Here is a 72,089-nt window from a genome sequence, read left to right on the forward strand (position 1 = left end):
ACCATCATGGTCAAATTGGGCCAGATGTCATGCAATTAGCTAAAAAGGGAAAGCTTACAAAAGAGATTCTACATGAATCAGGTGATTGCATACATCTAGAAACAGGATGGAATGATCCACTGGACTCATTGTCCGTGCATGCCTACATTACAAAATGCCAATAAAATGAAGCTATTGTAGAAGAGAAGCGATACGTGAGAATGCTGATGAAGGACCATCAAAAAGATATTCTAGAAGTGGGGGAAGAAGCGACTCAATGCCTTCTCAAACACCCTCGACACAAGGAGAATCTCCACCTGAAGTACTCATGGAGGAGTCTAGAACAGGAAAGAAGAAAGAGCCAACAAAAGGTAAGACAAAAGGCCCAACTTATAAACTACAATCTGATATTGAGGTTGCTATAGATTTAAAGAAAGTCTTGGAGGAAAGGATCTTGAATAGCAAGATTGAGTTTACTCTAGATGAAGTTCTTGGCATTGCAAAGCGTGAATTCCATGAGAAGATCATTGACATCATCAAGAGGAAGAGTCAAACTCTTGTTGAAGTTTCTCATCTATAGGTTGAAGGGGAAACCTTGAAGACACAAGGGATGCGGTTGCAAAATAAGGAGGATGATGGAGCTATGGTAGGATGTTACCAATCTAGTGGGAGAGTGAAGCAAGTACATTTCTCAAATGATGGAGAAGAAGTTGAAGCTATTTCTAGGAGCTACTATTCACGAAGTCACTGGGCAAGGGCTACTACAGAAACTTTGGTCAAGGTAGGTGATCTTGAAGAGCCATTTGTTGCCTTGATTGACCATGGTTCAGAAATAAACATAATGTCAAAGAGTCTCTACAACAAGTGCAAATGGCTGATGGACACAGATCATGGTTGGATGGTAAAAGTGGCAAACAATTCATCCGGTGAATTGTATGCAATGATAGCCTACTTTCGAAAATCAAAGAAAATAAACTTATCCCCCCCCCCTTCCGCTCTTTCCGTATTCTTACACTCACCCTTTACCACCCCCCCCCCCCCCCCCCCCCCCCCCCCCCCCCCCCCCACTCTCATTACCCCCCTACCTTGGCCCGCTAATATTCTTTCCCCAACCCCTCCCCCCTCTTCCCCACCCGCTCGCCTCACCCTCCCCTCAGCCTCATTCCCTTCCCCTTGGCCCGCTAATATTCTCCCTCACTCCCACCCATTGACTTGCTCCCCTCCTCTCGTCCTTAAGCTACCATGCAAGACAATATATACTATTCCTTCTCTCTCTCACCCACACATCTCCCCTACCCCACTCCATTGCCAACCCCCCCCCCCCCCCCCCCTTCCTTTACTCTCTTGTCCGCGCGGCCCACAAGGCGCGGACCTCACCCTCTCTCTCTCTCTCTCTCTCTCTCTCACGAGCCTATGGAGGCGCAGGAAATACACACACACACACACACACACACACACTCTCTCTCTCTCTCTCTCTCTCTCTCTATTATCCACACACCCTATCCCTCCCTCTCTCTCACAATCTCTCCCTCTCGGGCGCTCAGGCCGCGCATACCAATCTCTCTCTCTCTCTCTCTACTTCTCACGGACAGCAAGAATAGAAGAATCCCTCTCTCTCTCTCTCTCTCCACACACACACACACCATCACACACAAGCCCTTCCCCCCCTCTGGCGCTGTGCACGAACCCGCAGCAGTAAGCTCTCTCTCTCTCTCTCTCTCTCTCTCTCTCTCTCTCTCTCTCTCTCTCTCTCTCTCTCTCTCTCTCTCTCTCTCTCTCTCTCACGGGCGCTCAGGCCGCAGTAGAATCCCTCTCTCTCTCTCTCAATCCACACACACACACAATATACACACCCGCACCCACACACACACACACCGCACACACCCACGCTCTCTCTCTGACCCCATCTCCCCCCCCCCCCCCCCCCCCCCCCAATCCGCCTCGTGTAGTTTAGTAGGCAGCCGGCCGTCAACCATCAACGAAAAAAAATAAAAATATATATATTGTATATATTAAAGCCCCATGCCCACGCACGTTTACGCGCACACATACATACATACACACGCATTAAAGCCCCCTTCCCACGCACATTTACGCGCACACACATACATACACACACATCCGCCCTCATGCACACACACACACACACACACACACACACACCGCACCACAAAAAAAAAGAGAAAAAGAACCAAAGGTTCACGACTACGACATCGACGAATAAGAAGAAGGATCAAAAGAACGCGCCGCCAATAACAAAAAGAGAAAATGTGCCGAAGGCATGACCTCTGGCCGACTCTGAAAAGAAGTACGCTCGACATCAACGCACCAGAAGCACACCATTCGTCGGCAACACGCAACCACGACGCCATTCCAGTAATTTATAGGTTAATTTCATTCATTATCTTCAGTTTTCACCCGAGCCATTGTAAATTCCCATTTTTTTGTAAATATCCTCTCTCTAGGTGATGGTCACAAAGGCCCACCTAGAGATTCCCATCTTTTAATAACCTCCCAAAACAAAGCAAGGGTCAACCACACCGGGCCCACCATTTGCTTTGTCTCCCTGATTAAGCTTACCCTAACCACACTGGGATTACCATAATCCAAGCAGCCAACACCTATAAATTGGCACTGAGAGGTCACTATCGGGGGGGGGGAGATTCATGAGGAGCCAAGCATTTGGTAGAGTGTACTGGGAAGGATTGACACTATCACCATCATGGGGAGGGGGGCTTGTGTGTTGGGTTTGCCTTGGGAATTGCACCATGCGAAGGGAACCACATCCATCTCTCGACTCCAATGGTCGATGCACACATGTATACACACTCTTGGTAGTAAGTATTCACAATCATTGAGTCATCTTAGAGAACGCACCAAGTAGGTTGCACCACCTCCTCTCCCTACCTCTCTACCACCACGGCATGCCATTTTTTGTAAATATTGCAGAAGTAATTCACCCTCACACCCCCAAGGGTTTTCATCATTTGCAAATGTCTCTCTCTCTCTCTCTCTCTCTCTCTCTCGCTGTGTAAGTTTGTGGTGTTCATATCATCGTGGTTTGTGTCCTAGCCGCTCAAAGCTAGGTGGTGTCCCCTGTTCACTTTACCGTGGCAGGCTCGAGGCGCGCCATTCGACCCCCGGTGTTTTAGAGGATGTTGGGGTTCGGGGTTCGCCTTGCGTCCGTCATTTGGTGCCCCCACGGAGGAGGGATTTTCTAAGAACCTTCAGTTTACAATGCTGAAAGTGACGCCCACTATCAATCATGGACGAATGGCTGAAGGAATTTTGTAGCTGGAGTACGGAAGAAGAGGAAATGAAGGAGGCACTAGCCGCCTTCATTGAGGTGCTACTACCATGCTGCAGTGTCGTCAGCATTCAAGAGGTAAATTCTCCATCTTGTGTTGCTCGTTTTAACTATAAATCGAAAGCCTCAGGTTGGAGGTCGGTGAAGTGCTATCACTGTTGTCAACCAAGGCACACAGTCAATGAGTGCCAGTAACGAAGGTAGCAAAGGGGCTGAAGTCATCTACATCGACAGTCATCGCGAATAAGTCATTCACGTCAAGGAAGGGAAGCGAACAGTGAGACCTCTTTTCCCTAAAGAAACTGCAGTCAAAATTATAACTCCAAAGTGGCCTAAAGGGGTTGCTTGAGCCAAAGGCAAGGAGAAGATAAGCCAATCTAGAAACACATGACCCCGAAGGGAGAAGCATCTGGCCAAGCAAGTGCTTCAAGCTCAGAAAGCCGGGTTGTACCCACTTTCTCAAGGAAGAAGTCATCCGAAGCTAAGCAACGGAAGGTCACCTACCGATTTGCACGACGCATGCGAGTGCTACCAATCCACTTCGACAATCTAGAAGAAGAAGTGGTAAGAAGATTCCCATGTCCTAGAGAAGAGTGGTTCGGCTACTGCTCTCGCTGTTTTGGGAGGCGAATGGAGGATCTTCCTCCTCTCCCTGTACAACTTATAAGAAAATCTCTACCACGGGAGAAACCCAGTGGGCTGGGGACGAGTTGCAACTGAATGGAGTAGAATTCATGCAACACGCCGATTATGGAAATTACCTGCAATTGCTGTTAGCCAAGAGGCTGGGAGTGGTCAAACGCATCGCCATCACCCCGTACGTATTGAGCAATGAAGGAAAGGTAGAGCCCATGAAAGGAAACGACCTCTTGTGGATGTGACGACTCATCAACACTGTCACGGTAAGAGTATAAGTAAGTATTCCACCCTCTGTGCATGATGGAAAATGGGCCGACGGCATTCCCGTTCAGATTCCTGCAGCATATTCTTGTGAATATCTATGTAGATAAGGAAAGTCTTCTACCAACAGAAGATTGTACACCTATTCGGTGCGGTGGTACTAGGAGAAATCCTCAATTCCCCGAACCCTATCATTCTCCCCATATTAGATTACCATCATTCCTTTAATGTCTCTATCTTTATCCTGTTTTAACTTATCCACCCACCCCTGTAAAAAGCCGCTATGAGCCGCTACTGTTAATGTAATGTAAAAAAAAGGGTTTGTAATTCCTGAGTCACCACCATGGCAAGCGTTGCTTTCCCCATGTTCAGTGGAAAGAAGGGAGAGGATCTCACCACCGACTCTTTGGATGATTTCGACATTGCTTGTGTCGTTGGTACAACTAAAGTTGGTCGAAGCTAGCGGGTGTTCTATGCCAGGCCAAGACAGCAATCGAGTGCAGTGCAGAAGGCTAGGGCATGTACCAAAGCCCTAGGTAGCTAAAGGATAGCGGGAAAGCATGCTTAAAGTGTTTTTTTAGGACAAAAGTGCTATGGAATGGTCCAGTTGGGATGGCAGGTCAAGATGTCCGAAGTACCAAGTCAAAGATCTAGAATGTATAGTTCAGCGTGATCTAGAAGCTGGTCCAGACGGCTCGTCAAACGGAGCCCCGGTGCTCAAGATATTGCAGTTTAAAGAAAGGGTGTGTAGCAGATCCCCGACGGACAGGGCAGCTAGGGACAGGTGGCCCGGGCTGATGTGAGTGCATATGTGTGTAGTGCTCGAGTTATGGAGCATGCCTGTCTTCTCGGATTGCAAATCAGAGCTCTGGATAGCAAGATATGGCAATTAGAAGATTTTTAGGGGCTGGGTCTGAGCTCATTTGACCGCACTGGGAAATGTGCCATCTGGTGTCTTTTGAGCCTCGCCAAGGTTCTCGGAAATAGTATGCACTATGTGAAGCTAGCACAAATCAATGGTTTGTCGAACGGACACTCGGTCATCTAGATGCGGCAGGCCGGAGTCGGGAAGTAATGCCAAGAGGAAAGTGGCAGATGCTTTTTTGTTTTTTTTGCGGCCTCGGATGATGGCCTTGAAGATCTCAAGAGGGGGTAAAAGGCGGATGATTTGATGGCGGACATGGTGGGTTTTGGCCGGGCTCCAAAGCCAGTTCATAGGCCCACTAATCAAGACCTAATAGAGTACCCACTGCAAGCAAAGAAGGAGTCTTTTTTAAAAAAGTTTAGAAGATAGTTTTTTTGGGGCCTTGGAGGCCACTCGAGCCGGAGGCCGCCACGTGGCATGGCAGTAGCCCCACATGCTATGGCAGAGTAGAGGGCCGCGGGCTATATGGGCTGGGGCGAGCACATCTCAAGGGTATCACAAGGCGAAAAGCTCCTTGAGCTCGTAGCTATGGCGAGAGCGCTGGCGGCTTTGTTGTGGCCGAATGAGGCACTGTGTGGGCGTGTTTTGGCGAAGCGGGGAGGAGCAGGTGGCGCGCCCGCGTTGAGGTGGTTGACGGTGATGTGGAAAGGGAGCCGGAGCTCCCACGATGGCCGAAATTTTGAGGGAAAGGGAGGGGGCAATAGCGACGTCGCTATTGCCTCCCCCCCTCAGGTAAGGGGAAGTTCCCACAGCAGGCGGGCAAGGTCAGAGAGAGAAGGAGAGAGATAAAGCCTCAGGGTAGCCAGGTGGGCAAAGTGCAAGGCCAAGTAGCCGGACAAACGAGGGCAAGGGCATGGACGTCTGGGCCAAGAAAATGCAAAGGTAAGAGGGACCAGATAAAGGGGAGAATCAAAGCTGAGAAAGAACAAAGTGGAAGCCAAGGTCAAAAGAGGAGTCGGATAGAGGAAAGGGAGAGTCAAATTCAAAAGTGGAGCAGTGTAAGGTTGAGGCCAATAGGGGTAAAAATGAAGAGATAAAAAATAAAAAGCCTAGGGGGCAATAGTGACATCGCTAATGCCCCCCCCCTCTCAAGTGCAAAGAGTGAAGAAGAGAGAAGTAGAGCAAAGCGGTGCCCCTCTTCCCAAAAGATACCAATTCAAGATCCTAGGTGGACCTGTTAAATTGAAAATTCCCAAATTAAAGCCACCCCCTATAAAAGTAAAAAATTAATCAAATAGGGGGATTTTTTCTTGGCCTTTTGAGGTGCCGTTTGAAGCCTGCAAAGTGGAGTTCTCTAGCAAGCTAGCCCCTTTGTAACTTTTTCTTGAAAATGGCCATGGTGATGGCATTGCAAGCCGGTGTATGTATTTTTTGAAGTGCAATCAAGCTGCAGTTGCCTCCCGTGCTGTTGTTTTCCCTTCCCCCCTTCTCTTTCTCCTACTTTCATATCCCTCCTCGGTGCCGGCTGTGTGGAAGTGTGTGCCCCCCCGGACCGATGGTATTTTGAGTGACAGTGAGATTGAGTGGTTGTGTGCGTGTGTAAGGGTGGAGACAGGCAGTGGTAGTAGGTGTATCTTGTGTGGTGGCTTGTAGAGTGAGCGAGCAGTGGAAATCGAGCAGGCGGTGGTCTGCTAGTGCGAGTTGTGTGTTTGAAGGTGTTTTTCGAGAGGATAGGGGTGCTGTGAATACCCTGAGCTATAGAGAGGCGCTTTTGTTTGTGCTGGGCGTGTTCCCCCATTCCCCCTGTCCATCGTCTCCAACAAAGATGACGACGTTTCATGACTTAGAATTTTTCCTCTACTGATGAAAGTAGAGGCCAAGTCCTGGTATAATGCATTGCCCTAGGCTACCAAGAATGCATGGGATGTGTTAAGGGCTGCTTTTGTAAAGAGGTTTGGTGGAGGCACAACCTCGGAGAAGCTATGGCATCTACTACTGACAGAATTAAAGCAGGGAGGCCTGCTAGAGTATGCCACCTACGAGTCCAAATTTGTGGACTTATGGGAGAGATGGGTTGCCTCACTGGAGGAAGGTGAAGGAGCGCCTAATTTCCTAAAGAAGGACTGTTTCATTGCTGATCTATGGTCGCCACTTAGAGAGAAGGTGAAGGGAAGGTTTCCTGCAACATATGAGTTGGCACTCGAAGTAGCCCACCTTAAAGACAAGAAGCTGCGCATGCAAGCAAGAGTAAACGAGTCAGAGGAAACAAGGTCGGCCCGACCAACCCCAGTGGCTGCAACAACCAATCATAGAGTCCAAACGCATGAGGCATCAGAAGAGCAGCAAGACCTGCTGAGTCGCATCACCACCCAACTAGAGAGTTTATCTGTGCATCTGTTGTAGCAAGGGAATGCATCTGGCAGAAACCCAGAACAAAGAAGGTGACAACAAAGGCAGAACTCAGAGTACCACTATTACAACTGCGGGGAAGATGGCCATGGAATGTACTACTATCCACACCCGAGGAGGCAGAATTTCAATAGAGGGGGGAGACAAAATCAGATCTCTCCGCCAAGAGCAAGACCACCACCACCTAGGCAACCAGGACCGATCCCACCGGTCCAAATCCTTTGACCACCTGTACAACATCAACCACCACTCCAACCTCTCATTCCTCCACTACCCCCACCACCTGCTGTAAACCAAGCGGTGAGTGTTATTAGCTTGGAGGCTAAAGGGAAGGTGAAGGTAGAAGAATCAGCCCAAGAGAAGCACAAAGGAAAAGCGAAGGTAGAAGAAGTGGATGCTATGGGAGTGAAGCGTGTAAGGCATGAGGAGGCATCTCAAAGAGAAGAGAAGATGAAAGGAAAGACTGAGTCTAGCAAGCAAGCAACAAAACCGTGGCGGAAGATAGACATCGTGAACTTTTCACTAGGTGAGTATGCAAAACCCTATGACTTAGTTCAGGATGTGTTACTGCAGGGCCCGAAGATAACTTGACCCCAATTACTCCACCTTGCACCCAGAATGAGGAGGCAATGGACGAAAATGGTAAGTACCAGGAAATCAAGACCTAGGATAGCTGGGGCTATCTCTGGGAGGGATCTCGAAGACATCCTACCAACCATGGACGCTCACATCAAGGAGCAACGAATTTCAAACGTCTACATAGATGGTGGCGCGCAAATATGCTTCATGAGTGAAAAGATGATGCACCATCTAGGTCTAGAGGTAAGTAGGCCGGCACCCTGCCGAGCCAAGATGGCAAACAATGTAAGAGTGAAATGCGTAGGCATTGTAAATGCGTTCAAAGTAAAAGCATCCAATACAGAAGTGGAGGTAGACATCTTCGTCATTCCACACAAAGGGGAGGGCTACCCCATCATTCTTGGGAGGCCTTGGCTTATGGATATGGAAGCTAAACAAGACTGGAGCACCGGGATGATCCAGATGAAGGATGCTAAATGGAAGTCCATATTCTACGACATGAGGACTGGGAAGTAGCGCAACATGATCTTGGAGGCTTCAGAAGACGAGTCCACCAGCGACTACTCGTCTACCTCAGGAGAAGAGACGACCACCACCGACGAAAGTGACAGTAGCATCGAAGTGATGGGGATCATTCTTTAAGATCCATATTCTACGACATGAGGACTGGGAAGTAGCGCAACATGATCTTGGAGGCTTTAGAAGACGAGTCCACCAGCGACTACTCGTCTACCTCAGGAGAAGAGACGACCACCACCGACGAAAGTGACAGTAGCATCGAAGTGATGGGGATCATCGACGTGATGGGGATCATTCTTTAAGACCCAAACAAATTAACACAATCTGAAACAACCTCGACAACCCAAGAGGGATCATCAGGTATGCAGTCCTTGGAGGATGCAGGTAAGCTACAAAAAATGATCTCAAATGAGTTAACCGATGAAGAAAGGAAGGAGTACGTCTCCATGCTAGGTAACTTCACTACTTTGTTCATTGATGGCTATGATAAGATCATAGGAATTACAGTAGTACAACACCACATAAAGCTCAAGGAAGGCAGTAAACCCGTAGTAAAAAAGCTCAGAAGACTTGGAGTAATCCAACAAGAGGCATTGCTTAAAGAAGTGAGAAGTTTGCTACAAGAAGGTTTCATCTATCCTGTCGAAGACTCAGAATGGGTCTCCCCAGTAGTAGTCACACAAAAAAAAAGGTAAGTGGAGAGTCTGTGTGGATTATAAACCTCTCAATGCAGCCACAAAGAGGGACAACTTTACCCTCCCATTCCAGGATGAAATACTCAATGAAGTGGCAGGTCATGAGCGATACACAGTATGCGATGGCTACTCAAGATACTTCCAGATTAGCATTGCAGAGGAGGATCAGAAGAAGACAACCTTCATCACACCTTGGGGATGTTTTTCCTACAGAGTGATGCCGTTTGGCCTCACTAACGCCCCGGCCACGTTTCAACGCTATGTGACTTTTGTTTTCCAACCCTACTTTGGAACATCAATACAGGTTTTCATAGATGATTTTTGCATTTATAGCTCATGAGCCCTTCATTTAAGCAAAGTCTATGATGGCTTAACCAGGCTACAAACCTTGGCTGGCCAAATCAACGTGGATAAGTGTCACATTGGTGAGAGCAAAGTCACTCTCCTTGGTCATGTAATTTCAACAAAAGGAATCGAGGCTGACCCTAGCAAGATTCAGGCCCTGGTATCTTTATCGTCACCCACCACCGCCAAGCAGCTGGTTTCTTTCCTTCAGAAGGTAAGATACTTAAGCAGGTTCATTCACCTGCTATCTCAAGTGGTTCTTCCCCTACAACAACTCACCCAGAGGGATGTCTTCTCATGGAGTGAAGAGAACGAGCACCAGTTTACTGAGGTGAAGCAAATCCTAGCTAAGCTTCCCACTATTTCACCTCCTAAGTGGGACGAGCCATTTTATGTGAACCCTAGTGTGGGAAGTGATACACTCGGAGCAGTGCTAATGCAAAAGGACCCCAAGACTTCTTTCATGCACCCTATTTACTTCTCTAGTCATGTCATGACCCCGTCAGAAAAAGGATTTACCGAAGTAGAACACATGGTTCTGGCACTAATGTTTGCTACCACAAAGTTCCGCTCCTATCTCCTGCCTAGACCCTTTGTAATCCTAACAATGGAGGAGGTTTTCCCATATGTAATGCGACACATGGATGTCTCATCTAGGATCTCAAAGTGGTTAATTAGACTACAAGAGTTTGACTACACCATGCAAGTAGAAAACTCCACCAGGGCTAGTTTAGTGGGAATTGTCACTCATCACCATTATGAGAAGAAGCTGAAGGTCAACACGGAAGCAAAGGAAGAAACACCAACGATAGAAATTCCTAAGCTAGAGAGAGCTCACTCTCTTTTCTTTGACGGAGCATACAAGAGAACAATGGATCAGTCTGCAGCAGGCATGGTCATTTTCAATGAACGGCAAGAAAGAGTATTCTCCATGGGGCAGTTATTACACTCCCACTCCAACAATGAAGAAGAATATGCAGCCCTAATTCTTGGGTTGGAACAATGTATTTCACAAAGAGTTCAACGCCTAAATGTGTTCGGCGACGCTTTGCTTTTGATAAGGCAGATAAATGGCACCTGGGATTGTAAAAATTAGGTTTTACTTGGTCAACTTCGCCAAATTAAGGACCTTCTAAAGAAGTTTGAAGCAGTGAAACTATTCCATGTCCCCAGAGTAGAAAATCAAGAGGCAGATACGCTAGCTAAAGAAAGAATACAAGACATTCCCGTAGGGGCGATCAAATTAAAACTACCCCTCTTCCAAGGTAGTGATGCTATTCCTGATGTCATCAGTTTTTTAGATACAGGAGAATGTCCAGCAGGATACACCAAAGGCCAAAAACAGTGGCTGGTAAGGAAGGCTACTAGGTACCGCCTTATAGATGACCACTTGTATTGTAAGGGCAAAGATCAAATTCTCAGACGGGTACCAACCTCCAGTGAAATCACAGAGGTAATTTCAAGTTGCCATGATGGCGTCTGCGGCGGTCATTTTGCTCTAGATATCACCAGTAGGAAGATTCTACAGGCATGATACTTTTGGCCTAGTTTGAACAGGGATGTACACCATTGGTGTAAAACATGCAAGGCTTGTCAAGTGGCCAGTGATCGCATGTTAACCTACGAGCCACAAACCCCTATCATTTCATATGGTCCTTTTGAGAAATAGGGAATAGATGCAATCGGTCCTTTACCAAGGGCCCAGTCAGGTAAACTGTACATCATAGTGGGTGTAGACTACATGACTCAATGGGCAGAAGCAACGGCCACCACCCGCATTACAGCCCAAGAGGTGGCAAAGTTCATTTTTGAGCATATCGTTTGTCGTTTTGGCACTCCTCTTGAGATAATATCAGATAGAGGACTAGGATTTGGTGAGAGAACTGATGAAGAAGTTAGGCATCACACGTCGTCATTTCACACCATACTATCCACAATGCAATGGTCTGGTAGAGACGGTAAATGGAATGATTTGCAAAATCATCACAAAATAGGTGAACAACCACACAAGGGACTGGGATAAACATCTCATTGTAGCTCTTTGGGCCTAAAGAACAATTTCGAACATCACTAGGTTTCACTCCTTTCCATCTAGTTTATGGGAAGGAGGCAATTCTACCCATTGAGGTACAAATAGCTAGCTTACGAGTTTTGGCTAGCCAGACACATCGTCCAATTGTTAACCTTCGAAACCACATCTTGGATCTGGAGAGACTCCAACTGGATAGGGAAGAAGCAATCAATCACTATGCAGCACAGGTAGAATGACGCCGGCTCATTTTCAATCAAGGGCTTAAAGAAAAGGGACTCGAAAGAGGCATATTAGTACTGCGATACGACAACAGATTTGACACTAGTAAGGATAAGAAATTCCAACCCAGATGGGAAGGGCCATTCATCATCAAGAAACGCGATGAAAACGGCAGCTATAAGCTGATGGAAGCAGATGGGAGAATTCACAAGACTAGGGTCAATGGATGGAGACTGAAAAGGTATTTTCTTAGGTTTGACCCAGAATTCATGCTAGACATTCCAGAGGAGGGAGAACCCTCTAACTCTACAGCTAAGGAAGCAGAAGAAGGGCTAGAAGCATGAATGCCTCTAGCCAAAGGGAGAGGGCTAATGATAGCCGACTTTTGAAAATCAAAGAAAAAAAAAAGAAAAAAAAACTTATCCCCCCCCCCCCCCCCCCCACCCCCCCCCCCCTCCCTCCATCATACCCTCCCCCGGCCAGGCGCAAGCTTTGAGCACTCACCCCCGACCCCTCTCTCGTGCTCCCTCTGTGTGAGCCGCATGGAAACCACCCTCCGCTCTCTCTCGTATTCTTACACTCACCCTTTACACCCCCCCCACTCTTCATTACCCCCCACCTTGGCCCGCTAATATTCTTTCCCCAACCCCTCCCCCTCTTCCCCACCGATCGCCTCACCCTCCCTCGGCCTCATTCCCTTCCCTTGGGCCCGCTAATATTCTCCCTCACTCCCACCCCATTGACTTTCTCCCCTCCTCTCGTCCTTAAGCTACCATGCAAGACAAAAGATACTATTCCCTCTCTCTCTCACCCACACATCTCCCTACCCCACTCCATTGCGACCCACCCCCCCCCCCCCCCCCCCCCCCCCCCCCCCCCCCCCCCCCCCCCCCCCCCCCCCCCCCCCCCCCCCCCCCCCCCCCCCCCCCCCCCCCCCCCCCCCCCCCCCCCCCCCCTTCCTTCACTCTCTTGTCCGGCGGCCCACAAGGTGTGGACCTCACCCTCTCTCTCCCTCACACTCTCTCTCTCTCACAAGCCTATGGAGGCGCAGGAAATAAACTCTCTCTCTCTCTCTCTCTCTCTCTCTCTCTCTCTCTCTCTCTATTATCCACACACCCTATCCCTCCCTCTCTCTCACAATCTCTCCCTCTCGGACGCTCAGGCCGTGCATACCAATCTCTCTCTCTCTCTCTCTCTCTCTCTCTCTCTCTCTCTCTCCTTCTCATGGACAACAGGAGTAGAAGAATCCCTCTCTCTCTCTCTCCACACACACACACACACACACACACACACACACTATCACACACAAGCCGTTCCCCCCCTCTGGCGCTGTGCACGAACCCGCAGCAGTAAGCTCTCTCTCTCTCCCCCTCACAGGCGCTCAGGCCACAGTAGAATCCCTCTCTCTCTCTCAATCCACACAAACCATACACACACACACAATACACACACCTGCACCCACACACAAACACACCGCACACACCCACGCTCTCTCTCTGACCCCATCTCCCCCCCCTCCCCCATCCGCCTTGTGTAGTTTAGCAGGTAGCCGACCGTTAACCATCAACGAAAAAAATAAACAAAAAATAAAATATATTGTATATATTAAAGCCCCCTTCCCACGCACGTTTACGCGCACACACATACATATACATACACACACATATGCCCTCATGCACCAACACACACACACACACACACACACACACACACACACACACACACACGCATATACGCACCGCACCACAAAAAAAAAGAGAAAAAAAACCAAAGGTTACGACTACGACATTGACGAATAAGAAGAAGGATCAAAAGCATGCGCCGCCAACAACAAAAAGAGAAAATGCACTGAAGGCATGCCCCGACCGACTCCGAAAAGAAGTACGGTTGACATCAACGCACCGACATCACAGCATTCGCCGGCAATACGCAACCACGACACCATTCCAGTAATTTATAGGTTATTTTCATCATTATCTTCAGTTTTCACCCGAGCCATTGTAAATTCCCATTTTTTTGTAAATATCCTCTCTCTAGGTGATGGTCACAAAGGCCCACCTAGAGATTCCCATCTTTTAATAACCTCCCAAAACAAAGCAAGGGTCAACCACACCGGGTCCACCACTTGCTTTGTCTCCCCGATTAAGCTTACCCTAACCACACTGGGATTACCATAATCCAAGCAGCCAACACCTATAAATTGGCACTGAGAGGTCAGTATTGGAAGGCGGGGGGGGGGGGGGGGGGGGGGGGGGGGGGGGGGGGGGGAAATTCATGAGGAACCAAGCATTTGGTAGAGTGTACTGGGAAGGATTGACACTATCACCATCACGGGGAGGGGGGGCTTGTGTGTTGGGTTTGCCTTGGGAATTGCACCATGCGAAGGGAACCACATCCATCTCTCGACTTCAATGGTCGATGCACACACGTATACACGATCTTGGTAGTAAGTATTCACAATCATTGAGTCGTCTTAGAGAATGTACCAAGTAGGTTGCACCACCTCCTCTCCCTACCTCTCTACCACCACGGCATGCCATTTTTTGTAAATATTGCATAAGTAATTCACCCTCACACCCCCGAGGGTTTTCATCATTTGCAAATCTCTCTCTCTCTCTCTCTCTCTCTCTCTCTCTCTCTCTCTCTCTCTCTCTCTCTCTCTCTCTCTCTCTCTCTCTCTCTCTCTCTCTCTCTCTCGCTGTGTAAGTTTGCGGTGTTCATGTCATCGTGGTTTGCGTCCTAGCCGCTCAAAGCTAGGTGGTGCCCCTTGTTCACTTTACCGTGGTAGGCTCGAGGCGCGCCATTCGGCCCCCGGCGGTTTAGAGGCCGTTGGGGTTCGGGGTCCACTTTGCGTCCGTCAGTAGCATGTCCATGTGTGAAGGTGACAATAGGTGATGCAAAGATTGACCAAAACTTCTTTGTACATGATACATCTTCATATCATCTCATCCTTGGAATGCCCTACATTGTGGGAGTTCGAGTGGAAACAAAGGTAATGGATGATGGTTCAGCATATGCTAGGATACGTAGCAAAGATGGTAAACAAGCCATCCAATTTCTCACAGTTTGTGTAAACCATGAAAAAAATCGTGGCAACCTCAGAGAACATCCTCTACCAAAGGTGAGCAAAGAGTTTCATGATCATAGAGAAATGATGGGTTTTGGCCAAGTACCATTGTAAAGCGGGATTGTAGTGGTATAGAAAGAAAAAGGGTCTCGCTTGATCCAAAAATAGGTGAAACTTTCTCAACGAGCTCCTTGGTAACAAAGAACGGATCAATATGCTTTACAAAACTTGAAGATTTGAAGAGATGTGAGAGGCAATATGTGCATAATGTACAAATAGGCATGAAAAAGAGTGGGTTGCTAGTGCCTACTGAAAATGTTTTGGGTTTGTGTGAACAAGTTTCTTTTGTAGATACTATGGGTGAGCTTGATGGTGTAATGGGGTCTAGTTTGCATCTTGAAAATGCAGTTGTGGAAGTTTTCTCTATGGAAATGTATTAAGTAATAGAAGCCTTTAAAGAAAATCAAACAGTTCGCCCAAAAGTCCATGTTGAAACTAAATACAAGAGTGTAGCAAAGAAGGTGAAACCAGTAGCTTTACCCTTACCACCCAACAACAGGGAAAAGATTGAGCATGCTTCTTTACAACCAAGTTTGAGGAGTCTTTCCAAGAGTTGCAGATTGGTCACGAGGAGTTTCTAACACAGGAGGAGACAAAGTGATTCAAAGAAATGCTTTCAAATCATGGTAAGGTTTTTGCATTTGAGCCACATGAGATAGGATGTGTTGATCCTTCTATTGTAGCTCCTATGGTAGTTTTCACAATACCTCATGTGCCTTGGAATCTGCAGCCTATTCCGGTTCCAAAGGCTTGTTTTCCAAAGTTAGTAGAGCTGCTGAATGAGAAAATCAAAATGGGAATCTTGCAGCCTTCTTGTGCTCCATACTCAAACAAGTGGTTCACAGTTCCAAAGAAGAATGGTTCTCTACACTTCATCCAAGATATGCAACAGTGAACAAGGTGGCAATTAGAAATGTAGGTGGATGATTTTGCAGAGGCGTTTGCAGGGAGGGCAATCTACTCAATTTGGAATCTCTACTCAGGGTTTGATCAATTTCAGCTTGCAATCAAAAGCAGAGACTTGACAACCATGAGGAAACCTTTGGGTTTGATAAGGATGTGTACCTTGCCACAGGGAGCAACCAAATCGGTTGCACATATGATGAATGGGATGAATAAGGTCTTACGTGACTTTATTCCTCAAATTACAATGCCTTTCATTGATGATTTTCCTATCGAAGGATGTGAAGAAAGTGAAAGATGAAGCTTTGGATCTTAGGGGATGTCGCAGGTTTGTGGTAAATCACATAAATGATTGTGATAAAATTTTATTTAGGTTGGAGGAAGTGAATCTTAGTTTGTCAGGGAAAAAGTCTATGTTTGGTGTCAATGAAGTGCTCATTGTGGGGCACATGTGCGGACCATATGGTAGGAAACCTTGTCCAACAAAGGTAGATGTCATCCAAAGAATGAAAGAAACATGCACTAGGATCACTGAGCTTACAACCCTGAAGGCGATGGAAAGAGTGAAAGAGGGCACCCTTTTATCATCAAAGCTTTGGCCAAGGCTTGAGAAGGAAGAGTTGGTGAGTGGCCAAAATTGTTACCATATGCTTTATGGGCTGATCGTACAACACATAGCTGAGTAAACTGGCTACATGTTTGCGGAGCTAATGTATGGTCAAAAGCCAGTGATGCCGATTGAAGATGCAATTCCCACATGGAATGTACTACCTTGGCAAGAGGGGCTTAGCAGGGAAGGTCTCCTTGCATTGCACATAAGGCAACTAGAGAGAAGACCTGGAGACATTGAAGCTGCAAAAGAACGACTCAAAAATGCAAGGCTGGAAAACAAGGACTACTTTGATAAGCAACATCGGCTCAAGAGCAACGCAATTGACAAAGGTGACTGGGTTTTAGTATATGATAGTAGCCTTGATAACCAACACACAATCATGCGTCAATTCTTAAAACGATGGTCTGGATCCTATGCTGTAAAGCATGTGTATAAAAATGCTACTTACAGCTTGTCTCAACTACATGGTACAAAAGTAAAGATTCCCATTGCAGGAAAAAGGATCAAAATGTTTAAGAGAAGAGGGTCAGTGATCCTGACGATGCTGAGGAAAAAGAAAACACGGGTGACAATAAAAGTGAAGATGAAGCTTTGGAATCTGCAAGTGAAGATGAAAACAAGGAAGATGTACAAGAGGGCTGATCTTACAAAGAGAAAATGTGGCACATACCGGAGGATGTGTAGGTTTAGAGGGGGTGGATGTCGTGCTGTGACACGTACATAATGGGAACGCATGCTACAAGATCTATCTTGTAAATTTTTAGATACATAATTATATTTCCTATAATGTACATATGCATATCTAAGTATAATAATAAGCTTTCTATCTTATCCTATTATTTATCTCAAGGGTAAACATATTCTTACTTTACCGTCAAAAAGTACTCTGGAAAAAGCATCAATAGCTTCGCCTCTTTAACTTGGGGCAAAAAGAATTGATTCTTTCTTTCTACTATCTCATTATTATCTCACACCTTAGCTAGATCCTATATCTATGGTAACTTCCAATATATATATATTCTATGTATTTTTTCACATTGTTCTTATATTTCTTTTTAAATAGCTACTAGGAAGGAATCAAATCCTAGTGGGACATTAGCTTGCATGATTCTCAAAGATACCCCTATTTTAATGCATTATTGCAAGCATGATTACAAAACGTTTTCAAGGGGCAATGTCATGCTTTTGTATTGCATGAGGTGTCCTTTGGAATCAAATGAAAGTCTAGAATAATGGGACCACATGAAGACTTTTGCTTCCAGAAATGGACCCTATTTTGATGATTTTTTGACACAAGGTTCCAAACCAATTTGGAAAATGTATATAGAATGGAAGTCGTAGGTAATCAACTGAATTTTTTGCTCATATTTTGACTTTTTTATTTGGAGCCACGGTTGAGGAGACATGATGAAAATAGTGGACCCCAGTCTACCCACATCATGCAGGGACAACTCATTTCCAACTTTTCCAGTTTCTATTCACAATGGCTCTTCTCTTCTTGTGTAAACCCTTGGGGGTTCCCCTCACCTATAAAAGGGACCTTTTCTTCCTTGAAAACCATTGAAGCATTCAAGCCATTGATGAGAGGAATTCATGAGGAAGTGAGTAATAATGCCTAATTGTACTTAGCCACTAACATAAGCCTAAGCCTACACTTTCTCCTAGAGGATGACTAGCCATTCTTGTAAGCTATCCTTAGAAGATCAACTCTAATCGAAGAAGGTCTTGGACTTGGTGTATCAATCAAAGTTGAATTCTTCCCTCTTCTTCTCTCTCCATCAAAAATGGTGCCGAAGGGTTTGGCAAGTAAGATGTGTTCTACATTGATATTTTGTTGATTCTTTGTTGTTTTCTTTTTCATCTCTAATCCAACATATATATATATCTAATCTCATCTCCTTAACCGTACCTATCTCTATCACTCTTAGAAATTCATTCTCTCTACAAATTCTAGGTTCTCCTTGCTACAGGTACATCTCTCCCCGCAGTATCCTTATTGCCTACGGGCTAGAATAGGGCTTGGGAGGGAAACTTCTTGTTGGAATTAGGGTTGCAGAGAAACACACACAGCTTGGAGAAGATGAAGGAAGCTCAAGGCACACAAAAGAGAGTGTGTTACTTAGTGTGCAATGGAAAGATTGATAGCCCTAGAGTGATGGGCGTATATACAATGCACGGGGGAAAAAACCTCCTCAAGAGGGAAAAAATGCCCCGGCGGTCCTAGTGTGTTCACACACATCACTACCACATGTATATGGTAACAAATCCCCCCTGGAGTGATGCGGTGAACGAGAGCTGACACATGAGTAAAGGGAAGTGCCATGCCCTGAGGACAGGATCAATCCACAAAGGGGAGTAAGCCAAAAGCTTTGCGGAAAGCTTCAAGCTTCTCATGAGACAATGCCTTTGTTAAAAGATCTGCAAGGTTGTCCTGTGTTCGCACATAAGCCAAGCTGATCTCTCCTACTGAGAGCCTCTCCCTGACATAGTGGTAATGCACCTCAATGTGCTTTGTGCGAGCATGAAAAACTGGGTTCCTCGCAACTGCCAATGCGCTCTGACTGTCAGTGTAGACAGTGTTGGCAGTGTCCTGTCCAACACCCAAATCAGCCATAAGGCGTCTGAGCCATACACACTCAACCATAGCTGTGAAGACTGCCCTGTACTCAGCCTCACAACTTGAAGTAGCCACAATAGGTTGCTTCTTGTTCAACCATGATATACATGAACTTCCAAGCATGAAACAAAAACCACATATGGACACTCACGTGTCAAAACAACCAGCCCAATCTGAGTGCGAAAAAGCATGTAAGTCTGGCGGCAATGATCCTCCCTTGGGATAAAACAAGCCAAGTTGTAAAGTGCCACTAAGGTAGCGGAAAATCCTCTTGAAAGCCTGCCAATGCTTAGACCCTGGGCTATGCATAAATCTGCTAGCCTGTGAGACTGCAAATTGAATATCCGGTCTCGTGTTGCATACATAAATGAGGCAGCCAATAGGAGTTTGGTAAAGAGTGACATCAGCAGGATCACCAACATCATGTAGACTCAACTTCAAACCTGTTTCCATGGGAGTGGAAATAGGTTTGCAATCCTCAAGTCCAAACTTACATAGCAATGTCTCTATGTAACTTTTCTGACACAAGGCAATACCACCATCACACTGCTTAAACTGTATACCCAAATAATGATGCAACAGCCCCAAATCTTTCATCTTGAAAGTAGCATTCAAATCAGCCTTAAATTCAGCAATATGTCTCTCATTTGGTCCAGTGATCAACAAATCATCAACATAAAGAACCACAATGAGAAGTACATCACCCTCACGCTTTACATACAATGTGCTTTCTGTTGGACTGTTACGAAAGCCTTGTTTGACCAAATGAGTGTCAGCTTTCTCATACCAAGCACGATGATATTGCTTCAACCCATACAAAGCCTTGTTACATTTGCACACTTTGTCCTCTTGTCTTTTTATGACAAAACCGCGAGGCTGCGTTACATAAACTTCCTCAAATATATCACCATTCAAGAAAGCAGTAACAATGTCTGATTGATGTACATCCCAACCAAAATGAGCTACCAATGCACATAGAAAACGTACAGTAGTCATACGACAAGTGGGAGCAAAAGTCTCTTCATAATCTATGCCTTTTTGCTGTGCATAACCTTTTGTAACAAGTCAAGCCTTATGGAAATCAATCTCACCATCCGGCTTGCGTTTCAACTTGTAAACCCACTTTGTACCAATGGCCTTTTTGCCCGGAGGCAAATCACATAAAGTCCATGTGTCATTTTCTATAAGTGCATCATATTCTAATTGCATGGCAGCCATCCAATTTTTTGAATTTTGTGCTTCATCAAAAGTCAGAGGCTCCTCAACATCATGTAAGCTAGACACAGCCAAAGCATAACAATCTGATGCATAAGATGCATGGCGAGAGCCTGAAGAAGTACGACTAGACAAAGGTGCATCCAATTTACTGTCACACAAAGTGTGCACCAGCCATTTTGGCATACCTCTAGCCTGCTCATTTTCAGCCCTTTCCTCATCAAGTACATCATGTACATCTGCATCAGTAATAGGATGATCTAGAACATTTTCAAAAACCCCCATAGGCTGTACATTTGCCTCATTGGAACTTACATTCGTATTTCCACCACTGAAAAGAGGCAACAAAGTGTCATAAATGTCCTGTGAGCTTACATTACTGTCTCTAGTACATGACAGCAAGGGCTGAACATAATCTTCCACAAACACTACATCCCGAGAAACCAGAATACGTTTTGTTTGCGGATGATACAACCTGTAACCTTTGCTTTCAGCACTATAACCAACAAAAATACATTTGACATCCTTATCATCCAATTTTCTGCGCTGCACTTGTGGCACCAAAGCATATGCCAAACAGCCAAAAACACGCATGTGCTCAATAGAAGGTTTTCTATCATTCCATGCTTCATATGGAGTAATAGACTGCAAAGCTTTCGTAGGACACCTGTTAAGTACATAAGTGGCACACATGACGGCCTCAATCCAAAAAGAATGCGGTAAAGCTTGACTTTTGACCATACATCGTGCCATTTCCGTCAGTGACCTGTTTTTCCTCTCAGCAACACCATTTTGCTGAGGTGTATAAGGCACTGTACATTGGTGTTTTATCCCACGACTAGCCAGAAATGCATTAAATTCATGAGACATATACTCCCCCCCTCGATCGGAACGGAGGGTGCCCGTAGTACATTTCGAGACATTTTTAGCCATAGCCAGAAATTGTTTGAAGCACATAAAAACTTCGGACTTCGCTTTAAGCGGAAATACCCATGCATGCCTGGAGTAATCATCAATGAATGTCATGAAGTACAGGTAATTGCCCAAGGACTGAGTTTGCATGGGCCCACAAACATCACTATGCACAAGCTGCAACCTGCATGTGGCCCTAACTGAACCATCCTTTGGAAACTTAGAACGCTGCATTTTACCTAGAATACAGCCTTCACAAACATGTTTGACAGGTGCTTCAAGAGGCGGCAAAGAAGCAACCATATCAGATTTCTGCAAACGCAACAAACTGGCAAAATTCAGATGACCAAAACGTGCATGCCAAAGTTTTGCATCTGAAATAGCCCTTGAATCTGCAACAGCATTTGCAAAATTTTGTCCACACTTGTCATACAAAGTGAGCTTATACAGCCCACGGCACAAAAGCCCAGATGCAACAATTTCATCACCAAAACTGAGATCATGAACTATACATCTGTCATCCACAAATTTGACTACAAGTCCAAGTCTAGCAAGTGCGGATACAGACAAGAGATTCTTCTTGATCCCAGGTACATAAAGTGCATCAACAAGTGTGAAGGAACTGCCATTAGCAGCAGTGAGCACAATCTTTCCAACTCCCTGAACTGGATAAGAGGCGTTGTTGGCACAAGTGACTGAATTCCCATGAGGGACAGACTCGAGAGAGGTAAACAATTCACGATGTGAGGTAATGTGCTTTGTAGCACCACTGTCGAAATACCACACATGTGAATCTGCAGCAACTGACAAGCATGCATCATGGACAGCAGGATTGTAAGTGCACTCTGCGCTAAAAGCCCATTCTGCATCAACATCAGCATCACAATCTCCTTTCACAGAAGACTCAACAATGGCTGCATTTGTAGTGGAACCAGCATTTGCAGTGGAACCACCCTCTTTCTTCTTAGCCTCTTTGGCCTTCAACTTAGGACACGACTTGATCAAGTGATCATTGGCTTTACAATAATGGCAACGCATCTTCTTTTTGCCCTTCTCACCAGAATTTCCAGACGAAGTGCTGCCAACAGAAGCATTAGGAACAAAATTTTTGCCACTAGCAGCAGAACCATAAGAAGTGACTGCATTATTGTTACCACCCTTTCTTTGAGAAGCAATAAAAGCCTCTTCAACTGCATGCTGTCTAGTCCTGTTTTTTCTGGAAAGTGAATCTTGCAACAGCAATGTGCATAATGCATCAAACTTGACAACTTCAGGATTTCCTTGGGTCATAAGTCTCCAAGTACTAGCAAAAGTCTGGTAAGAATCTGGTAAGGCATCAAGAACAGTCTGCACAAGGGAACTTTCTGAAATGACTTCACGTGCAGAAATAAGCTGCTCATTGATATCCTTGACACTAGCAAGGAAAGTTTCCATATCATCTTCCTCATGCATAATCTTCGACTCCAGCTCTTTACGCAGCAAAGCAATTTTAGCCTCATTGCGGCTTGCATAAAGACCTGCTAGAATATCCCGAGCCTGTTTTGCAAATTTTGCTGAACAGATGTGAGGAACAATGGTGCGCTTTACAGAAAATGCAATCAATGCATGAGCCTGCGCATCCTTAACATCCTAAGGAGCTTATTCTACCGTAGGCAAAACAACTCTAACAGCTGCAATCCTTGCAGCAAGACCTGCAACATCCTCAACATCGCCTACATCCTCAGAACAAGGACGTACATCAATGCCCTGCACAATGTTCCAGACACCCTTTGACACAAGAACATGTTGCATCATATAAGCCCACATAGGGTAGTTGTCCCCATCCAACCTGTCCTCAGCAGCAAACATCTTGAACACATCTGTGTTGTTGTTGTCAGCCATGGTAAATGCTGCTCCTAATGTGAAAACTGCCCGAAAATAGGAGAAACGGAGCGGGAACAACCTGTGCTATATAGCACAAACCGTAGAAGACTATAAGGCACCTGCTATGCAAAAAACGACACTGATAGAAATTCTACACAAAATGACGAAATAGCCTGTGCAGTACTGCCTGTAGTGGAAACGGAGGCCGAAATGAGCCCACATCAAAATTCTGAGCAGACCTAGCTCTTCGAGCTATCCCAAAATTTTTGTTGACCTGCGAACGCTCACCAAAGCTCACTGAAATCGGAGAAAGTGAGCAGGCGTGTGCTGGAGTAGCTGGCGACTAAGCCCGGGAGGACGTGACCTGCTCTGATACCAATTTTTGGAATTAGGGTTGCAGAGAAACACACACAGCTTGGAGAAGACGAAGGAATCTCAAGGCACACAATAGAGAGTGTGTTACTTAGTGTGCAATGGAAAGATTGATAGCCCTAGAGTGATGGGCGTATATACAATGCACGGGGGAAAAAACCTCCTCAAGAGGGAAAAAATGCCCCGGCGGTCCTAGTGTGTTCACACACATCACATCCACATGTATATGGTAACACTTCTCATCTCTTCACTTCTCATATATCTACATTTCTCACATACTATCCTTGATGAATAATCCACATGATGAGAATTTCTATCGCTTTCACTCTGTGCGGTCTATTAGAATTAATATATGGATTAGCTATAAAATACACTTTCAACAACGTATAGTGTTTCTCTTTGGCACATAAAGGCTCAATGAAATACTTCTTTCATCGGATCCCATCATACTACCTCTTATAGACTGTAACTTTTCTTTTGATGTAAGTGTAGTTATCTTGCTATGAACCAAGAGGATTTGTATACACAATTAATCCCTATTACTAGAAAAAACATACATAGTATGGTTATCACAAAACTACAATTCCAAAGAAAAATTCGTAGCCTGTTTGGTTGACAAAGATTGAACGCCATTAACTCATCTATTAACCCTTTCATATTACCCATGATACGATATGACCATAGCCTTGATATTCTCTTTTGAGTTCTTTCTTTGTGTGTGTGAGTACAAGAGAGAAAGAATGAAGCTTCTTTGATTGCACTTCCTTCGAAACCCTAGACTTCATGGCATCTATGGTTTAACTCCTTCATATAGCTTTTAGAGTTCTCTCACAAGCTCTCACAGCCAAAAGCCCGACGCTTTCCTGGCAAGACCGCAAATTTCTCGACACCGTGCTATTGCACATGTGTAAAAGTAATTTTTCATAGTGATCAGTCTCTTTCTCATCCATCTAAGTATGATCATACAAGTGAACTTTCTCTAGCTCTCTTGAAATGTATGGCAGATCCAATTTTCTCACTTCCAAGGCCTCAAACACCTTCGAAGGTGGAGAGAGCTAGTGGGAATGAGGGCAGGGAAGAGAAAGAAGAAACATTCCATAGGAGAAAGAAGTAGTTACTCACTTATCTTTACTCTTCTTGCTAGCATGAATAATAGCATGGTAATGAAGATGGAGATGATGGCAAGCTTAAGCATTGAAGCATGGCTCTTGGTTGGATTTGCATTCCATAGCCAAGAGTGCTGGTGTAGGCTCTCAATTCCTCTACTAACTTGGAGAGAGAGATGGAGCTCTTGCACTTTGCAGTTCACACAATGAGAGTGTGTGTGGAGAGTATACCCCCCAAGAATCCCCCCTTCTTGCTTTGGTTGAACCCCCCTTGTAGCTCATGCTTGAAGATTATTGGACCCCTGCAAGCCTGTCCAATCACTTGCAGAATGCATACCAAGCAACAAGGGTAGCCTTGGGACAAGTGGTCCCATTTCCTCTTTGAGAGAGAGGACTTGATAAATGCAAAAACAATTAATTTAATCCACTAAATTATCATTGTACCCCTTGGGAGGCCAACCAATAGGCTTTAGGCACACCATGAGAGCAACATGAAGAGGAGGTTGACATGTGTCCTTGTTTACTCCTTGGTCTAGGTTTGCCTTGAGTGAGTGTGTGTGTGTGTTCTCTCTCATGCTCCCAACTTGTAGGGCTCTCCCCTCCTTTTATGGATAATTTTTGACCTTTTGACACCTCAATCCCCTCAACCTTGGGCTTGGTTCCCACCACAAGCTTGGCCCTTAAGCCTCTCAAGCTTGGGCCGGGTTCCCACCTCAAGTACAGCCCTAGCATTTCAAGAATGACAAGCACCTCAAGCATCTGAGTCATCAAGAACCTCAAGCACCTCAAGCATCTTAGTGATCAAGCACCTCAAAAATCTTAGTCATCAAGCACGAAAAGCACCTCAATCTTGGGCCGGGTTCCCCCCTCAAGCTCAACCCTAGCTTACCTAAGGTCAAAGGACTTTTAACACTAACCTTTGAAAGTCTTTAATGAAGATAAACATAAGGCATTTTAAGCTCCATTGGCTAGCCTTGATCTTTGACAAACTATCTCTCACTTGGACCCCTTTACCATTGGCCCCGAGTTAAGATAGATCTATAAGAACATGTCTATATTCTAGCCCTTGTTCTCGTCTATTCTCCCACTTTAAATGATCAGTTTAATATAAGAAAATCAGTTTAATATGCAAAAATAATTTGGTTTGGTTAGATATCAAATTTTTATGACGTCACCTCTCTCTTGAAATCATAGTCGTCCTTGACTATGAGGTAGAAGAGATAAAGCCTTATTCATCAGTCAATTTTTCTTAGTGGGGAGGATCCCTTTTCACCCTATGACATCATTCCAAGATGGATAACTAATGCATTTGGTGCTTGGGAGACATAGCTACCACAAGCATGCCTGCTCTTTAGTCCATTTGATTATCCCAAGTAGAGTGACAAATTCTACTTGGTGTTTGAGAGACGTCATCATCACAAACATGATTCTAAGTATGCATACTACGTAAATTTGTGCACAATAAAAAGAGGACTAGTTTTATAAGACATAAAAATTGGTCATTTAAAAGAAATTTGTACATTTTCTTACTCTAATGTAGCATTGTAAGCATTGACAAGGTTCATACTATCCTTAAGGTGTATTACTTGCATCCATCTAGCATCTTCAAAATGATAATTTTTGAACTTAAAAAGATACCATGAGATAATCTTACCATGTCGTAGTACCTTGTCTTCATGCCCAAGGATAGCTTTGGGTTGTAGAACCTCTTCTTGGTCCTAGATTTTGGGAGGGTCTTTAATGATTGGTTCACTTGGTGGCTTTCCTTTGTAGGGCTTAAGTAGGCTCACATGAAAAGAATTGTGTATTAGCCAATGGTTGGGAAACTTGAGTTGATAAGCCGTCTCATTGATTGGCTTCAAAATTTGGAAAGGACCATAGTATCTTTTTGCTAGTTTCGCATAAAGTACTTTTGATGGCCAATAGGATTTTTGCCCGTCGTTTGCCTCAATCGAGCCTTGGGAGACTTAAGTAAGACCCAATCATTTTCTTTGAAAGTTAAGGCCCTTCTGTGCTTGTCATCAATAGCTTTTTGCCTTTGTTGAAAGATGGATATAGCCTCCTTAATCTTTTGAAAAGATTCTTGTAGGTCATGGCTATACTCATTGATAGCAAAGATCGTCCCATGTACTTTGAGTAGCAAGGGACTTTTAGGTCTTCCCTCAATGATTTTGAAGGTGCTTTTCTCGTATTATTGTACGCATACTCTACAAGGGGTAATTACTTTTCCGATTGTGAGTTTTGATCTACTTTGGTAACATAAGTCTTTAGTAGATCGAGTATCGTAAGATTAGCTATCTCACTTTGGCCATCCGTTTGTGGGTTATTGGCTACCTAGATTTTCAAAGAGATCTTTCCAAAAATAGTTTGTCATTCTAGGATCTCTATCTGGCACGATGAATGTTGGAAATTCATGGTGTTTGAAAATCTAAGATATGAAGAGAGTTGCCATTTGGTGTGCCTTAATAGTATTTTTGGCCGGAATAAAGTGTGCTTTCTTGCTAAACTTGTCAACTATTATCCATATTTTTGTATTCCCATGGATAGACTTGGGTAATTCAAAGATAAAATCCATGGATATACTCTCCCATGGTGAATTTGGGATAGGTTTCTACTCCTCGGAGAGTAGGTTGAACGTCTCTATGCCCCGCATAGGGAGGAGCATAAGATTCATACATAAATTTCTCACAAAGGAAGTGGGTAACACATAGCCTATTGGTGTGTAGAAGATAACCATGTTGCAAGGTGAATGGTTCCTCTTTCTTCCCCAAAGAAAGGGCTGACATTATGTCTCTAAAGTCAAGGTCAGAAGCATACTCATCTAATGATCTATCATAGAAGATAGATCATTGTGAGTTGCTATAGACAGCGCATTAACTTTTTTCCGTCTTGTGAAAGTGCATCGGCCACTTAATTGTGCTTACTAGCAATGTGAGCAATATGAAAATTAAATTAGAAAAGAAAATTTTCCCACCTCATCTGTTTGTTGGAAAGCTTGGTTTCCGTCATGAAGTACTTGAGACTTTGATGGCCTGTTCATAGAATAAATGGAGTCCCAAAAAAATTGTGCTTCCATGTGACTAGGACATGTAGAGCAGCTAAAAGTTGTTTCTCATAAATTCCTAATACCCGTTCATCCGTATTGAGACTTCGGATATCTCATATGCTATGGCATGCCCTTCTTGGAGCAAGTCTGCTCCAAGGAAATCACCACAAGCATCACATTAAACCTCAAATGGCTTTAAGAGATACAGAAGCATGAGAACTGGTTGGGGGGTAAGCTTCTCTTTGAGCTTGTAAAAATCATTTTGCTCCTTAGTAGTCCTCGAATACTTAACTTCTTCTTGGTTAAGTCATGTAATGGTCCTACTTTATGAGAGAATTTTTCTATGAAGCTTCTATAGTATGCACACATACCAATAAATCTTCTTAGCTCATGTAGATTCTTTGGATTAGACCATGCTTTTATTACCTCCAATTTTGATGGATACATCCGGATACCATCTTGGGAGATAATATGACCAAAGTATTGAATCTCTTGAAGGAAAAATTCACTTTTCTTTTGATTGAGAAAAATCTTGTTCTCCCTTAGTACTTGAAAAATCACTTGGAGAGGTTGCTTGTGTTCTTCCAATGACCTGGAGTAGATAATGATATCATCAAAGAACACTCCAGTGAATTTATGGTAGGCTCTAAAAATTTCCTCCATTAATCGATTGAACGTGGCTGGTACATTGGTCAAGCCAAAAGGCATGACTAGATATTTATAAAGACCAAGTGTTGTACGAAATGTGGTCTTTAGGATATCTTCATCCACTATCCTTATTTGATGATAGCCACTTTTAAGGTCAATCCTACTGAAGTAGGTAGAGCCTTGTATCTTATCAAATAGATCTTCTACCCGAGGCATGGGAAATCTCTTTTTGATAGTGATATGGTTTAGTACTCAATAGTCCACACACATACGGTATGTACCATCTTTCTTTTGTACTAAAAGGACTAGAGAACAAAAGGGAGAGGAGATAGGCCTCACCATCCCTTTGTCAACCAATTCTTGTACTTGCCTCATGATCTCCTCTTGTTGAGCTTGAGAAACTTGATAAGGAGGCTTGTTACATGGTGAGCTTCCTGGTAGGAGCTCAATGCGATGGTCATCATCCCATTGTTTTGTAGGTAAGTCCATAGGGATATCATTGATGAACACATCTTGGAATCCTTTTAGAAAATTAGACAAGTCTTCTTAATTCCTACCATTTACATTTGATAAAACATTAGGACCTTTTAGGTACTTTTTGACAAAAATCATGTATACAAAAACTGAGCTCTTCATTGATTTATCAAAAGCAGGAGGATTTACAAGTGGTATAGTACGACCAGACTCACTAGCATCTATATACATGCTATGTCCCCTGTAGGTGAAGTAGATTCTCCTTTCAGGGAACTTCATGTTGGAAGTCATGCAATTGAACCATGGTGCCCCTAGGATAGCATCCTCATATTGGAGAGTAGAGATGAAAAAGTATTCTTTGTTGACATAGCTTTGGACATGAAGCCTCAACCTCCCAATCAAGGGAGTAACGGAGTCTTTCTATCCCTTGAAAGTGGTGTCGAGCATTACAGTATCTCCCATCTTGAAAGCTTGAATGCCCAACTTGGTGGCCAACTCCGTTGATATGAAGTTGTGAGTAGAGACAGGGGAAAACAAGATGAAGGAATCATGCTCCCTTACCTTTCCCCAAGCATAGGAGAGAGGTGATCCTTTCCAATGAGAATCCTCTTTTGGAGCTAGGAGTCTCATTGCAAGAATTTCTCTTGTGGCAAGAACGATAGCCATGTCCTTTCTCCCTACACTTAAAACATTTATAGTCCTTGAAAAAAGCTTCAAGCTCTTTAGGAGAGAGTTTGTTTTACCTTTGTAAAATCCCTGCTCCTTGGACCGATGGTTGTGGTTGTTGTTGTTGTTGGAATTGCCTTGGGAAGAATTTTGGGCATTGGTTTTTCCCTTTGTATCACTTTTGTCTTTGTTTTCCATGGACTTGACATTCCGTCTAGCCCCTTGTTGGAAATTGATGCATGAAGCAACCATGGTGTGGTGGATTACTTTGGTGATAGAACCAGGCCGTTGAGAGTTGACATACTCGGCCATCTCTTCTCAGGCAATCCCGCAAAAAATTGTTAATTTTGCTCGGCAAAGTCTATCTTTTAGAAGATAGTAGCCTTAAAATGTAAATCCCAAAACTTCCCTATATATTTGTGGATAAAATCATGAGAGAGAAGCTTCAAACTGAGCCATTCAGTAAGTAATTTGTCCTTTGCATCGCTTGCAAGGAATTGCTTCATGATGGAAACTCATAGAATTTTCCATGTCTTTTGGGCTTCACTGTTGCCACAAAGGCTAGCCCACCATCTGGGAGCCAATTTCTGGAAGTGCATAGCTACATGGTGTAGCTTGGAGAACTCCGTGAAGCCCTTATCTGCAAAGGCGCATCAAATTATTGGATGAAGGAAAATAATTTGTTGGTAGCACCAAAGGTTCCATCATAGGCGAGAAAAGAGATACTCTTTTCTCCCTCTTTGAACTTCTTGAGCTTTTGTGACCTTCTTCATGCAGGGTAAGATTTGCATTGTCCTCCCCTCTTGTCTTCACTAGAAGAATAGCCATAGCTTTTGTCGGAAGAGGAGGAAGTTGAAGAAGAAGGAGAAGAGGGTGACCTCTTTCTTGCCCTTTTATTCCTTTGTTTCCTCTCTTCCCTTTTGGAATGACAAGGAGAAGGACTATGGGTTGATCGTTTCCTCTTTGAGGAGTTGGAAATCGTCTGGACCACCATCTTCATGGAGCCACATCTTCAAAGAAACTTAGGGATTCATTACTTTCTTGTTCTTTGGATTCCTCCTCTCGTATGGGAGAGAGTTTCTTTTTGGGGTTCTCATCAAGAGGCCTCTTAAGCTCTCTCTCCTCTTGGAGAGGACGGAAAATCCCATAAGCACGAAGGTTTTGAGTAACTTTGGCTTCCACAGCAGGGCTGCCCATAGCTTGCGGCAACCTAGTAACAAGATAATTGACAACATGGGGGCATCATTATTAGCACCTTCATGTGAAAAATCAAAGTTATCAATGTCCATTCTACTCTCTTGGTTATTATCAGCCATGCGAATTAAACTAATGTGTATACTTAGTGTATTATTTGGCATTTCAAAACCTTAGTTGGTACTCCTCTTAGCCTTTGAAAATAAGCACTTAAGTATCTACACCCACGACTCGAATTATTTAATTATAGAGAGTAGTGGAGTGGGTCTAATATTGCAGAGTTGCCGAGGGATAGCTCCTTTCAAACTTCTTATGGCTCAATAACGGGAAAGCTATAGGCAAGTCTGAAAAGACCCCATTATTAAGACCAAAGATCCCGAGGTGTGCACCATATCCCACATAGTGGGCTCAACAAAACTGATAATAGATCTCAGTCCCACTTATCCTAATATAATTAACAAAATCAACCATTAATAGGCTACTCAACGACCTCTCTTCTTAAGCAAGAAAAGAGAAACCAAACATTAGGAAAAATTTGGACTCACAAAGGGGCCCTTTAAGGAGTTTGACTTTACCTCTCTCTACCAAAGCGGGCGCATGGATAGTTTCTTGCAAACAAACTCCAAAGTTGGCGGAGGTTTGACAGTTAGAATGTCCTCTTCAAGCTCTATCTATTGATATATAGCACGCCATGAGATTCCTTATATTTTAGAAGATTCTTTTTTTGATTCACTTAGATTTTGACAGAGTTGTCACATCATATGTGAATAAAAAAAGAATCTTCTAAAATATGAGGAATCTCATGGTGTGCTATATATCAGTAGATAGAGCCTGAAGAGGACATTCTAACTGTCAAACTTCTGCCAAATTTGGAGTTTGTTTGCAAAAAATATCCATGCGCCCATTTTGGTAGAGAGAGGTAAAGTCAAACTCCTTAAAGGGCCCCTTTGTGAGTCCAAATTTTGCCTAATGTGCTCTGATACCAATGTAATGGAAATGGCATATGAACTTTGAGAGTAGAGAAATTAGGAAAATTAGAGAAAGAACTTTTGTGAGATTACTTTGTGAGCATAGATGGTGAACATAATTGATGGTAGCAACATAAACATAGTACTTAGTTAACTTGGCATGAACAATACTTTTGCAAGAGAGAGAGTTTAGAGAACATGACAACAGTTGAGGACCGGATTTACATGGAACCGGTCCCCCCTCCAGTCCCCCCTCAAATAGGCATTTGTATTATAGATTCTCCCATCGAAAGAGAGACTTGGTACAATACAATCTTTGTGTTCCTTGTGACCTAGGTGATGCAACAAAGATGGAAAACTTCATGCATCATGAGCATACCATAAACTTTGCAAAAAGCATTCACTATCCCAAGCCTCAGTCTCAAGGCCTCAAACACCTTCAAAGGTGGAGAGAGCTAGCAAGGATCGAGGGTAGGGAAGAAGAAGAAGAAACATTCCATACAAGAAAGAAGTAGTTCCTCACTTATCATCACTCTTCTTGCTAGTGAAGAGGTCTAGGGCGGGGCAACAAGAGAGGCGACCTCTAAACACCCCTCAAGAATCCCATGCTACTCAATTGGGGCTGGGGCAGCCACAAGCAAGAAACAACAATAACAAACCGATAGCGGAACAAGTGAAGGGCACCACCTAGTTAAAGAGCAAACTAGGATGCAAAAGAGGAGAATCCTTGAGCAATACAAGCAAGAAGAAAGGATACACTATTACTAATATCAATGCTACAAACACACGCACGAAACACACACACACACACACACACACACACACACACACACACACACACACACACACACACACACAGAGAGAGAGAGAGAGAGAGAGAGAGAGAGAGAGAGAGAGAGAGAGAGAGAGAGAGAGAGTTTTGTGCAAGAATTAAGCTTCAATTTGAATCATTGCTGCAGGTGTATAAACATTTTGGAGGAGAGTCAAGAGACGCAATTAAATTTGATGATGTTGCGATTTACACATTATCTTGGGGTTATGGGAAACCTCTCACCATACAACCCTCTTATAATGTTTTCCCAGGCAGCAAAAACAACCAAAAAAGCTCTTGACTCACATACAAGCAAATCCTACAAAATAATTTCAAAATGAAAACGCGTAACCTTAAACCAAATGAGATGAGGTTGCCAAGGGTGAATTGGAGAGACTCAAGAGACTCTTGCACCCAATTTATTGATGATATTGATGTTCAAGAGTAGGTACAACTTTGATTGGAAGTTATGAATCACTCACTCCCTTGCAAAGCTACAACTAGCTCAAAGAAGATTTCATATGCACCACAAGTAATGGGTATAGAGAGCTCTCTCTCTCTCTCTCTATCTCTCTCTCTCTCTCTCTCTCTCTCTCTCTCTCTCTCTCTCTCCCCCTAAAACTAAGATGGTGAATGGTATGCTCAAAGTAGTGAGAAATAGTGTAGAGATCATGACATTTACAAAGGGAAAAGGGCTCTATTTATAGGTGAGGAGAGCCCTTATTAGGATTATCTCCTAATCAACATTCACATAGAAAACCATGGTTATGAAAGTTTTAATATGTTCTTATGAGAGTGGGGCTCTCTTGGCTCTTGAGTCACAGGATATGGGTTCAAGAGGAGAGAGTTATTTTGGTGAAATAGAGAATATTCTAGAGAGGTGAGTGATTTTTGTGTGAGGTTGCCTACTCCAAGGTAGAGTAGAGTGGGTGCAATTTACAAGAAAGATTTAGTAGTTAATGACAGTAATCACTAAAAAGGTTACCAATAAAATTACAATGGGTAGAATGACTTGAAGGGATGAGAAAAAAAAGGGGTGAATGAGATGGATGAACCGCGTAGATTGTCAAAAGTGATCGTTGGTCTTCTTCATATTCTTTTCTTCACGCCACCACTATAGTTGAACACCTCCAAGAATATGAGGGTTTTTTGTTGATATAAAATCCCCATTTTTGAGAGTTTTAAGCATGGCTAGGTTACTAAATTTTTATGAACTTTTGAAAAGATGAAATAAAACTGTAATATGGGAGTAATACAGAGGGATATGGAGATAATGTCTGTCTTCATAGAGCTTCAAGAAAGATATATGGGTGTGAGAGGAGAGGGTAGTGGTTAGGAGGGTGAGAGAAACCATGGAAGTTGCAGGTTTGAGAAAAATGAATGTGTGTGTGTGTGTGTGTAGAAGTGTGAAAAGAAGTGAGAGAAGACTAGCTGTGACTTGTTAGAAAAAGTGGGCAGATTCTGTGTGTGTGTGTGTGTGTGTGTGTGTAGAAGTGTGAAAATAAGTGAGAGAAGACTAGCGGTGACTTGTGAGAAAAAGTGGGCATATCTCACCGATGGTAGCTCCAAAAATTATGAAGCACAATTGAGGTGATTATTCAGCTTGTGGGCTATGCTTTGTCTATTTACACTTCTTCAAATTTTGAGTGGAGATAGGCGCCAAAAATCTCACCAAAAATCCTGTTTTTATGCCTACAAAAGTCTTCTAGTGGCACCCTCCTTTGTTGAGTTTGCACAATGTATCCAATAGTGAGCCCCTCCATGAGTCATATCATGATAAAAAGCATCCAAGTTATCTTTACACATGCATGGAGGAGGATCATAGGTGAATAAAGAAATATATACATGGTGGGACTAGTGTATGGACTATTCATGGATTTTAGCTCAATGAGCACATGGGGCTAGAATATGTTAGCAGCAAGCTAACACGAATACCATTTTTTGGATGTTCTCTTTGTAAAACACTTATTATTTTGATAAATTGGGAATATTGTAACTCCTATTTTCTCGGATAAACTCTGTAATTAATGAACCGGGGTACAAGCTTTCAGATTGTATCAGCCTGTCATTATCCAGCTTTGGTAGAACTCCAAATTATTAGTTGTGACCACCCAAAAACCTTGGCTAAGGTATAAAAGCCAATTTTTGTAAGTTTTTTTATAAGTTTTGGATAATGAAATACATAGCGTGTGCTAACGGCGCTCACTCCTCTCCTTCTTGCACTTCCTACTCCCTCCTCGGTTGTCACATTGTAGTCGCGTTTGTACATTGCAACCGCAGGTAAGAGCTCTATGCATTGACGTAAGTAGTTCACAGTATTTCGTAGCATTGGGTGTCACCGACCCGTGGCCTAATTTGATCATAACTAGGAATTTACACTTTTAAATAAAAAACTAAGAATAGGCAGGATATTGGGGCATCATTGCTAAGAATTTAGATGCATTTTGGGTCAAAAACGACTATGTCAAAAATCCACTGCTGTTAATAATCGCAATTTTGGAACTTGACCTAAAGTGGGGTTTGAGACCATAATCATGTATGATTAGGTCTTATAAACATGTCCTAAAAGTTTTGTTACGTTTGGATGTCATTTGATGTTGTAACAGATGTGATTTGTTTGGCGATGAGCAATTGGCTTTTGGTGATTTTAGTCACTTGAGTGTAGCTTAAGTTAAATGAGGGTTGTTAGTTGTTTTTCGAGAGATTGACAACCTCTTGTAGCCTTTATGCACTAGTTGAGTCAGCTTCATCCCATGGATTGACAAATTAATCCTGGTTCTCGCTAATATTGCAATAAGATAGGATGGTGAGGTTAGACATGCGTCCCACATTTGGCGCCGCTTCCGGTGATCGAAGAGACCTAAACTAGGGAAAACACGAGCATCTTGTGAAGTTATCCTTTAACTTCCTCTAGGTTCACCTAGAGTTCAAAACTTTCTTTTAGAAACCGCATAGCTGAAGATTGTCGTCTTTTGCTGTGTAGAGATAGCTTGGAAGTAATCGTACTTGCTGAGTGCCTTAAGGATTGTAGGATTGTAGAAATAAATTAGGATTTTGAGGATGATTGGTAGATGAGACAAGTCTTAAGATTAGTGCTCAAAAAACAATAAAAGACAAGAAAACGAGTGTTTGTGAACACTTTCCACAACCCGATTGCATGAGAATCTAGGAGTAGGGTTAGTAGGATCCGAGGTGGATTTCAGAACATTGCTCTCTCTCAAAGAATCAAGTGTGAGTTGTTATTGGAAGTTGCAGAATTTTACATCTACAACTAGAAATAGCATGAAAAGACTCAAAACCACTCAATCCGACTGGAGAGTAAGCTAAAAAGTTGCATGAACTGGTTGATAAGCTCAAGGACACTTTGAGGTAAAAATTTCAAGAGTTTGTCAAAACTCAAATTATTTACTTTTTCTTGACATTTTAGGCCAAATTAAGTTTTGACTTGATTCATAGGCTTAAAATAGCTCATATAAAGATTGTCTTTGAAAAAATTGTAAAAAAGTGGTCATTTCAAGCCTGAAGTTAATAATCATGATTATTAACTTTCTACTCCAAATTGACCAAGGTTCATACCATTGACTCATTGCATGTATACAAACAACTTTTGTAAAGGCCCAAAAGATTTGGATCACCAAACTGACAAAAAACTGGATAAAAACTAAATTTTGTACTGACTTTTTGAATCTTGAATCTAAATTGGGATAAAATTTGTCCAAACTTTTTGAAATTTGATTCATAGGCTTATATTGATGTGATAAACATGTGTACATGCTCAGTTGACCAAAAAGATGCATAAAGTTGCCAGTCGTAAATAATCGTGATTATTTACATCTATCCCATTTTTCAACTTTTTTGACCAAGTCAGCATACTACTAGTTTAACCATGTTGTAATAAGCTCACAAACCAAATTTGGTAAGATTTGGATCACTAGATTGAAAATTGTGACCAAATTTGCAAAGTTAGTCTGCGGACAGATAATTGATGACCATTTGACCAAAAATTGTCCAAACTTGATGAAACTTTGCTAGTGACCTTAACTTGAGGTGCTTAAACAGATCTGTGTCAAAGTTGGGACAAAAAGCTGCAAAAATATAGTTGGAGTAAATAATCGCGATTATTTACATCTGCTTCAAAACTTGAGAATTTTGCACATTTGAGTATACCACAAGGTCAGGCATATCAAGTAGGCCTCACAAAACAATTTTGGTGAAATTTGGATATCAAAAGTGAGACTTAAGCCAGATTCTTGAAATCAGAGTCTGCGGACATAAAAGAGTTGATAAACTTGATCAGATTTTGTCTAAACTTATTGAAACTTGCCCAAGGACTCTAACAAGTTGTATACTTGCCAAATCAATCCAAAAAGTGAAAAAAACTAGAAAAAGTAAATAATCGTGATTATTTACTACTACTACCCAGGGACATCAATTTTGACTTTTGAACGTATACAGTGTTAGAACAACATAATACAAAGCCATCGGGCAATTTTGGGTTCAATCGGATCAAAATTAGTACATGTTCACTCAATTTCCAGGTTGCAGATTAAACCTTTGATTTTTCGCTAAAGTCGAATCTGAAAGTCAAATTTCGACTTCCATAGCTCAATTTGAAGTGATACACATAGACCAATCACGAGAGTTAGCAAAAACTCTACTGTCTTTATAGAAGAATAGCTAACTTGATCAAATTTGTACACGAATCAGGTTGCAGACGAGGAATTAGTGGATTGACAGAAAGTTGCAATTGAATCAAGTGAAAATTGACGACAAGTCAAAATTGAGTACTCTATCCAGGGCTTCATAAGTCTATATGAACCTTAGATCTGGTCGTGTACTAGGAAATCAAGGCATACTCGGAGAAACCTCCAGTAGAGTATCCACCGAAGATAGCATGAATCAAGGCAATTCCTTGCACACAATTCTTGATAAAGTCTCATACTCTTTATCAAATTCAACATCTAAAATGTCTTCTTACTCGACTCACTCGGAAACCGGAACGACAATACACTACAAGCATATAATCTCTTTTTACAAGACTAACCGCCATGGAGACCAAGTTTACTTGGACTCGAATGAGGAGTATGCTAACCGCATTGATGACCATGGTATTGAGTTCGAAGAAGAGATTAGGGCAAACAAACAAGAAAAAATGTACATGGACAGAAATGGAACTCAGTATGTACAAGTCAAAAACCCTAATGTGGTAGACAAATGGGGGTTAGAAGTAAACACCATAATCCCAGATATGTCAGAAAAAGAAGGACCTCCAACTTTAGAATTTGAGGGATACAATCAGGTAGATTTGAAGCCTCTAAAACTGCTTAGTACGGATAATCCTAGGATCGGAGTCTATTGTTGGGAAGATAGAAATATAAAAGATCTTCTATGGACTTTTCATGCCAAACCAGGACAAGTAACGGCCATGAAGATCATCTATATCTTCAAGATCAAGGATAAGGGATCAATAGACCTACCAACCTACCTGTTTAGGGATTGTTATAACAACAACTTTGTTATGATGACTCCTGAGGAGGTAGAAAAACCAAATACCAAGGGTATTTCATAAGGGATTGGATATTGCGACAAGGACCAGAAACAATTCCAAGGGATGAACTCCATGAGAGATCATATGAGAGTAATGTTAAGAAACCAGAAACCACACCATCACGTAGAAAACGAGGTGACACTAAGGCCAGTCGAGGGCTACATAAGTCACTATTTCCAACAGACTGGTTTGAAGGACTCGGAACATGACCAATTGCCAGAAGGCTGGGAGTTGAACCAAACAAACGTGTCAGACCAGTTCATTTTCAGAAATGGGTCAAAAAATACAGTGGATCAGGGGATCCATACGACCACTTAGCAAGCTTTAAGCAAGTGCTAAGAGCAGAACCTATATTTGATTTCCATACTCAATTTGAGGGGTTTGGAATGACATTACAAGGAAAAGAATTGACATGGTTCAAAACATTCCACCAAGGTCAATCATGGACTTGAACACATTAGCTCAAGGATTTTTGTAGCTGCTTGTTCCAAAACGGGGATCAAACATAATACGGTAGCTCAAATCTAAAGCTTTAAACAGAAACATGGTGAGTCTGTTAAGGATTGTGCAACTCAAATGGAACAATATATTACCAGATGCCCAGGGCTAGAGATACCTGCAGAAGAACGACTCGTATCTTTATTTCTAGAGGGGCTGCTAAACAAAGAACTTTATGCTATACTCTATAGTAAAAATCATACAACCCTAGAAGAGTGTGTGTCAGATGCTATTGACTTAGGAGACAATTGTGATATTTTTAACGAAGAAAGATGTCCCTAAGGATTACCAAAGCGAGAAAACAACGTCCACTAAACAAGCACAAGTGGGAACGGCTGCTGCAGCACCACTTTTAGCCATAGAAGATATGCTCAAAAGGGTGAACGACATGATGAACAACATGCAAAAAGCACCTATGAGGGGACCAAGACAAGGAATACCTCAATAGAGACAACCAGTTAGGCCAAAAAAAATGGTGTGCAATTGAGGGTAAATGGACCAACCATGAGACCCATGAGTGCTACTTCAGACCAAAGTATGATGGGAATGTTCAGTACATATCCATGAGGCCACAAGGACAACCCATGTACAGATATCAGCCTAATATGGCCCAAGCTCAAAGACCACCAATGGGTATGGAAAGACCTCAACCTGTGTTGGGACAACAACCTCCATACCCAAGACATAATGCAGTGCCTGTAAAGTACATGCACTCCGAAGGAGTCATAGATGAACAAGCATTAGTGCCCGTTACACCCTATACTGAGCCTAGTCCATCTACAGTAATGGTAGACGGAGATTGGTATAATTCACATCCACCACCAATGGAAGAAATCGTGACTTATGCTCCACCAGAGCTCGCACCAATGTATTATGTAGCTAATCAAGGAGCCAGACCTCCCATGGTAGACCCATGATCCAAGGACCGGAAACTATCATAATTGTGGATGATCATTGGAAAAATGAATGTCCAGAGCTTGACAAAAACCTCAAACCAGCTGAAGCCTATTGCATACAATGTTGCAAAAAGGGAGAAAACTTTTCGGAAGATTTTCCTAAAAATCCTTTAAACAAGGGTAAAACAGTAATAAACGCAGTCCAAGTGATACCTAGTAGCTCATCAAAGAGTGAAGCGATTGTTCCAATCAAGCTAATCACTAGAGCCAGGCCAAGAAAAAGAAACACAACTTCTCTGATGATTCGGAAAACACAAAAGTTTCATCTCAAAGAATAAAAAGAAGTAGAAGCAAAAGATATGAGACGAGAAAACAAAAACAATGGGTTGAAATCGAGAAGAAAGGAAAAAAGCTATTCCAGGAAAATTTGAAAGAAACTCGAAGTGAAATCAAGGAAACTACCGTGAAATGTGGAGGATCCATTTTGGTTGATAAATTTTTTGAGCCTATTAATTCCACCTTGAAAGCCTACCAAGCAGGACTTAAAGCAGGCCAAAACATGGAAAATAAATGGAAAAACTATCCTTCTCCAGACATGGAAGCAGCTAAGCTGGAAGCTTATCAAAATTTGGTAAGAATCACGCAAGAAATGATGGAAAAACAAAAATCCAAGCTTGAAAGTATCGCAAAACCTGAGGAGCTTAGAAAAATATGATGTGGTGGCAGAACCCGACCTTGAAACAAAAGAACCAGAACTTATAGTGCCCAACAGCGAGGATGCCTTAGACGAAATTCCACTCGTAGAGGAAGACTTGCCAGGACATTTATGGAAAAAAGTGAGAGAGATCAATGATGGGAGCCTACTGCTAAAGTCAGCTCCTATACAGGAAGTCTGGTTGGATAACCTACCTTCTGACATGAACATGGATGTACAATCCTTGTACGGGGATTGCGGATCTGAAGTGTCAAAAATGTCGAAACCATTGATGTTGAAAACATTACCCTCTTACTTGGGAGATAACGAAGATGAATCCATAGTGTGTAAGACCACTCAAGTAAAAAGAGCTGAACAGACCCTAGAAGTAGACAACATTCATTCAATCATGTCTACACCCATCCAATGCACTCTTACCTTGGGAGAACTGTTAAAACTCAGACCATACTTATGGAATGATCTACAGAAAACCCTAGAGAAGGTGGGGATAACGAGACTAATCTCAAAAAAATTGGAAAAATTGAAAAATGAAATGGACAACAAAGAGATTCAATCTATTCCCATGAACAAAGTTGGAGAATATTACGAAGGGAAAGAAGGAAACATCACCCTCCCACTGAAATATAATGACATTGAAACCATGGCAATACAAGATAGTGTAGCAGGCATAGCCATAGCCATGAAAGTAGTATGGGAATCCTGGGGCCCTGGGGACAACCAACCATTAGACAAACTCAAATGAAATTGCAATTGGCTGACGGACACATTGAGAGACCATTAGGGCTGCTTGAAAAGATGATAGTCAATTCCTGTGGATTTGAATATCAACACACTTTTGCCATAGTAGACTTTGGAAAAAAACTCAACTATGAAATCATATTGGGAAGACATTTCATGCGAAAGGTACAACTTATCCAAGATTGGGGAAACAATTATCTGTACTTGAAGCAAGTGGGATCTATAACAAGAGTAAATCTAAAAGATCACATTTATAGAGATGTCTTGAAAACACCCATACAAGAGTTTGATTCAGTCTCTTTGGCTGAAACTAAAGCTTCCATCCTGGCTAAACAAATTAAGACACTCCTATTTGGATGTGTGGAGCATCAGAAAATGGAAGTTTAAGATGAGAAGAATGTATTCTAGAAAGGGATTGTACAGACGAAGCCTATGTACCTAAACCCTTTCGAGAGGATTTGTTTGAGCCATTTGAGTGGACTCAAATTTTAGTGACAATGGATATATGTGTGAATACGTCTCTGCCTACTCAATTTTGCAATGAGGATGGCTACGACATAATTTCCATCCAAATGATTTCAATGCTCAATATTGAAGACGAAGGTGAGGAACCCAAGGACTTGATGAAAGCTCAACAAGTCTTTTCAACCTCTATTATGATGCAACCAATGAGTTAGATGAACACTCAGCTACCTCAGAAGGTTCGGGGTCAAAAAAAGAACATTTGAGAGCTAAGCTACTCTTAAAAGGAGGGAAGGAAAAGTTTTTTGACTTTCCCAACCAGAAATTGAGAAGAAAAAATGGTATAGACAAAAAAGAGACACCAAAAATGTGAAAACACAACCTATGCCATCAGTCTCCAGTAGAACACAATTCTTGATGCAGATAGATGCAAATGATTGTGTCAAGGACAAAATCACTAGCAGATTTCCTTCAAACAAAAATTCATAAATGTCCAAGAAAATCAAGGAAGGATACTCAAGTAAACCAACAGGATAAGAAACCACTCATGACTCAAGTCGAGCAGAAAAAGAAATATCAAGAGTTGAAAAAAGATCTAAAGGAATATATACTACCGAAATGGAAACCACAGAAGAGGATGGTAAGGATGTAATGAGTGTTCCATCCCATTACAAAAAGTATACTCTCCAAAATAAAAAAATCATAGTCGAACAACCTGTTAGGGAACTACGTAAACAGGGTGAGTCCTACGAAGGGCCTGAAAACGCTAAAAAGATAGACGTGGCTAAATCAGGAGAAGAGACTAGACCTGCTTACATTGCGAATGACCTAATAGAAGAAGAAGGGGAGCTCTTGCTGAGCTTGCTAAAAGAATAACGAGATATCTTCCCTTGGTCTTACAAGGATCTCAAGGGTGTTGATCCAGAAATCTATCAACATACCATACCCATGAGAGATGATGGGAAACAAAGTAGACAAAGGCCATACACGTATAATGAAACATTTTTCAAGAAGATAAAAGAAGAGATTGAAAAACTAAAGGAAGACAAATTCATTTACAAAATTGAACACACAGATTGGGTGTCTCCAATTGTGGTAGTACCCAAGAAGAATGGAAAATTACGAGTGTGTGCTAATCTCAAAAAGGTGAATGCAGCTACCATTAGAGACAACTTTCCTCTTCCAATCACTGAGCATGTTTTAGAACGAGTGTAGAAAAAGAAGCTTACAGCTTCTTAGACAGCTTTTCGGGATACAATCAAATTTTGGTTGATCCAAAAGATCAACATAAAACTGCTTTTGCATTAGAATGGGGTATTTTTGCGTATCGGGTTATGCCGTTTGGGTTAACTAATTCTCCAACCACATTCAAAGGTTGATGAGCCATGCTTTTAAAGAATATCTTAGAAAATTCTTAGAAGTATATATGGATGATCTATGCGTACATTCATCAATCCTGGTTGATCATTTTGAACACCTCAAAAAGGTATTTAAAAAAAGTAGACTTTATAGGATTTGCTTAAATCTTGAAAAGTGCACATTCATGGGTAGCCAAGGAAAAATTCTTGGACATATAGTGTCTAAAAATGGCATAGATATTGATATTGAGAATATTCATGTCATTGCTGATTTTCCCAGACCAACAACAATCAAGGGGGTACAAACCTTCATGGTGCATTGTGGATATTAATGACGGTTCATCTACATGTACGCTATTATTTCAAAACCCATGTATAGCTTAATTACACACTTTGAGTGGAACGAGGCATGTGAAGAATCCTTCATGAAGCTTAAGCAAGCTCTCACCTCAGCTCCACTATTGAAAGCACCATATTGGAATAAGATATTTCACATACATGTAGATGCTTCCAATTTTGCTATCGGATGTATACTAGCTCAACCAGGAGATGGAAAAATTGACTTTCCTATTTCTTATGCTAGCCGACAATTGAACATGGCGGAAAAGAATTAAACCACCATCAAAAGGGAAGGATTAGGAATGATCTATGCCATTAAAAGTACAAACATTACCTATTAGACAACAAGTTTGTGTTCTTTGTAGACCACCAAGATTTGTTGTACTTGGTCAACAAGCCATGCAGCACAGGAAGATTAGTGAGATGGTTCATCATTCTTCTGGAATTTGATTTCACTGTGGTTGTAAAAAAGGGCACTACACATCAACAAGTAGATCATTTGTCAAGGATTGTTTCAGGAGAATCACCTAAAGGGGTAGATGATGATCTACCAGATGCCTATTTGTTCTCCGTGGAGATGATACCTCGATGGTTGGAAAACATTGTGTCATTGATGACAATAGCTCAAGTGGATTCACAAATACCACTTCCTATTACGATCCGATTAGTCGAGCAATTGACTATATATCAATTACTAGCTGGTAGGCTATACAGAAGGAATCGAGACGGAATATTGCTCTTATGCATTAATCCTAAAGAAAAATAACAGTACCTAAGTCAATCACATGTTACCATAGTAGGACTTCACTTTGCGGAAGACCAAACTATGCAACGAATCTTGAGACTTGGAGTATTTTGGCCAACTATGAGGAGTGATGTTCGATCTTTTGTACATGATTGTCCTCAATGTCAAACATAAACACCCATACCTCATGTAACATTGTTTAAAATGTCATATGTTCCTAAGTGGAGTAAATATTTGTTTACTTACTTATCAAGCCGAACATTTCCTAAGGATATGAGTAAACGCCATCAAAGAGCAATTGAAACTGAAGCAAGAGACTATGCTCTTATTGGGAACCAATTGTATCGGTGAGGTAAAGATCAACATTTATGCATGTCTTTGTGCAAATGAAGACGAGTATATTCCGATTATAGAACAAGCACATACTGGATTAGCTGGAAGTCACTTTTCTAGTGAGACCACCGCGAGAGAAATCTTGATGGCAGGTATATGGAGGCCAACACTTTTTGCAGATGCCAAAGAATATGTTTGAAGGCGTGATGCTTGTCACGAATAAAAAATGCCAACACGTGTAGATCGCATGTCCTTGAGACCAATGATGGGGGCTAGAGCTTTTGCAAAATGGGGTATAGATTTTGTTGGGCCAATACAGCCACCTGCTTATAGAACCCAAGCTCAGTACATCATTGTAGCTACAGACTATTTGACCAAGTGAGAGGAGGCTAAAGCAACTTAAAAGAATGATGCCAGAACCACTGCTGCATTCTTATGTGAGTATGTATTCATGAGATATGGACTGCCAATAGAAATTATCAGTAATCGGGGAACTCATTTCTCAATGAGGTAATCGAGTATTTGCTTAATGAGTCTATGGTCATCCATAACAAATCAGCTCCCTATCACCCACAAGCAAATGAACAAGCTGAGCATGCGAATAAAATTCTTAGCTCGGTGCTGACTAAAGTGGTTAGTTCAAGAAGGACAGACTGGGAAATGAATGTGAGGTCCCTGCCCCTTTTTGAGAGGAGCGGAGTACCTTTGATAGGTCTCCAATCCTGAAAAAGAAAAACCAACGGACATTGCCTTAGCTACTACGTAGCCACGGTCATGAACCGTTAGTGAAAGATTAGTCCTATCTCGCTATGGCAGAGCGTGACCACCATAACCCTATCTAAAAACTATCTATAATCAATTATACCTAAAAGTATAAATCTTAGAGTGACCAACCTGTGCGCTTTTTTCTCCATGTTTCAGAAGCACAACCGCCAAGGTTTGTCTCTTTTAAGATTTATGACTTTAAAAAAAACAATTTCTAGTGTTGGAAAGTTACCCGACTCATCGGGTCCACCCGTCCATAGAATGATACCGTCGGGGTATCATTCTCCCACTTTCCACACCACACTCACCCTTCTTTTGTTATCTAATTACTACCACACTGTTTAAACATACATGTTCCTTTACTTTATTTATGATACTGGTTCGTTAAAACAGCCCTTCAAACAGTATTACAAACAATAGTCAAACAAGAAGTCGTCCAATTCTAAACCAACAACCCTTGGATTAGGTTCACTCAAGAATCTCATGAGCGTCCCATACCACTCGACAAGTACTCGTTGTGCTAATCTGGACGTACTCCCGCCATAGAAAAAATGGTGCCAATGTGGATGTCATCCTCATGCCACGGCAAAACAAAACTGCAGTATCCAACTGGGCTAATCTGGGTGTACTCCCACCACAACATCAGCGGTGCCATCTTGGGCATCATCTCACGCCTCGGCAACTGCCATATAATACCAGCGCTAATAAGTAGAGAGACTTGAGAGAATCCATACCAAAGGTTTTGGACAAACATTCTTTCCTATAGCAACCAGTTTAACCAGACAATCTTTCCTACTTTTCAAACATATGACGAGTTTCTTGGGGTTAAGCCCTGTGGTTTCGGTCCGTGTTTTCTTTTCATAAGGTAAATAATATATTCCTATGGTCTCGCATATGCAATGATGCATAACTTGAAACTGCAATACTAACCTGTACCATAGCTCCGATTGGTTCGATTGGTGGAGACATAGCATGTTCCGCAGGGTTTCCACCGTTACTTGTACCAGCTTCATGATCATTAGCGCCTTGGGTTCGAGCACGCTTTGGAGCCATTTTTTTGTACTACACTTATGTTATACACTTAGAACTTTAATTGGTCAATTTCCCTAGTAATCTCTTGTTTCCAAAGAGAGTCTGTAATTTGAACCCTCGCCAACTCGGATTCACACTTATTGTTATTGTTCTACATCTAATTTCTATACATCAAATATTTGCTAATCGTAATTAATCAAAAATTAAGTGTGTCAACTATGAGTGAAAGTTTATGAATGCATTACTTTTTATGCTTCACATTTCTAATCCAATTCTAACTTCAATTTCTATACTTCAACTAAATCAATTTTTAGTATTATTCAAAATTCTACTTAATCTAATTGACAATAAAATTGGTGAATGAGAATTTCATCATGTATAATAAGAATATGATGAGTTCTCTTATATATTAACTTTCAATTAACTATGCATAAGTTAATAGTGAAGATGTACTAACTAGAGGGAGTAGATATACTTAGAGAGATTGGAGTAAAAGAAAACATACACACACATCTTTTCTAAAGTTAATTGAATCTTACTAATCCATTAGAAAGATTAGAGTAAAAGAGAACACACACACATCCTTTTCTAAAGCTAATTGAATCTTACTAATCTATTAGAGAGATTAGAGTAAGAGAAAACATACACACACATAATTCCTAAAGTTAATTGAATCCTACTAATCTATTAAAGAGATTATAGTAAGAGATAGCACACACACACATAGCTAATTGAATCTTACTAATCTATTAGAGAGATTACAGTAAGAGATAGAACACACAAACACATATCCTTCTTTAAGCTAATTGAATCTTACTAATCTATTAGAGAGATTACAGTAAGAGATAGCACACACACACATAGCTAATTGAATCTTACTAATCTATTAGAGAGATTAAAGTAAGAGATAGCACACACACACACATAGCTAATTGAATCTTACTAATCTATTAGAGAGATTAGAGTAAGAGATAACACACACACACACACACACACACATATCCTTCTTTAAGCTAATTGAATCTTACTAATCTATTAGAGAGATTAGAGTAAGAGATAGCATACACACACACACATATCCTTCTTAAAGCTAATTGAATCTTACTAATCTATTAGAGAGATTAGAGTAAGAGAGAACATACACATACATCATTCCTAAAGTTAATTGAATGCTTAATTGATACGCACCTTATTAGTCCACTAGATTTTTTGCTCTCTTAGTAGTTTGTGGACGTCTTCTCTCTAAGAGAAGTGGCAGCACTTTGTGAGCGCTATAGAGGCAATCTCTATGTCTAAAGTGTGAGCATGGATGCTCTATCTATAGTAGAAAAGCAAACGTCCAATTTTTTTTTAATTTTTTTAAATATTTTTTTTCCCCCAAAAATCATACCCGCGTTTTTGGTACCCTTGTGGTACCCATCAGCTTGACCACTTTGTCATTATCATCAAAAGATAAGGCCACACAGCCCCCCCTCATTATGATTAGACAAGACTAGCCTCTCCTTTTCATGTGACAATGTGTCCCACTTTGTCCCCTCCTATGTGAGTCCAGGTGAGTCCATGTGCCTTCATTTGTCATCCCTGTGTATTCTTTTGTCTTTATAATTATTTTATTTATTTTTTAATAATAATTTACTTTACATTTTTAAGTTAAACTTTACAGTCTTATATTAACTTTACAGTAGTAAAAGAAAATTCTACAATCAGTAACTAAGTCTTACAATAAGTTAATTAGTGATTCATATAGCTAAACATGTCAGAATTTTGTAGCATAAATTTTAAATTCTAGGTTTTCTCAACCTACGATTCATAATTTGAACTTGAATATCTTAAATAATGAGTGATGGTTAAAAAAAATTCAAATGCGTAATAGAACTTGTGTGAAATTTGAAAGTAGAGACCTTACAATGAATCTCCATGCTTCTCTCTGGGCTTATCGAGTTTCATTCAAAACAACTTTAAATGCTACACCCTTTAACCTTGTTTATGGTCTTAATGCCATACTGCCAATATAATTTCTATTGCCGACATTAAGGGTAGCACAGAATCTTGAGTGGACTGGACATGAATTGTCCAAAAGACTTGAAGATTTGGGAAAGCTAGATGAGTAAAGGCTAATTGCTGTAGCTCACATCTATGCATAAAAGTGGAAACATTTTTTTTTTGATTTCCACTTGATCACTAAAACCTTCAAGAAAGGGTACTTAGTTTTACTCTAATCCTTTAAGCAACACATTCCCAAGTTTAAGAAAAAGAAAAACGGACCATTTATCATTGAAGATGTATCTACAAGTGGAGCAATAAAATTGTCCGCCCTAGATGGTGAACCAATGGCTAATTGGATTAGTGGATGTTGTTTAAAGAAATACAATTTTCCACTAACCAATGAATTGCTAGAAAGAATGCATGTAGCCAAGCAAAGAAACATTAAACGACATTAGGTTATTGATGAAGCCCAAGAGGAAGCTCGGTTCCAGGTACTCAAACGGAAAGCTGCTCTCAAGAATCAACAGATACCAATTCCCATCAACACTTTGGAAATAGATGATCGACAATGGGAATTACCTAAAGATGCAGTTTCAACAAATGATAACTGGTTTGATGTAATGGACCTACGCATCAAAGTACAATTCAAGAATCATAGCACCAATGCTTTGGTTGACACATGAGCTAGAGTAAACGCAATCAATTATTCCACGTACAAGAAGGCAACAAGTCAAGCATTGACAGCAGGAATAGCGACAATCAAAGGATGCAACAAGAACCCAACCCCAACATTGGGAGTAGTCAACTTGAACGTGATAATACATGGATGTTCATGTCCTCATCAGTTTATGTCCTTTACCAGATGAACACATGAATGAGACGATGATTCTTGGAATTCCGTGTATGCGAATATACAAAGCAGTACCAGATCGGGATACAAATCAGCTAAAGCTATCACCTAAAGACGGACAACTCATTGTTCCAATTGCACCAAGCAAAGAAGAATGGAAAGGAAGCAATCAGCAGACAAAACCACAAAGTAGTCCATCTTCTCCATCCCCTCAACAAGCAAATGCTACAAGTAGCATGCAAGGAGTCAAGAAAATTTGGGTACCAAACGCACAGCTTAAGGATAAGCCGAATCAAATTTGGGTACCTAAGACTTCACTGACAAAACAAAAAGAAGGTTCCAAGGGTAAAAACACAGGGAACCTAACATGAAATTGGTTTGGAAGAAAAAGAAGCACTTATCTGCTCCACAAACTGTACAACTAATCAAGAAATGGTGAGTTAAGTCTCAAAAGACTCTATCACACCATACAACACCAAGCAAATCAAGCTACCAATGGCGAGAAAAAGCTCAACAATAGTCAAGAGTGCTACCAATAGCTCAAGAAATCAGTGTGCTGAAGCATCCTGATGGTACAATCAAACAAGAGCACACAAGCATACAATATTTGCTCTTTGGAAGACATCAACAACAAACCTCGACATCAGAAACCTTTGAGTTAATTAATCAAGTGTGAAAACACAGAACTAATGCAGGAGAGAGCCAACTGCATCAACAGGCATAGACATAACTGCTTCCTCCAGATTTTGTCCAAAGAAAGGTTTAAGTCGGAAACCATTTATTGGTTTGACTATGACTTTGCCTGCTTCATCAGTTAAAATAAAAGTGTTTGGACCAACTGCTTTAAGAATTTTAAATGGCCCCACATACCTGAGTTTCAATTTGCTGGGTCTATGTCCCAGTTTACTGTTGTAAACCATTACCCAATCTCCTGGAGAAAAAATTTTAAACTTAATGTTCCTATTTATCCATGCCTGTCTTCTCTGTTGAATTATTTCTGCAGTGTACATGCTTTGAATCCTATCCTCCTCCAGCTTGAGCAGTTCTTCTTTCTTGTAATTTACTGACTCCTTAGGGGACAACTTCTGCTGCACTGCCACCCTGAGACTGGGCACCAAAAACTCCATGGGTACCACTGCTTCCAGCCCATAAACCAACTTAAAAGTTGTCATTCCTGTTGTGACTTTGAATGCAGTCCTAAAAGCCCAAAGTGCGGAGTCTAACTTCTCATCCCAGTCTGTCCTGTTTTGATTTACCAGCTTCCTGATTAGCCTGACCAAAATCTTATTGGTACTCTCTGCCTGTCCATTTGCCTGAGGGTAATAAATAGTTGATTTCTTGTGCAAAATCATATGCAGTTCAGTCAGTTTACTGATCACTTTGTTAATGAAATGGCCTCCCTGATAAAAAACTAGCTCAATTGGACACCCAAACCTGGTCATGATATTCTTGTAAAGAAACTTTGCCACACTCCTTACTGCATTATCTCTCAAAGCTATTGCTTCAACCCATTTTGTGCAATAATCAGTTGCAACCAGAATATACCTGTTCTGTGTAAATCTTGCAGGTGGTTTGATAGGACCAACAAAATCCAACCCCCACTTCTGAAATGGTTCTAAAGGTAGCACAGGTTGTAATGGCATCCTATCTACATTCAATGGTCTGCCCTCTCTTTGACATAACAAACAGTTTTTACTGAATTCCTGAGCATCCTTGATCACAGTAGGCCATCAAAGTCCTGCTTGAAATATCTTTTTTGTTGTAACATCTCCTGAAAAGTGGCCTCCTGCATTACCTGCATGAGCCTCTGCAAGAACTGCTCTCTGTTCATATTCAGGAACACATCTCTTGATCACTTGGTCAATTCCTCTCTTATACAACACCCCTGCAATCACTGTAAATGGTTTACTTCTTAGGGCCAACCTCTTTCTATGATCCTTGTTCATTGTTTCAGGTAAAACTCCTTCAGTTAAAAATTGCAACATGTCCTCATACCAGTCCCCTGACTGGTCAGTCACCTGAATAAGAAAAAGTTCTGCATCAGGTAATTGATCAGGTACACCTTCAGGATCATATTCCCCTGACTCTAATCTACTCAAATAATCAGCCAAGACATGAAGTCTTCCAGGAGTATGTATAACCACATAGTCAAACTCCTGCATTAACAATATCCACCTGGCTAACCTTCCTGACAAATGTGGTTTATTGACCAGGTAAATCAATGCTTGGTGATCAACATGAAAAATTACCTTGTTTGCCAACAAGTAATGCCTAAACTTTTGTAAAGCATATACCATTCCCAAGCACTCCCTTTCTGTCACTGTGTAGTTTTTTTCTGCAGGTGTTAATACCCTACTAGCATAATAAATGGGTCTGAACCATCCTCTTCTTTGCTCCTGCATCAATGCTGCTCCAACTGCTACATGGGATGCATCTACAAAGATATGGAATGGTAATTTCCAATCAGGAACAATCAGTACAGGTGCTACTGTTAGCATATTCTTCAGAATCTGAAATGATTTGATTTGCTCTTCCTTCCATTAAAATACACTATCTTTCTTTGTAAGTTTTGTCAATGGAATACACACATGAGCCAAATACCTCAAAAATCTATTATGCCACTTAACCTGTCCCAAAAACCTACCCAACTGTTTAACTGTTTTGGGCTCTTGTGCTTTCCTGATGGCTTCCACCTTGTTAGGATCAATAGAAAACCCTTCTTCAGAAATGATACGCCCTAAGAGGACTCCCCTCTTAACTGCAAAAACACATTTTGCTGGATTTAGTGACAACCTGAACTCCCTGCATTTCTGAAAACACAGTCTCAGGTGTCCAAGATGCTCTTGTTTCTTTCCAAAAACACTGAAATCATCCAAGAAAACTCTCATGAAGGTTGTCATAAACTCTGAAAATATATATTGCACTGCTTTTTGAAATGTTGGAGGAGCATTTTTCAGACCAAATGTCATCACATTACTTGCATACACCCCCCATTCAGTCACAAAAGCAGTTTTATTCCTGTCTTCAAATGCCATTGCAATTTGGTTATACCCACTAAATCCATCCAAGAAGCTATAAATATCATGTCCAGCTACTGCATCAAGTAGAGTGTCACAAAAAGGCAAAGGAAAAGGATCAGTTTTGGTAGCTGCATTAAGCTTCCTGTAGTCAACACATACCCTGATCTTGCCATTTTTCTTTGGAACTACAACAATTGGTGATAACCAAGTAACTTCTTCCATAGGATAGATAAAACCAACAGCCAAAAGCTTATCTATCTCTTCTTTTACCTGCTTAGCATAATTGGGATTCATCCTGTACCTTTGTTGTACCACAGGAACTGCATCATCCTTCAAGTTAATTTTATGCTGAAAAACACTAGCATCAACTCCCTTCATATCTGTGTACTTCCATGCAAAAATATCTTTAAATTCCAACAATAACTCCTTAAGTTTCAGTTTAAATTCCTCATCAATATCTGCTGAGACTTTCACTGTTTGGGGTTCTTCCTGAGTGTTCAGGTTCAGTTCCTGCAGTTCATCCTGAGTTACCCTAGCAGTATTTACCATTTGATGCTCAAATGCCCTTTCTACTTGCTTCACTGCTTCAATAGCTTCCTCTTCTTCCTTCTTTTGAATTTGCAGGTTCTTTAGTAAATCATTACCCATTTTGTTGCTTGGTTGTCTACTTCCCCGAGTAATCAGTGATTCATGAAATCCTGATTGTTTTTCATCATCCACTGAATGTAGGACATATCTATTTGCAATCTTCTGCACATCCACTTCAAATATTGGTACTACTGATGAATTAGTCTTCAGAAACTCCTCTTCTGCATCTTCTCCAATTTCTTCCACCATGTTGAGTCTTTCTGCATGCAATGCCCTAAACCCTGGTGGTATAACTTTCTTTGCATCCATTTGCATTTTCACTTTCTTCTTCCCTCTTTTGATTACAATAGCATCTGCTCCCCATAACTGCTTTACTCTTGTTGCCCTAAACCAAGGTCTACCCAACATCATTGGGTATGAACATGTTGATTCTTCTAACCTGAGAACTACAAAGTTGGAAACAAACTGCAATCCTCCCACTGAAATTAACAAATTTCTGAGAATTCCCAAAGGCTGAACTCTCCTTTGATCTGCCATCTTTACCTGAAAAGGTGCTGGATCCCAGTTCAAGAGAGTTAATTTTTTGCATGTAGATTCTGGAAGAATATTGACTCCTGAACCACCATCCAAGAAAACTCCTGGGACAAAAACTTTTCCAATAGATACCCCAACAACTGGTACTTTATAATCCACATCCATTGGCAAAAATTCACATGCCTCTCCAATATTATTTTCTTCAGGATCAGTACTCATTACCTGATTACCATTTACTTCCTTCATTAACTTTTTGAGCAATTGTTGAGAAAAAGCAGGTACCAACCTCAACATCTGCTTTATAGTAAATGTAATTGGAGCTGCTAACAAAGCTTCATAAAATTCATCACTGCTGCCCTACTCTTTCAGTACAGCTTTTCCTTGTCCCAACAAATCTTTACCTTGCTTGCCCAAAGCATTTGCAGGAAATTCCCACTCACCTGTGAATACATTCCCATCGTGAGATTGCTGTAGTTTCTTCAGTGTCTCATTTCTCACTTCTTTCTGCTCTTTCCAATTAACAGTACCTTTATCTGCTTTTTCCTGAACAACCTCTTTCATTGGTTTTGATTTTGATCTTGTCACTATCATGACATCAGTGCACTTACTGCTTTCAGGGACATCTTCAATTTGGATACATGTTGGACAGTCACAATTGCATTGCTTACACATTCCCTGAGTATACTGACATTCCTGAACTTTGTCAACAGATTCCTGCTTCTCCTGACAGCATGGTACTTTGTCCTGAACCCATTCTTCCTCAACCCATTCTTCATCTATCCATTCTTCCAAAACCACAAGATTAGCCTCCCCTGGAGGTCTCTGCTGCTGTTGAACTGGAGTTTGTTGGTTTTGCCCCTGAGGCCTGTTGTTATTGTTGTTATTATTATTGTATCTGATGATAGGAATACCTCTATCATTTCTGTGTTTGCACCACAACTCACCATCAGGACCTTGTCTGTGTCCTATTGCTCCACAATAATTACAAGGTGACTGCTGCATGTTATTTTGACCCCTATTCTGAAATCCCCAATTGTTTTGATTCTGAAATCTTCTTGGAGGTGCAGGTCCCTGATATCTCCTGTTATTACCTTGTGGAGCTACCACATTTGCTTCTGCCTCCCTCATCTTCTGAATAATGTACTCAGGTCTTCTTCCCCTAAAATTTGGATTATAGTAACAATTATCATATTCATGACCAAATCTTTGACAAACCTGACAATAAGGTTTATCTGACATTGAAAACTGATTCATCCCCATTGATTGTAGTTTTTCCTGAACAATCTTGTTAACTGCTTCTGCAGTAACCATATCCTTTCCTTGCTTCTTGTCAGTCTTTTCCTTATCTTTGTCCTTCTTCTGCTTTTTCTTTCCCTTCTTCTTCTTCTTTTTCTTCTTCTTTTCTGCCCACTCTTCATCCTCAGAATCAGTTTCCTCTTCAGTATCCTGATCTGAATCTTCAGTATCTGATCCTGAGTCTTCTGCTTCAGAATCTGAATCCTCAGTCTTTTTCTTCTTCTTATTTTTTAATTCTGCTTTGCCTCCATATCTCCTTTCAGCTCTAGCTGCTGCTTCCACCAATTCAGTAAAATCCTGTGCAGTGGCTAGTGGGGGTCTCCCTGCAACTGCACTCCTGAACTGCTTTTTCAGTCCTTTACAGAAATAATCTCCCAATTTCTCCACAGAAGGTTGTTGGGCTGCTTCCAACCTGTTATTCAAATTCCTGAACTTTTGTGCATAGTCTTCCACTAGCAAATCTTCCTGTTTCAATCTTCTCAATTTCTTCAAGATATCTTTAGGTGTCTTGTCCTCCCCGAACCTTAAAAGAAATCTAAGCTTCAAGTCATTATAATCAGCAAAAGCTCCCATGCCATACTAGATGAACCAATCCATGGCCTTGCCTTGCAATGTTGCTGCAAAATGTTCTTTCTTCACTGCATCTGGATGAAGTGCCTCATACCCACTGGCAGACCATCTTGTTTGAAAGTGACCAACATGGCTATCAGCATCTTGGGTTTTCTTCCCGCTGAACTTAGCCGCTCCCACTTTGGGATTTGGTGCAGCCATTGGTGGTGCTGGAAGTGGTGCAGGTGCTCTTACCAGAAGTGGATTAAAAGGTAGATTACCTGTTCTTGCAGGTACAAACTGCAACTGCCTTCTTGTCCTTAAGAGTGTTTGAGTTAGTAATGCATTAACCAAATGTCCCAATAGTGGGTTTGCTGTGGGTGGAGTGGTTTGTTGGCCTTCTTGGTTTGCAAGTGGGGTTTCCTGCACCCTGTCTTCAGGTTCATGCAGTTCAGTCCCCTCCCCAACAATATCTACCCCTGCAGCAAGTTCTCCTACTGGTTCTTGTTGATCATCACCATCTAACTCATCTCCTTGTCTCCCCCTTGCAGATAATTCCCTTCTAAGTCTAAACGTTGTTCCATATGAATGTTGTGGAACATTGGACCCCTGCCTTGATTCACTCATGCATTGTTGCTTCTCCCTTGTCGAGAATACTGTACTAGCATTCTTTGATTATGCACATTGTAGTTTGAAGGTAAATTACAGGCTCCAAAGGGTAACAGTTTTGTAACTACCTTTTCGAGAATGAGAATTCTGACTTCGCTGGGCAGTTGTGGGTAGAATTATTTCAAGAATTGTGATGCATACTCCTTAGACTCTTCCCCCGGTGTTTTCCAGTTCGCAAAATGCCGCAAATGGTCACTATCAGGGAACAGGTCGCCGCTGTGATTCATTCCTTAGCACCCATATGGTTTTAGGCGAAATTCAAACCAATTGCAGGATTGCAAAATGTTAGGCACACATTGCCATAACAAATAACCAATGCAGTAAACATACAATTCATATCAAACACGAAGCAGGAAACTGCATACTTCAAACACCATACTGCAAAGGAAACAGGTACATAACATCATAGATAGAGGGAAAATAGTGTGCCATTCATCATCATTATTTAGTAATACAACAGAAAACACAGAACTAATGCAGGAGAGAGCCAACTGCATCAACAGGCATAGACATAACTGCTTCTCGTCCTGAGAATTCACGAGACACACAACTAACTTCCCCAAAATATAAAATACCCATGTTCACTTATCCCTAAGGTTCAAAGATAAAGGTTTTAGTTACAGTTCAAAAAGTAATAGCTTGACTGCCCTGAAAGCCCTGATAAATCAGGCACTAACATCAAGACCTAGCTCTTGGACAGCATAGTGGTTTGAGTTGCATTGATCTTCAAAGCATGGTAGAGCCAACCACGGCTATGCATAGACACGAATGTTCAACCAATGCACAGCGCCGTCCCGGAGTACACCATCTAGGAGGGGTGGAAGGGCACTAAGTAATAAGTAACTAAGGGCAATGATTGAAGAGGGAGAAAAAAGTTCGATGTTAACGTGTGATTTTTTGCAAAATTACCTAATAATGTCCTTATAACTCATCGTCAAGGGAAAGTTCACTGATAATATCTTCCCGATGAGTATAAATAGTGTATATACTATCAAAAAATCATCAAAAAATAATCCTTTTTGGGTATTTATTTTTATTTTTATTGATAATGAGACTTAAAATAGAAAAATCCAACAAAAAACAATAAAGCTCTGTTTTTTAATGGATTTTCTTAAGTATTGGATTTTCACTTTACCTTTTTAGAGCATTTTGCTTTTTTCTTTGATTTTTTCAAATAAACAGGTTAAAAATTAATAATAAATAGAAAGGAAGCTCAGATGGAAAAACGGAAGACACGATGGTGATCAGAAAGACAAGGCGGACAAGCACAAAAATTTGCAATGAAATCAAAAGATGGAAGCGAGAAGCCTAAATTAGGCGGTCAGGCCTACTTTTGCAAAATTCTTGCAGAATGAGCTACAGGAATCCGATCAAGGAAATTTTTGAGTCTAAAACCACCTCATTTCCACTTGCGGCTTTTGCAGAGAGAGCTTTTCGACCTCTTTCGTGCGTCTTTTTCGGAGTCTACAGTTGTTCGTTTTCAGCACTGTCTCACACGAAACATGAGGGGTAAGTTCTTTACTCATCAATGATCCATTTTGTACGGTTGGTAGCTAGTCTAAACCCCTTAAAAAAACCCTAGAAATTGAGAAATGCACGAAGACCTACGACCAAAAACTGCTGACCATAGCGGCCTGTCAGCTCGACCAAATCAGATGGGATTTGAACTGCAGAATGCCCTATGTTAACCCTCACGCACATTCCTGTCACCTACGATGGACGCTGTATTATTTATTTGGTAGAGTCAGGTACCGGACTTGTCGGTTTAATAGGAAAAGGGTAAGAGTGATCGCTGATGAGAGGCTCACTCTAACTGGAACATTCAAGGGATTAGTTGGCTAAGCATGGGCGCCCAAGTGTGAATGGGGCGAGCTCATCTAAAAGTCAACTAAACCTAAAATTCACTTATTCTCTCATTTGTGCAATTGAAGAGTGCTCTTGCTCCATCTTCATCTTCTTCTTCTTCATCTCCTTGTGTGTGTGTGTGTATGTGTGTGTGTGTGTGTGAGAGAGAGAGAGAGTGTGTGTGTGTGTGTGCGATCGAGTATTGCAGCGGCACAACGGCGGCGAGGCGGTTGAGCGCGGTGTAGTGGCATCTCTCTCTTCTTCACGACGAGGAATCCTCCACGACAACAAGCGTAGAGCTGTGAGTGACACACCATCGCCATCTTTGAGCTTACTGGATGGTTGTGTGCTTGGAGCCATTTGTGGCTCGCACACAGTGTATCGGCAAGTTCCTTGCATTGACACGTGCGATAGACGCGCACATTTCTGGTGCCGTTGCTGGGGAATGCCATACACTAAGCTTGAATGGCACTTTGTGCTTCTTTTGTGGTGAAATTTCAATTGTAAGAAAGGTAGGGAAGGAAGGTGTGTGTGTTGAGAAGAAGGATTTTGTGTTGCTACTGTGTATTTCTTTGTTAATGAAGTTTTGAAAGGTTACTGTGTTTTCTCTATGATAAGGTCTTAGTATTAAGGTTGTTAGTTCTGTTTAATGTAAAGTAAAGTAAGTAGGAAGTAGATCTGTGAGAGCCAATGAAGTGTGTTAGTGTGTAATAGTAGGTGTATTAGTTGTAAGTAGGTAGGTAGAGTGTGTGTGTGCTTGCGTGTAGGCCGTGGCGCCCTTATTTTTTTTTTTAAAGATAGGACCGGGATCAGGAATATCTCCCAGATCGAAGCCCAGACCCAAGCCCAGGCTCACACCCTCAAGCTCAAGCGTGAGTCGCCCTTTAAAATTACGTATTTTAGCTTCACACGTAGCTAAAAATTGACTTTTTTGAGGACCAACGAAGCTTCAAGTGACCGAGCGTTGTGCTGTAAAGCACACCACGACACTCTGAGTGATACGCTTGTTTTGAGCTATCACACACTTTAATAAAAAAACCGATTCTTAAAAAACATAAAAAGAACGAGTGAAAACGGATGCCTAAAAAAGTAAGCGGTTAACCTTCGAGGTTATTCGCCGACGCTTGTAGGGTGCCAAAGGCACATGCATCTACGCTCTGGTCGTGTGCTAGAGACAGAGCAACTAGAGAGAATTTTGACTTACGTGAGTTCTCAATATCCACCTACCTTAGGTTACGGGCCCTCGGCGGGGACCCAAGGTAGTACAAACCAAGACCCGAACATAGCGGCTAGTTACTCTTCCTCTGACTACGACATCATGGAGGGTTTCCCAATATCCACCTACCTTAGGTTCCGAGCCCTCAACGGGGACCCAAGGTAGTACAAACCAAGACCCAAACATGGCGGCTAGTGACTCTTCCTCTGACTACGACATCATGGAGGGTTTCCCAATGCATAATTCTGATAGCTCAAGCCAAGACATGCATGCCATGGGCCCACGTTCTAGGCCGAGCGTGCTTAGCCGTTTGAAGGAAACCTTTAGTAGAGCCACTTGCTCCGAATATGGAGCTAATGATGTAAATGAGGGGGGTGGGGAAGTAAATTCACCATTCATGACCAACGTAGAGCCTATGCCCTTAGAGAATGTGAATGTGAATACTTCATTCACTGCACCTCCTGACTCTTCAGAGCTATTCCCCTCTGAGGTTATATTACCTGATGGTAGAAGCCTTACTGAAGTGCAAGAGGTTGAGCGATATATCATTGCGGCTAGGGAAAAGGAAGTCGAGAGCTTATGCAAGGCGGAGCAATGAAGAGAGTTAAAAGCAAAAGCCCGTATGTCAATATCCTTTCTAAGAGAGCAATTGAGTGCTCCTGACTTAGCAACCACTAAGGGACAACCCCTAGAAAGCAACATTGCATCTAGCTCAAGGGACACCCCTAGCACCTCAATCCTAGATGGAGCGTTCTTAAATGAGAACTGGGAGTACGAAGTACAAACGAAAACTCTAACCAAACTATACACAGGTCACACCTATCACGTGGGTTGGTTAGATGTCCTACAATCCACAATGGGTGCTACTAGTGTGGAGGATCAACAACAAAGAGTTTGTGAGGTCATCCATAGGATCATTGAGTTAGAGAGAACGAACAAGGGGATCAACATGCCTTCAACGGGTCTCATGAGATTCTTGGTTACAGGAAATGCTAAACAACCAACCTTATCGCAAATGGAGACTCCTTCGGTAAGTCCTATGGATCCTCCATATGTTGTTTCTTCAAGGGGGTCTCAGTGCAATCTGAGTCCACAAGCGATAGCTTTACCTTTCCAAGTCTAGCTCATATTTCCCTTGATGACACCACGGCTACCATGCCTACCCCAATAATGGGCATGCTGAGAACACGCCATGGACCACATTTGTTAGTAAAGCACCACTAGATGGTAGCTCAATGCCTGCAACAGTACCTACAAGTGTGTACCAATCGTATGCACCTATGGCTCATCGCACTCATGTAGTCCCTACCCCTCCCATTGTTTCAACTACCTATGCTCCACAACCACAACACCCAAGCTCTTATTTCCATGGGACTATACCTGCTAGCATTAGCATGTCACATCCAACGTCTGTTATGCCTAGGGCCACACATATGAACTTTGGACCGCCACATGGCACAACATCGTACCCAACATGGAACCCAAGGGCTTCCTATGCGCCAAGCCCAATGCCAATACCTACTCCACATGTAGTCTCTGGAGCGCCTTCACCCACGGTGCCTGCTCACTTAGGTGACTTGGCAACATTTGCTCAACTATCGATCGATCTATTGCTGAGAATATGCGTAACATGCCTGATAGAGAGCCTAGAAGTAAGGTAGTACAAATAGCCAAGCTCACACAAAAATTTAGTGGAGACGGGGATGTGAGAAATCATATTGAAGTGTTTGAACAAATATGCGATTCTCTAGGAGAACACAATGACCTGCATAAGAGTAATGCTTTAAGCCTAACCTTAAGTGGAAGGGCAGGGGATTGGTATAGAACCCTAAGGGTGGAAGAAAAAACGATTTACCCTACTCTTAGGAGACTGTTCTTGAAAGAATACATATGAGAGGGAGTGCTTTGGGGAGTAGCCTCTCAACTCCAGAAAGCCCAACGAGAGGAAGGAGAGTCGGTGAGAGACTTTATTAGTCGCTTGAAGCATTTGAATTCTCGTTGTAATCTAAATGAGCGCTTCAATAATAATCAATTGCTTGATAGATTCATTAGGGGTTTATGACATGAGGATATCTACAATGGCCTAGTCATTAGAGGTATCACCACTTGGAAAGCAGTCACCACCAATGCAATCCAATTGGAGGATACTTTAATGATTCAAGGAGAAAGAGTGTCTGTTGAGCCTAAATCTATTAGCTTGCAAGCACCAGGGCATCAACCAATGACCCTAAAGCCTATTGCTAAGGAGCCAAATATATCTGAGATGACTTTAGAAGATCTCACCAAGGCTATTCAAGAGAGTCTTAGAGACAATCGCGCTCTACAAAACAATCATATGTATCCAAGAAGGGAGCAACAATGGTGCTCAGTATGCTATGGACCGCATAGTACCAGTGAATGCCCTACTTTTAGAGTAAAATTCAATGGGAATTGCAATGCCTGTGCAAGGTATGGTCATCAAGCTAAGGATTGCATAGTACTTAAGCGCGTGATGGCCAATAGAACAACCTTAGCATGGACAAACACACCTCGAGTGCCTGCATTGATGCCGGCCCCACCTCAAGAACAAACAACAAAACACATGGTCCCTAGGGCCCAAAATGTTGTTCAAACAACACCTTTACCACCTCCAGTGCTAGGACCACAACCACATCCGAAAATCACTTCTATGAATTAAGTAGGTTGTGAGTCATCTATTGCTTGTTTGGAAGGTTGTGAGGAAGATATAGATCCTAATATTGCCTATGGGATGGATGTGCTTGAAGAAAGTCCACAATACTACATGGAGGACTATTGGTGCGAGTCAAACCTGTCTATCAAGTAGCCACTCTTGCGGCAAGAGGCCAAAATATCAATTACACTGCTAAGAGACCACCGCTTCAATTCTATGAGTGTGGAGGTCCACATCGTGTAGCCGAGTGTCCTATTAGGCTACAAAAGAACGCCACACTAATGCAAACCAATCAAGCGAGCACGTCTACAATGCCGATACTCATGTGTAATCAATGTGGTATAGATCATTTGATTGCCCAATGTCCAAATAATCCAAATGCACCGAAGATCACGCCATTAAACTTGATTGAAGTTACCAAGGAGCCATCACAAAGTACACTTGTGGTACCAATAAACGTACTCACACGATCGATGCTCCAAAAACAAAATTATATTCTTGAGGAAAGAGACACGGCATCAATTTCCCAATCTCAGAAAAAGAAGAAAACACAAAGGAAGAGATTGCAAAAAGCAGTGAAGTCAGACCTTTATCCCTAACCTCTCAATATCCCAATCTTAGGGAATGTATATATAAAGCCTTATACTCACAAAAAGAAAAAGTAAAGAGCAAGAGCAATTAGCAAACGAGTGTGCACAATAAAAGTCAAAACATCGACGTAGACCTACACATTTACATCCGGTACACTGAAACAGAAACCTATGTCATAAAACACCTTTCATCCTCATCACTCAAGTGATGGAGGGTGGGTAAGATTAGTACGATATGAGTGTTTTTTTTATAGAGTTTGGTGATTAGCAAGTTCTTTTTTTCCGCTGATGTGCCTCGTAGAGGTATTCTTTGTGTTTCATAGTGTGTACAAGAACACGTGTTGCTGTTGTTAGGATTTGGATCTTCATGGAATATTTCTCTCATCCACTTTTCAAATCAAGCGCGACCATCAACACAAACAGGTGTTTCTTATCCATTAACATTGCCCCTTATCTTTTTGCATCCATGTTTGTCTGCTTTAATTGTGATTGATAGCATAATATCCAGCACGTTTGCTTAGTATCAAACATTTAATTCAATGTAATTTTTTGTCATAATCACTTGTCTAGGTTTAAAAATCAAGCAGTCCGACTAAGTTAGTTTGACCAAGCTAGGTGTTAGAAATCTTCTCTTAATACCATGGGGAATGCCTTCCTAATAATCAATGGCTACTTAGGTTCTTAATCCGATTTAGGCAGCATTGTGTGAAATGTACTAGGGCTTTCTAGTGGGCTTAGTCCTTATTGACCTTTAGGTATTATAAAGGCCTAGTTTACTAGTGTGATGAGCCTGGGGAGGGTAACAATGTTATATGACCCCCCAAAGTTACAAAATGGAAATGTTGAAAACAAACAAACACAAAATCAAAGTGCCACAATGTAAAATCTTAAGTTGGAAGAGAAACCCCAGGTTGATTTGGTACTCCACTTCTATGGTACTAGAGCCCTAGAGGTTCCTAGTGTGGACACGTTTCCTTGAAAAGCGAAAAACCCAAGGCATACAAAATAAGCACACACATCAAAATTGAATCACTGTGAAAAGACTTTGGGGGGTCAAAGAACAGGTAATCAGTCAGGCGATGATTTCATGAGCAATTCCTTTTATTGTAGCTTAACTACAAGGTCTTCTAAGTATAGCCTCTAGTCAACCCTCGGACATGATATACTTGGCTCTCACGATTAAACAACTTAATTGACTAGAGAAAATTAAGAAGCTTGTCCATGGTATTAATAGTCGATCTTTAGTGCCTTTCGACCGTTGAATTAGCGACCCCAAACTTGTTTAGTTTTTTTTCTTCCCAACTGTTTATGCGTTTGATTATATTGCAGTTTAATGTTTATTGCTGACAAATGGTTTAGAATTATGCTACTAATCAATTTGTCTGCCTAAAACTGCATATGCTTTTTAATTGTATATGAGAATGCAATTACTGTGCCAATGTTGTTTGATTTTGCAGTGACTGAAGAAGGCTAAGGACATTCATCTCAAATTCTCTTCCACCTCAATGAACGAGCTTCAACTCAATAGCTTCCGTGGACGGAATCTACATCAAGAAGGGGGCATGTTAACCCTCACGCACATTCCTATCACCTAGATGGACACTGTATTATTTATTTGTTAAAGTCAGGTATTAGGCTTGTCAGTTCAATAGGAAAAGGGTAAGAGTGATCACCGATGAGGGACGCACTCTAACTGGAACATTCAAGGGATTAGTTGGCTAAGCATGGGCGCCCAAGTGTGAATGGGGCGAGCTCATATAAAAGTCAACTAAACCTAAAATTCACTTATTCTCTCATTTGTGCAATTGAAGAGTGCTCTTGCTCCATCTCCATCTTCTTCTTCTTTATCTCCTTGTGTGTGTGTGTGTATGCGAGAGAGAGAGAGAGAGAGAGAGAGAGAGAGAGAGAGAGAGAGAGAGAGAGAGAGAGAGAGAGAGAGAGAGAGAGAGAGCATTGCGGCAGCATGATGGCGGTTGAGCATGGAATAGCGGCGTCTCCCTCGTCTTAGTGGCGAGGAATCCTCCACGATAGCAAGCGTAGAGCGGTGAGTGACACACCATCGCCATCTTTGAGGTTACTAGGTTAGGCTGGTTGTGTGCTTGGAGCCATTTGTGGCTTGCACACAGTGTATCGGCAAGTTCCTTGCATTCACATGTGCGACAGACGCGCACACCCTAACATAATAGAACCTTTCTATATCATCATTTGACCATTCGGCAAGGGTAGAGGGGTGCCCAGTAGAAATGCTAGGTTTTTGAAAAATGCCAAAATTCCAATCTGACTCCATAGACAGCTTGCCTACGAGGTTCATATACAATGTATATGATTGGTTTAGTAAAAACAAACAAGCAAAGCCCTCGAAAAGCAAAAAACGGCTCAAAGGCTACAAAGCATCAAATTCGACGTACGGAGTCAAAGTGACTCCAAATGAGCCAAAATTGGATGGGTTGCTTCACGAGACTATGTTGCGGACAAGTCCAAAGCCTCAAAGTTGACTGACCAACCCAATAGGCAGTGTACTCACAGAAATCGGTGGTTTCAGAGTCGACAAAGCACAAAGTGATGCCGGCATGACCAAACTTGGTCAAATTCAATTTGAGACTTGTTTTAGGTGTATAGAATGTGTGTAGGTCAAAATTTGTAAGTTTTGCAAAACATTTTTCACTGTTGTAATAATGGCGACTATTTACTTTTGCACTATTTTTTCTTGGAAATTGTCACATCACCTCACCTATCATGTGTACACACCTATTTACATGCCAAAAATCAAGTATGAGACAAAATGAGCGCCTATAACTTGGAAAATTGCCAGAAAATGCAAAGAAGTCTTTGCAAGCCAATTTTTGGGTTATGGACAACATTTCTTGATCCAAATCAGCTCATATCTCATACAGAGGGTCTATACAATGCTAGAACCAAATTGTACAAAAAAATGTTGATTTTGGTAGAAAGTTAATAGTCACGATTATTTACTTTCTAGCCAAATTGGGGAAATTTTGATATTTTGCCATCATACATCCAAAGTACATGATATCTTAAGCCCACTAGCTAATGTTTCAGAGACCTAAAGCCAAAATCTGGTATCATTTTCACCCTATGCATCCAAATGAGCAAAAAGTTTCACTCAAAGCATGTATTTGGTATATACTTCAAGCTTGTGAAGCCAAGTTTGCAAAAAAGTTGAAAAAAATACTCAGTTGTAAATAATCGCGATTAACAGTTTTGTTCCTTGCATGTTTTTATACATCTATGCTTGTTCAATTCCAGTCCCACTTACCCTAATATGATTAACAAAATCACCATTTATAGGCTACTTAAGGATCTCTCTTCTTAAGCAAGACGAGAAACCAAATGCTCTGATACCAATGTAATGGAATTGGCCTATTACCTAAGACTAGCAAAAATGAAAGAGAAAGTACTTTTGTGAAATTATTTTGTGAGCATAGCAGGTGAACATTGTTGATGGTAGCAACATAGACATAGCATTTAGTTAACTTGGCATTAACAATACTTTTGCAAGAGAGAGAGAGAGTTTACAGAACATGACAACACTTGAGGACCGGATATATGTGCCTCCAATCCCCCCTCCAATAGGCATTTGTGCTATAGATTCTCCCATCAAGAGAGACTTGTTACAATACAATCTTTGTGTTCCTTGTGACCTAAGTGATGCAATGAAGATGGAAAGATTCATCCATCACGAGCATAGCATAAACTTTGTGGAAAGAATTAACTATCCCAAGGCCTCAAACACCTTTAAAGGTGAGAGAGCTAGCAGGGAATGAGGGTATGGAACAGGAAGAAGAAACATTTCATAGGAGAAGGAACTAGTTCCTCACTTATCATCACTTTTCTTGCTATCATACATAATAGCATAGTACTGAAACTCGAGAAGATGGAAAGCTTAAGCATTCAGGCATGGCTCTTGGTTGGATTTGCATTCCATAGCCAAGAATGTTGGTGTAGGCTCTCAACCTCTCTACTTGCTTGGAGAAGGAGAGGGAGACCTTGCACTTTACACTTTACACAAGGAGAGTGTGTGTGTCTATGTGGGAGAGTATACCCCTCAAGAATTACCACTACTTGCTTTGGTTGACCCCTCCTTGTAGCTCATGGTTGAAGCTCATTGGACCCCTCAAGCCTAGCCAATCACAAGCAAGAGTCATACCAAGCAGGCATACTATTCTTGGGACAAATGTCCCCCTTTTACCTTTGAGAGAGAGGACTTGATAAATGTGAAAACAATTAAATAAATTAACTAATTTATCATTGGACCCCTTGGGAGGCCAACCAATAGGCTTTAGGCACATCATGAGGGTAAATGAGGAGGAACTTGACAAGTGTACCTTTTGCTTTCTTTGTACTAAGCATGCCTTGTGTGAGTGTGTGTGTTCTCTCTCATCCCCCTCTGGTAGGGATTTCCCCCTCCTTGTAGGGATTGATGTTGACTTTTCACACCTCCTTACCCTCAAGCACCTTAGTCAACAAGCATGACAAAGAACCTCAAGCTTGGGTGGTGTTCCCACAAGCACCTCAAGTTCCCTAGTCAGCAAGCACGGCAAGCACCTCAAGCACCTTAGTTAGCAACCTCAACAAGCACTTCAATCACCTTAGTCATCAAGCACGCCAAGCACCTTAGTCATCAAGCACAACAAGCACCTCAAGTTTGGGTCGGGTTCCCACCTCAAGTACAGCCCTAACTTACCTAAGGTCAAAGGACTTTTAACACTAACTATTGGAGGTCTTCAATCAAGCTAACCCTAAGGTATTTATGATCCATTGGTTAGCCTTGCTCTTTGATAGACCATCTCTCATTTGGGCCCCTTTACCATTGGCCCTGTATTGAGAAAGATCTATAGGCACATGTCTATATCCTAACCCTTGTTCCCGTTTATTCCTCCACATTAAATGATAAAATTAATATGAGAAAATCATTTGGGTTGGTTAGATATTAGATTTTATCAAGGAGAACCTAGAGTTTGTGGAAGAGAATGAGAACCTTAAGAGAGAGAGGTGCTTGTGAAAGATGAAGATATGGTTACTAACCTTGTGCACATAATTGTTTCCCGCAAGAAGGTTGTGCCCATTACATTGAAAAGATTGTTGCTTGAATACCTTCCAATGAAACAATTAGGACACAACAAGAGAGATGAAAGGAGGAGTAAAGATAGAATTAGAGATAGATCCAAGTGTGGTGGTGGTATTAAAGATAAATAATGAGAGATAGAGATGGAGTTAGAGACAAGTATTGGACTAGATATGCAAATGAAAGAAAAACTAGCAACATATATCTTACATGAGAGCAATCGTCACCATCTTAATGGAGAGAGAAGATGAGGCAAGACTTCAGGCTTTCTTTAAGGAAAAGTATGGCACTAAGATGAGTGTCTCACTATGGAATTGAGCTATTCTCACTCACTCCTAAATTGCCTCCAATGAAGAGAAGGTTGCCCTTTTTATAGGTGAGGGAGCCATGTTTTACATAATCACTTGATTAGGCTAAAGAATTAGCCCAAATCAAATGTTCTTTGGATATTTCTTAAAATGGGCAATATTAGGACTCAAAATATCATGAAATTCAGCATTTTTGGTCATTGAGGCTCCATGTGGGTGCATGATGTATGTGGGCCCCACCCAGGCATCTTCTGTGTGGCTCCAGCAGGGGGTCCCAACTTGTGTGTCTTGTCCTTCAAGGCATCTTTGAGGTGTCACATTCACATGCTTGTGTCTTTTATCTTCTAAATATGGGGGAAAACATGTTAACCTGTCGCGCTTTTTGTGCTAGTTAGCAGTTTCAAGTTAGCACATCTTCGAAAAGTTTGGCTTCCGGTAAATTGTTTACAAATAATATCAAAATTTGTCGGAGATTGAACATTTGGATTCCTTGTTTCAAGTGCTTTCTATTGATATATCATATGTCATAGATCTTGGAGATGTAGCTCAAGTTATTGTACTAGTTAGCATATGTCAAAATTGTGCTAGTTAGCATTGTCCGGGACATGAAAAAGCATGACACGTTAACATGCTTTCACCCATATCTTATTTTATGAAAAAATACCAAGATTACCTCTTTTCACTTGATTCACATGTTTACCATCTCTTCTTGCAGTGTAGTTGTGAGAGAAATTTTCATTGTTTTCCCTGTAAGTTTTGACCTGTAACTCGGATTGACATGCTTCAAAAGGCGAAATTGGCCTACTAAAAGAGCTTCACTTGGCTTTGGCCTTTTCTCCATGCCCTTAGGTTGGAATTTTCAATTGATATGGTCCAAGAAGATTTGGATCTTCCTTTTCATAAAGTCTTCTAGTAGGCCCTTCCCTCTTGTATGTATCCAAGAAGGTATGCATTATTGAAGGGTTATATTATTAAATAAATGTGAAAAGAAGAAAATAATTTATATATGGTATGGTATAGTTGAGATATTAGAAGAAATATACAAATGTTTTTCCCACAGACAAAAAGAGGCACAATCATTGATACTTCTCTTGCAGTACTTTCTAATAGTAATGTACATTTATATTACTTCAAAGGTAAATACTAAGGTATGGTAAAAAGCTTTTATTTATGCATATGAGAATTATATGAAATATACTTATGCGTAAAAAGTCACAAGATAAATCGTTTAATGCTCGTTCCCACTATATACGTGCCTGTGCGCTCCTTGCCGCACTGTCGAAGCAAGGGACTTGCCAATACACCGTGTGCGAGCCGCAGACGGCTCCAAGCACACAACAAGCCTAAACTAGCAAGCTCAAGAGAGCAAAGGGTGTGTCACTCACCGCTCTACGCTCGCCTTCCTGGTGGATTCCTCGCCGCGATGAAGAAGAAGCTGCAGTCGTGCCGCGCTCAACCGCTTCGCCGCCGTCGTGCCTTCGTAATGCTCGATCGCACACACACTCTCCCTCTCTCTCTCTCTCTCTCTCACACACACACACACACACAAGGAGGTGAAGAAGAAGAAGATGGAGATGGAGATGGAGCAAGAGCACTCTTCTATTGCACAAATGAGAGAATGAGTAAAAATTAGGTTTAGTTGGCTTTTATATGAGCTCACCCCATTCACACTTGGGCGCCCATGCTTAGCCAACTAATCCCTTGAATGTCCCAGTTAGAGTGCACCTGTCATCGGCGATCACCCTTACCCTGTTCCTATTGGTCCGACAAGCCCGGTACCTGACTCTACCAAATACATAATACACGTCCGTCGTAGGTGATGGGGTGTCCGTGAGCCGTGAGGGTTAACATGCCCCCCTTCCTGATGTAGATTCCGTCCTCGAAAGCTATTGAGTTGAAGCTGGTTCGTCGAGGTGGAAGAGCATTTGAGATGAATGTCCTTAGCCTTCTTCAGTCACTGAAAAATCAAACAACATTGGCACAGTAATTGCATTCTCTTAAAAAGCATATGCAGTTTTAGGTAGACAAATTGATTGGTAAAAGAATTTCAAACAATTTGTTAGCAATGAACATTAAATTGCAATGTAATCAAATGCATAAACAGATGTAAAGGTAAAAAATTAAACAAGTCCGGGGTCGCTAATTTAATGGTCAAAAGGCACTAGAGATCGAATATTAATACCATGGGTAAGCTTCTTAATTTTCTGTGGTCAATTAAGTTGTTTAATCGCGAGAGCCAAGTATTCATGTTCGAGGGCTGACTAGAGGCTATATCCAGAAAACTTTGTAGTTAAGCTACCATAAAAGGAATTTCTCATGAAATCATCGCCTGACTGATTAATTTTTCTTTGACCCCCCAAAGTCTTTTCACATTGATTCAATTATGATGTGTGTGCTTATTTTGTATGCCTTGGGTTTTTTGCTTTTCAAGGAAAAGCGCCCACACTGGGAACCTCTAGGGCTCTAGTACCATAGGCGATACATGTGAGTGAAGTACCAATTTAAGCAGAGATTTCTCTTCCAGCTTAAAATTTTACATTGTGGCACTTTTATTTTTTGTTTGTTCATTTTCAACATTTAAATTTTGTAACTTTGGGGGTTCATATAACACTGTTACCCTCCCCAGGCTCATCACACTAGTAAACTCCCTTTATAATACTTAAGCTAAAGGTCAATAGTTTTACTCCCTAAGGGGTGTACCTTACCAGTCACCAAATCCACTCTAAGGACAGAGTCTTGGAATTGCAAATAGACATGATGTTTAGACCAATCATGAACCATTTGTGCTTCCCTCATGAATGGTCGTCCTAAAATCATTTCATATGACATAAGGTGTTTAGAGAAATCCATTACAATGAACGTATGTCATACCTTGTGTCCTAGAACTTTGATCTTAAGATCCTTGAGCATCCCCATAGGTTTGGCTATGGTACCATTTGCCATCTTTACCACAATGTTAGTAACACTGAGGCGGGGTTTTCCCATGGATTCCCAACAATCTTTTGTAACGATGCTAACTCCCGCACCACCATCAAGAATTACCTTTATAGTTAATCCCTTGGTAGTGATGGGTAGGGTCGCATTAGACTCGTCGCCTTCAAAATACTGCCCTAATTCGTTAATGGGTACCTCGATCACAGACTCGTGTCCATCTAAGTCAAGTGATTGTACATGATTTTCCTCATCAATCATAATCGAGTCAGGCCTATTTGGTTGCCCAAACTGCGGTAATCCCGTTCGTAGCTCTCCGTTAAGGAATGCTCGAAGTGCAAGGAATAACTCAGGATCTCCATACAGCTTTGCTATGATCGTGGTTCGGACCTCAGAAGACATGAAGTCCACTAGTTTGGCAACATTCATTGGCATTTTGCAGGGTGTAGGTCCTTGACTAGGAACTGGTGAGGATGGAATCTCATATTCCTTAATGGGATCAGGTATTCCTTCGTTAAACATCCTTTCCAACAAGAAGGGTGTATGCTCACTTTCTGGTGTCCCTTCCTCACTCCCTTCTTGGATGATACTAGATATGGCTAATGGTCTATGGTTCATGTGGGGTGGATGAACTTGCGTGGGAAACACTGTGTCATGAATTTTGACATGCATGGGTTCTGGTTCTAGTTTCCTATGAGTCTCCTCCACTAAACCTCTTAGATGTTTCACCTGCTCAATCTCGTCTACTGGGTTTGGGTACGTCCCAATCTTCTTTTTACGATTCTTCCCTTTTTGCCCCTGCGGTTTATCATGGGGGTCTTGGATTGGATTTGGAAACACTTGTGGTGTTTTCAGAGGCTCTTTATGGTTTTCTTTTATTCGGTTTTCATTTGGTTCCATGTTACGGTTTTCTTTGTCGGTCTTTCCCTTTGTGGTATTGGTTCTAGTCTCCATTGTCTCGATTGAATCTGAATCATCCTCGAGGTCATTCATATACACGGGGTCATCTCCTGTTCCTATGTTTGTTTTGGAACTTGGATTTGAATTTCCCGTATTCTGCGACCTCGTCCTTCGTGTCTTCTTTTTCTTTGCTTGGATAACTAAAATGGTATCTCTCTCTTCGAGGATATGGCCTGGCCCTTGAAGCATGGACCGTGTAATCGCATAAGCGGGTGCGACAGGTGGTATTGGCGATGTCACACTAGCAATTTCGACCAAATTTAGGGGTGTGATTTTAGGCGCATTTGGGTTATAGGGGCATTGGGCAATCAAGTGATCTATGCCACAATGATTACATGTGAGTATTGGCATTGCAGACGTGCTCCCTTGATTCATTTGCATCTGTGCAGCATTCTTTTGCAGCCTAATAGGGCACTCCGCTGCCCGATGTGGTCCACCACACTCGTAGCATTGAAGAGGTGGCCTCCTAGCCTGGGTGTTGATATTTTGACCTCTGGATGCGAGAGCAGCAGCTTGATAAACCGGCTTGACTTGCCCCCAACAATCTTCCATGTAGTATATAGGACACTCTTCCAATGTATCAAGTCCGTAGGCAATACTAGTGTCTATTTCCTCCTCACAGCCATCTGCATAGGCATTAGATGGCTCGCAACCCACTTGGTTCATAGGGGCGACCCTTGGATGCGGGGGCTGCGGTCCTAGCACAGGAGATGGTAACGGTGTAGCTTGTACAACATTTTGAGATCTAGGGACCATGTGTTGCGGTAGTTGCTCAACAGGTGGAGCAGGCATCAATACAGGAGCTCGAGGTGCATCTGTCCAGGCTACAGGTGGTCTATTTGCCATCATACGTTTGATCATTAAACAATCCTTAGCTTGGTGACCATACCTACCACATGCGTTGCAAGTTCCATTAAATTTTACTCTAAACGTAGGGCACTCACTAGTGCTATGTGGACCTAAGCAAATGGAACACCATTGTTGCTCCCTTCTTGGATACATGTGACTATTTTGAGGGGGTCGATTATCCTTAAGAGACTCTTGGATTGCCTTGGTGAGGTCTGTCAAGAATGTCTCAAATACCTTTGGCTCATTGGCAATGGGCTTTGCAGTCATGGGTTCATACTCAATGGCTTGTGAGCTAGTGGATCTTGTGTCAGTAGACACCCTCATGCCT

The sequence above is a fragment of the Adiantum capillus-veneris genome, chromosome 22, assembly GCF_014529385.1.
Source record: "Adiantum capillus-veneris isolate H3 chromosome 22, ASM1452938v2, whole genome shotgun sequence".
NCBI lineage: Eukaryota > Viridiplantae > Streptophyta > Polypodiopsida > Polypodiales > Pteridaceae > Adiantum > Adiantum capillus-veneris.